General features: G+C 32.7%; 4 protein-coding genes and 1 non-coding gene across 6 annotated transcripts; 2 read left to right on the top strand and 3 right to left on the bottom strand.

The window, feature by feature from the left end:
- The first annotated feature begins 6,802 nt into the window (after nucleotides 1–6,802).
- Nucleotides 6,803–19,240, top strand: LOC110661792 (uncharacterized). The gene is made up of 18 exons (XM_058144135.1): nucleotides 6,803–7,174; nucleotides 7,716–7,911; nucleotides 9,324–9,462; nucleotides 10,404–10,555; nucleotides 10,668–10,751; nucleotides 10,850–10,912; nucleotides 11,166–11,294; nucleotides 11,390–11,596; nucleotides 13,729–13,842; nucleotides 14,402–14,451; nucleotides 16,175–16,337; nucleotides 16,448–16,585; nucleotides 17,203–17,325; nucleotides 17,425–17,523; nucleotides 17,871–17,960; nucleotides 18,073–18,157; nucleotides 18,466–18,596; nucleotides 18,712–19,240. The coding sequence occupies exons 2-18, from the start codon at nucleotides 7,798–7,800 to the stop codon at nucleotides 18,853–18,855; spliced, it is 2,025 nt and encodes a 674-aa protein (XP_058000118.1). The 5' UTR covers nucleotides 6,803–7,174; nucleotides 7,716–7,797; the 3' UTR covers nucleotides 18,856–19,240.
- Nucleotides 19,241–23,533: 4,293 nt separating this feature from the next.
- On the top strand, nucleotides 23,534–31,972 carry LOC110661793 (protein DEFECTIVE IN EXINE FORMATION 1). The gene is made up of 13 exons (XM_058144136.1): nucleotides 23,534–23,896; nucleotides 24,051–24,161; nucleotides 24,299–24,381; nucleotides 24,574–24,691; nucleotides 24,824–24,984; nucleotides 25,617–26,167; nucleotides 26,267–26,337; nucleotides 26,513–26,769; nucleotides 28,849–29,030; nucleotides 30,646–30,929; nucleotides 31,017–31,134; nucleotides 31,219–31,401; nucleotides 31,491–31,972. Exons 1-13 carry the CDS (start codon nucleotides 23,754–23,756, stop codon nucleotides 31,806–31,808), a joined length of 2,580 nt encoding a protein of 859 aa, XP_058000119.1. The 5' UTR covers nucleotides 23,534–23,753; the 3' UTR covers nucleotides 31,809–31,972.
- Nucleotides 31,973–32,997: 1,025 nt separating this feature from the next.
- Nucleotides 32,998–33,984, bottom strand: LOC110661791 (uncharacterized). Of its 2 annotated transcripts, XR_009147638.1 has the most exons (3): nucleotides 33,642–33,981; nucleotides 33,467–33,552; nucleotides 32,998–33,362 (listed from the first exon to the last, which is right to left on the bottom strand). XR_009147638.1 is itself a non-coding variant. In XM_021820550.2 (2 exons), the coding sequence occupies exon 2, from the start codon at nucleotides 33,545–33,547 to the stop codon at nucleotides 33,209–33,211; it is 339 nt and encodes a 112-aa protein (XP_021676242.2). In that variant the 5' UTR covers nucleotides 33,548–33,552; nucleotides 33,642–33,984; the 3' UTR covers nucleotides 32,998–33,208. The 2 variants fall into 2 exon arrangements, 1 of the variants encoding a protein (XP_021676242.2); XM_021820550.2 differs by having other exon boundaries at nucleotides 32,998–33,552; nucleotides 33,642–33,984.
- A 1,558-nt stretch (nucleotides 33,985–35,542) lies between these two features.
- LOC110661790 (probable anion transporter 3, chloroplastic) lies at nucleotides 35,543–38,846 on the bottom strand. Its single transcript, XM_021820549.2, has 8 exons — nucleotides 38,248–38,846; nucleotides 37,169–37,395; nucleotides 36,697–37,045; nucleotides 36,548–36,592; nucleotides 36,299–36,445; nucleotides 36,023–36,160; nucleotides 35,892–35,925; nucleotides 35,543–35,806 (listed from the first exon to the last, which is right to left on the bottom strand). The coding sequence occupies exons 1-8, from the start codon at nucleotides 38,653–38,655 to the stop codon at nucleotides 35,637–35,639; spliced, it is 1,518 nt and encodes a 505-aa protein (XP_021676241.2). The 5' UTR covers nucleotides 38,656–38,846; the 3' UTR covers nucleotides 35,543–35,636.
- Nucleotides 38,847–56,685: 17,839 nt separating this feature from the next.
- Nucleotides 56,686–56,792, bottom strand: LOC131179018 (small nucleolar RNA R71). The gene has a single exon (XR_009148025.1). It is a non-coding gene; the product is annotated as a small nucleolar RNA R71 (small nucleolar RNA).
- Between the last annotated feature and the right edge of the window lie 15,297 nt (nucleotides 56,793–72,089).

Below are 72,089 nucleotides of genomic sequence, written 5' to 3' on the forward strand. Positions count from 1 at the left end.
AAATTGCCATTACACTTATTTACAAATTTGCCATTGAATATTTAATTAATATATATATCAATTATTGAGGCAAAATTTCATCTTCTTCATCTTCCCATTCCCGTCCACTTACTCTCTCTCTCTTCTTTCTCAAATTCTCCATTAACACACCAAAACCAAGCTTTGAAACTTCGATTTTCATCCATAATTCCTTTAGAAAACCTAAAGCAAACCCTAAACTAAAGCCTAATTAGTAGAGAGTACTCAAGAAAACCAAAAAAAATTAAAAGTTTGGGGTAAGAGAAATTTCGGCCAAGATGGTTCCATGAGGGGAGTAAAGATTTACTTGAATTGAAGGTTGATTTAGGCTAAGGAGAGCTTGAAGACAAGGTTAGTGCTAATAATCCCTATTAATTTTGAAGTTTTATAAATTTTTGTTAGGGTTTGCTATAATTATGAATTTTCTTATTTATGCCCTAAGAGATGTAATTGAATGTTAATTATAACTCTTTGATGTGTTAATTATTTGAGTATGTTGAGAAGACATTAAATTGGTTGATGGAAAGTGAATTAATGTAGTGAACTTGATTCTGGACAGCTTGAGTCCTGTATGGTTAATTGGCAATAAGTTGAGCTACATTGCTCCTATTTGTGTGAGGCTAATTGAAGATGAAATTTAGGACATAAAGCTACATTTTTCATGCAGAGACTATGCTCAAAAACTAAACCCAACCTGATCTAAAATTTGCTTGAATCCGGGTAACTAAAATCTGGACCTAGAAAAATGACCATATGAATAGTGATTGTTAAAATGACCATAACTTTGTGTAGAGAGGTCCAAATGACTTGATTCTTGAACCCATGGAAAGCTTAGACATAGGAACAACTTTCATGAAGAATAGAAACTCAAATTTTGACCATAATCTAATCAAATTGCTAACCAAAGTTAGCTGATTAAAACTACCAGAACCAAAACTATCTAGAAATTCTGGACTTGGATCTACCCGATCAGTTTTGGAAAAAATGCCATAACTTAGTCTACAAAATGGCACATGAAGTGAAACCAAAGCCAAATTCTCTATAAGACCTTGAACTAAAAATTTGGTATTTTGACCAAAATCCAGAACCTAATGGAACTTGGGGAAATTGCTACGACAAGTTAGTATTCCAAATCCTGAGATTGAACCAAATAGACACTTGACCCCATAATAGTATTTAGATTATATCTCCCACTAGGAAACTTCAAATGGAATGAGCCAAATTGTTCTGGAAACCTAAGAAACAGAACTTCAACTTTGATTTAGGAACCTTCCTCAAATTTTGAGTGCAAGTACCCTAAAATGAGAACCAAAGATGCTGACCTGAACTTGAAATCCTGAAGGTATAGGATTCAGGAGTCCAGGTCAGTTAATTGGCTATAACTTACTCTCCATAACTATAAAAATTATAATTTTTGAACCTGAGTGATCCTAAGACATAGGGTAACAATTCATATGAGGGATATTAGACCTAAAAATGATTGTAGCATGCCTAAATAATTAAAAAATATTAGACTCCAGAATTTGCCTGGTTCTGGAACCAGAAAGAGTTAATGAACTAGTTGTGGTAAATTGACCATAACTTGGGCTACAAAACTCCAAACGGAGTGATTCAAAAAGGGAATTAAAGTAGAGACATTAGGGAACAACTTTGATGAAGAAAATTTAACCAAAATCCCATTGTAGATTGGTCCAATGGAATAGTAAACAAAGGTAACAAAATCTAAAATTTTGGAAATAATCCTAAAAAGCCTTGAATTGTAATTGGCAACTAGTGCTAACAAATTTATAACCTAAAATATGGTATAATTATGCGTTTAGAATTTGTATACCTAATATTTATGAAATAGTAAAAAATTAGTGTGAATAGTAACCACAATGATATTAAAGGCAAAGGACCAAAACCTAAATTGCTAATGGTACCCCACTTAAATGATTTAATGTATACTTAAATTATGTGAATAGGTAGTTAGGATTTGTATTCTCATCATAAATAGAACTTAGGAGGCAATGCCAACATAACTTGAAATATGAGTTGTAATCACCATAAATGAATTGTTGAATGTGTAAATGATGTGAAAATGTCACTTGGGACTTATGTTCCCATTATGAGTAAAAATGAGAATGTTTAAACCTGAAGGACATGCGAAATAGTATGATAAATTAGATAAGAGATTGTAAATGTTAAATATATAAGGTGATTAGTAAATTGTGATTCATATGAATGAAATCCATGAAAATATGTATTATGTGAAAATGAAATTTGGCATTGTGTTTCCACTAGGAATAGAATTGTAATGCTATAAATTATAAATAGAATTCATAATGAAATATATGAACATCTAAAGGTACTAATATGACCATGTATTACCTAGACACGTGTTAGATTAGATAGATTGGCATGTCAATAGGGGATTGGTTGAGTAGTACTGCTAAGGCTTTATGCTTATATTCATGGCTTTATGCCCATATTTATGGCTTGTATGCCCGACTATTTGTTACCATGGCTTCGTAGCCATATTGATTGCATATGTGGTTGACGATCTGCGTCCCATAGTATGATGGCCCGAGGCACTATGGTGCCCTGTGCTAGCTATATTGATTGTATACGTGGTTGACGTTGTGCGTCCTATGGTATAGCGGCTCGAGACACCATGGTGTTCAATGCTAGTTTACCCACTTATCCAGCTTAGTCAGTCTGTCATAAGTTACTTGGATAGTGAAATTTGTTGAGAATAATAAAAATTAAATAAATGATTAAAAAGGACCTGAAATGAACTAGATTAGCTCTAAAAATTTTATTTATTATGTAACGATCCAAAACACCTAAAAAGTGTTAAGTGAAATGATAACAAGATTAGCAAAATTAATATAACTTAAATAAATATTATAAATGCGTCTTCTATAATAATATGAACATAAATTCAATATTTTTATTAATTTTATATATTGTATACTATTACTGTAAATTTATAAAATAAGTACTTTTAAAGAACAATAAAAAATAAATAAAAAAAGATATTTAATATTAAAATTTCATATGAAATCAATATAATTCTTAACTATACAAGTTTTGCTCCATTATTTATCTTTATTTGCATATATTATTTTCTTATTGTATTATTGCACCATTAAGCAGAAATGCTTAGCGCGATGGATTGTTTCCTCACGTAGGTACTGAAAATAAAACGTAGATAGGGCCAAGGTGTCACCTTGGTGTCCAAGGTGTCACCTCCTCAGCAATGCATGTAGATAGGGCCCATATAGGTCATATTAATGTATTCTGTATATTATAAATATTTTCTATGTTGTAATGTAAATTATGAGAATGTATTTAATATATATGTGATGTAAATTAATAAATTAGCTCTTTCATATGTAATTAATTTGTATATCATGTAAATTATAAATTTAGGTAATTAGTTTATAAATCATGTAAATCAATGAAATTTGAGTATTTTTACATATGAATTGAGCGTGAATAGATATGAATGGAAATGAATATGAAATTAAAATGATGAGATGGTTATGATGGATATGAATGAGAATACTATTGAAATTGTTGTTAAAAATTTTTTTTAACAGGTAAATAGGGAAACACGCTAAATGATAATAGAATATGGGAAACTCCGTTAGTTTCTCCTCAGAAATATAATTTATTTTTAAAATATAACGAGAACAAAATTATTAAAGGAATAAAGTAAGATAACATAGGGTGCTCCGGCACCAAATATAACACGTCTTGCTCGGCTATACTGTAGACCGGGTTAGGGATGTTACAATTAGTCTGTTCTATTCAGATGTTACTTTCTTTGGATTGGGAAGTTACTGTGGTTTATGTTCCTGGGGAAGCAAATTTTAGTGTGAATTGGCTTGCTAGTATGGCTTCTGCTCAACAACTGGGTTTGTAAGTGTTGGACTCTCCCCTTGATGGCCTTCTTCCTTAGCTTACTCATGATTTAATGGGAGTCTCCTATAGTAGAGCTTGTGTTATGTAGTTGGTTTTTCTTCCTTTATCACAAAAAAAGAGAAGAAATTGAATCATACACCCTTAAAATCATTTGAGAAAGAAATTTAATTACGATATAAGAAATATAAAAATACCACATACAAATTTTTTTTTCCTTTCTGTGAAAATCAAATACATAATAATACCGTAGATTAGATTTTTTTTTTTTTACATTTATTATTTTTCTTTAATTGTGAAACCTATATATGGAGAATTACAAATTTTGTTTTTAATTAAGAGTACTTTAGTAAGGAATTGAGGTGAAAATTTCTCTTTTGTATTTTTTGTTTACAATACAAGATTCAGCCAAGCACTTTAAGGACTGATGGAAATTTTATTTTGTTGAGACTTTCCCTTATGTGATGACTTAGTGTCAAAAAAGCCTAACCCTATTGCTTAATTTTTTTTTTTATATAAGTAGCAGATTTTAGTAATACGAAGGAAAAAGAAAAAGAAAAACCAAAAAACAAAAAGAAAAACCATCATAGAGAGATCTCGGGACTAATAGGTCCAACCCAGTACCCCATCCTAAAAGTAGCTTAAAATGGTGACGAAAAAATCCCTTAAATAGTCGGAAAAAAAAAAAACAATAAAATCTTATTATCTCTTCTTTTTACTATTTTACACGTCATATCCTATCTCTCAACTTTTATTCCCTTGTAGTTACAAAAGGTTTCTCAATTATTTTAGTAAAAAGGTGGGCAGTAATCAAGTACTTGTTACAAGCGTGAGGAGAGATACCATACTTATGCATATAGATTTTTTTTTCTAAATATTGGATATGATTCATAAATAAAACAGAGCTTGAAGCAATAAAATACACAAATGCAATAAAATAGGGCTTTAAAGCCCAAAGATAAGAGAGGCCCATTGCCTTAAAAAAAGAGCCAAATTGAGTAACCCACCTTAGCCCATAAAATAAGACTCATCAGAAGCAATCCTAGCTAAGGTGGGTTATAAGCCAAAATCCAAATACCTAGGATAAAAAGGAGGCAGCGTTGCACTAAAAGAAATGCTACTTCTTCTCAGATATCTTTTCAATGGGAGGGAGAAAAACATAGTAAGGCACATCACTAGGGCCACATATAACAGAAACCCTGATCTAAGAGACTTTAACACAATAAAACCCCAAAGTATCTAAACAACACAATGAGGCTCCAACTAAAAATAGAGGAAATGCAAGACCATAGTAGCCAAGAACCATAAAAACTCATGGAGGGAGAAATAGAAAAGGAAAAGAAAGGGCATATAGGGTCTCTTCTCCCTGGAACATATCGCTTGAAGCACAAACCCTAGAGACCAAAACACATATCTAGAACTTATATGCAAAAACACCAAACTACAAACATATCTACCAAATCTTTCTGCTTTATGCTTTGGATATGCCTACAAAAAACAACCTTATTTATGCACAACACACCGCTTCCAAGGGGGGAGGGAAGAAACCCACTTATTTGAGTATGGAACATGTCATCCCTTGCTCGGAAGAGGAAAGGGAAGGCCTTGGTAAAGTAGGGGAGGCAGAATACTTTCACAAAAAAGAAAGATATAAGGAGAGAGAATTTCTCTCTAGAAACAACTAGAGAGAGGATGGATAATTTATTATATTTATGCATACAGATAGAGGTATGATAATCATGCATGTGAATATATATTTTTATTCTTCATTTCGTTTTGTTTCTAACTTAATAGTTCAATCTAATTTGTAAGTTGGGAGTTTCATTTCCTTATTAACTAGAGTTCGACTTAGTTGGAAAATGAGAATTATTTATTATGAATGCGTCATGTTGATATTGAGGAATACATTATTAAAATCTTTAAAAAGGGAACTTAATCTCGATGTGAGAAAATCGACTAAAAAATTACTCCTAACTATAAATAAAATATATTTTTCCTTATATTCACATATTTATGTACTTATAAAACACGTATAAATAAGGGAAATTTATAAAATGCTTCAAGTACACTATAAAATGGTACACCTTATATTCACATATTTACGATTATTCTATATATTGTGAAAAGTGAGTTCCATCTCTACACGAGAGAGGAAGCATGTACTTTAAGAGTACCAAATAGAACATCACAAATTAAATAGATAATATCAAATATTTAATCAATCTATTGACTGTGAGAAATCAATGAAAAGAAAAATAAATAAATCACACCCACTAAGAAAAACTATAATTTTTAGATGGAAATAATCTTCAATTTAAAGAGACAATTGTGTACTAATATGGATGGGTTGGTTATTGCAATTAGTTTTTCTTTTCTCTTTCATATTCATAAAAAATGCTATATAAAAAGTTAAAAATCAAATAATAAATAATATTTAAAAAATAATATAATTAATAAATTTTAAGCCAATAATATTAAAATTATTTATAAAATTGTGAGCTTTGGATTCTGGATTAAGTTGAAGGTCAATTAATAAAAAATAATTTAATATGAAAATACATACAATTTAAGATTGAAAATATAAGTTATTTTAAAATATAAAATAAAAATAAATTAAACTCAAGTAAAATTTGAAAATAAAAATCGAAACTTAATTCACGTAAAATTTTGTTTCCGCTGAGGAACACAAATCTAGAAGTTAAAAATAAGCATCATCACATCATGCTAATATTTCCCCAATCCTAATTTTTATTTTTTTATAAATCCAATAAAATAAAACATTTTTCATAGAACATAATAAAAGAATTTAAAAACGCCCCGTCTCACCTTCCGCACCAAGTGCGCGTCCCCATGAAAGCCCCAATTTTCACTAAGCCACCGCCTCAAGGCATTTTCAAAATTGAATTTTTTTAATTATTAATTTCATTTTATTGTATTGACTATAAATACATATTCACTTCAGTCGACTTCCTAACCTCCGATTCGTGGATTGGCTCTCCTCTCTGCTCCCTCCTGATATGGATTCTTAGTTGTATAAAACCTTTACTTCTCTCTCTAAATTAACCAACCTTCTCACTGTCTCTTTCTCCCTCTAGGGTTTTAAAGAGGATTTCAAATGACGACAACAGAGACCACGTAATGGTCGGGTGTTGTGTTCTGAAGCTTTATAAACTTTTTATGGTCTATTGATCGTGTGCTTCTCAATTTCCTTGCTACATAGAAGAATCAGCTTATATCTGTTACTTTGCAGGCATGGTGTTTGCTCTTTCCAGCTAGAATTTTTCTTGGATTGCATGTTAAGAATCAGCTTTAAATCTTTCTATATTGCTTGCTCTATATGATGTCTTTTTTTAGCTGTTTTGGTGTCCAACGGCTTGCCATTGGATGTGTAATTTTAGTTTTTAGGGTTTGATTGCTGATTTCCTCTGCTGTCTCCTCTATGTCAGCTTGAGGACTGAAGTGTATTTGAGTTTTCAAATTTCAAGGCTTTGGAATAGCAAAATAACTAGTGAAATAGAGCATAATTACAGCCTCACGTGACTGAGTTGGTGTCTGATTCTTGGTGAGATTGTAAGAATTAGTTCTAGCTTAAACTCTTAATCCTAGTCTCTTTTGCCTCTTACCATAGTTACTCAGCATTTAGTGACAGCTAATTTTGTTGGAGGGGCAATTCAATTTTATTGGAAACTGTAATGGCCAATTTTTTATTTATTATCAATTCTTAAGTTGTGTGGATTGATGCATACTAATGACTTTAATTACAATGCTGCTTATTTCTTCTATTGGTTCAGGTAACAAGTTACATTTGCAAATACTGCTAGAAGAAACACTTAAATGTTTTCATGTTGGTAAATGTTGTGCGGTGGACGTTGAATGATTGTTACCATGGACTTAAATGTTTCACCTGTACCTGAAGATGATGAAGAGAATTTTGAAAAGCACGTAGAACCAGACCGTTTTGAATCTGGCGCTGAAACTGCACGCCGGGTATTACTAAATTTCATCTTTTTATGCCCTTAGCAATTGAAGTAGAAGAATGAATTGTTGGCCTGAATTATATCATTTATGTTTTAAATAATGAGAATCTGGCATATTGCAAATGAGTTTTTGGACTTTATTGCAATCGGAATGAATAAAGTGATAGCTGAGATCATCCCTTAGGATTCTATGAAATTAAGGGCCTTTTTAACTTCTATCTTAGTGAGTTGTATATTAATAAAAATTGAATTTGTACTTTAAGATTATTTTTGTTTTATCGGTTTTTTTTTTCTTAAAATTGTTTTATTGACATAAAAGGGAATGATCTTCTGTTGTTCGGTTGTAACAGAGAAAATCAACAAGAATTTTTTTGTTTCTTTCTATGGTTTGGAACACTATGGAAAAAAAAAAAATTCTCTTGCATAAAATTAAACAATGAAAGTGATTGGTGTGGATACAACCCAGTTTGATTTGGATTGATTTGTCATATTTGGTGCTAGAAGGAGGGCTCTAATCTCCACATTTCTACCAAATTGGATCTCCAAATGGGATAATGCCCATATATCCAAAGTGCCCTTGCCAATATATATATATATTGTCTGATGAACTAATTTGCCTATTTTGTGGTTGGCTAAAGATGATTACCTTATTTGAAATTAAAAGAGAAGTTATTTTTCTTTTGACTTGGAAAATATTTTCCATTAATTAATTTTTTTATTTGCTCCAAAGGCTATAAAATAGGCATTTTTTTGAGGTAAATAAAACATTTCCTGAGAAACAATACAAACAGAGCATTAAAATGTGCTACTTTTCTATTTCTATATGTGAATCTCCTAGTCCAACTGGTTGGATTAAGAATCTTTCTAAGCAATCAGTTTATCATTTAACCCTTTCAGTGAGCAAAAAGAGTGAGTCTTTGTGAGAGTGGACAATGTAGTTTCATTATGGATCTTTGTGTGCTTAGTTTGGCAGATGAAGTGAAACTCCGAAAAGGGAAATGGAAACTAATCTGTAAATTCTAGTGCATGGCATATGTTCTTTTCCGCCTAAAGTATGTGGAAACTTGGTGTACATTGCTTTATCATCTTTAATTTAACATAGCTGTGCAAATGACAGTCCTTGAAATTTTGGAATACCACACCAGATACGTGGCTCAGTTTGATCAAGATTGAATATATAAGTATTGGCGGACATATCTTTTGGATGCCTATGCATGAATATTTCTGATTGCCTGCTGTGCATACATTCAGTTGTGAGTTGATAGTTTGCTCTCTGGCTGTAGTAGTCGCTGCTTAATTTTTTTTTTCTCCGGGTATGTGTGGGTGTGCATGTGTCTGTGTGTGATAACTTAGATATTGTTGTTTGTGCACGTGTATCTATGCTACTGCATGGCTGTTGATCTTGTTTGCATCATCGGTTAGGAGCGTGAAGAAAGACGCAAGCGTTTGAGGAATGAACGTTCAGATGACAGACCTGTGCATGTGTCTCAGCAGTCAATACATGATCAGTACTATTCAATCAAACAATATAAAACTTACGATAAAACTAAGCTCCCTCCTGGTAAATTTCTTGTCTAATTACTTTCACCAGAAATAGTTTTACTAAAGCAGTAGCAATAATATGCTCACATTATTGTTATATTATTATGTTCTGATAATGTTTGCATGCTCTCATTCAATGGAATTGAGTTTGGGATATCTATTTGATGCTAGCCTTTTGTTTTCATTTGATTTCTAATATCAAAACATTATTTTATTTTTCTGGGCAAATTTTTGTGTCCTGGTGGATCTTACATTTGAGGGAAAGATCCAAAGTGGTTTTTCTTAATTTTATATTTTTTGTTCTTTAAATTTGAATTTTATCTTTGTTTTTTGGTTACATAGAAAAGTAATTTTATCTTGTTATTGAAAATGATGGTTGTTGGCTAGGAATCTGTGAGAAATGTGAAGTGTTTTTCTTAATATATAATGACTTCTATAATTCTGAATCATATAATTTTGCAATGTCAGTCTGATGGATGGCAGTTTGTGAGAAGCATAATGCATCAATCATTCACCGATAGCACATCTAAAATGATCAAATCAATCGACTGGTTGGCTAGCACTTCATATTGATCATTGTTAGCTTTTACAAAAATGTTTTAAGGCCAGATATTGTTAAAGTAAGAATGCTTTAGATGAATGCAAATTTAACGCTATCACTTGGAAGCCAGATAAAATTCTCTCTTGTGTAGTGGAGGATCATTTGCCTTGTCATTTCTCAATAATGAATCTGTTTATGGCGTGTTTAGAAAACAACATATTATCTCGTGTTATAATTGTATGACATTCAGAATTCGATTGCTTGGTCTGGATTGATGAAATTTGTTCATTTGTATTTTCCATTATTTGAGTACGATGTGATTGTATCATCTCAAATATTATATCTATGCATGTTAAATGTTATTACTATGAATTTTCTTTTGAACTGTTGATCAATCAAGTTGTTCTCTAAAACTGTAGGCTGGTTAGATTGCCCTTCAGTTGGTCAGGAAATCTTTGGTATTATTCCCTCTAAGGTTCCACTTGGTGAAGCCTATAATGACTGTGTTCCTCCTGGAAAAAGATACTCTTTTAAACAAGTGTTTCATCAACAAAGAGTATTAGGAAGAAGAGTAAGTATTATGTATAAATCTACAATGAGGAGAAACAAACTAGCATGTTCTTTTCTGTTGAACAGAGAATACTATTTGGCTGAAATTTAATTTTTATTCACTGATTTTGCAGCTTGGTTTGGTGATTGATTTGACAAATACTACCCGTTACTATTCACCAAAAGATTTGGAAAAAGAGGGTATTAAGTATGTTAAGGTGAGTTGCAATGTGTTGTTTGTTTTTCAGTTTAAACTTTTGGATGGTAGTGTACTGTATCCACTGATCAAAATTAACTTCCTAATTTTTTTGCCTAGATTCAATGTAAGGGGCGTGATTCTGTACCTGACAATGCATCTGTAAATAACTTTGTTTATGAGGTATGCCTCTTCCATGATACCCTTCTTTAGTCCTCTATGAGTTTTCTTACATGGATTTCTTAGAATTTCTACCTCCCTTCCTACCATTTCGTAGCATGGTGCGCAGATCATTATTTAGAATGATTTGTGTTTTGAATGCCACAACAATATTCATCGTTGCTTGGGTAGTACATTAGGAATAAAAAGATGCTTGTGTATTCATGAGTTCGTACAGAAATATGATTTGTATTTACTTTTTTTTTTTTTTCCTTAGGTTACACAGTTTATCACTCGTCAAAAATCTAAGAAGCATATTCTCGTTCATTGTACGCATGGGCATAATCGCACAGGTTATATGGTTGTCCATTACATAATGCGCTCACTGCCAATGTCTGTTACACAGGTTTGTTTTCAATATATATTGTTCTGTGTTACCAAGTAGGTGTTACGTCACGGGCTATTTACTTTGAAATCTCTTCTTGTTTGCTGCTTGTGCAGGCAATAAAATTATTTGCTGATGCACGCCCTCCAGGAATCTATAAACCAGACTATATTAAGGCCTTGTATGAATTTTATCATGAAACAAAGCCAGACATGGTTGTTTGCCCACCAACTCCAGAGTGGAAGAGATCTTCTGATCTAGATCTTAATGGTGAAGCATTGCCAGATGATGATGATGATGGAGGTTCTGCTGCTTCTTTGCATGTATGTGTAGTCTCTGAAACAAAATAAACTTCTAGCTATTCATATTCTTCATCATGGCATATATGAGTGGGATTGTTCAAGAGTAGTTTGTGTACTTTCTTGCAACTCATGTTCTAGAGGAGAATTCATCATTACATAGGAAATATTGGCTTTAAGGAAAGTTGCCAAAAGATGTAGCCTTAGTAGTGGAATGGTGAAGTGGATCCATATGTGATGACCATATTTTGGAGTTCAAGCTTAATTGAGTTGAGTTGAGAGGAAAGTTTCTTTCTATTCGAAATGTTAAATGTTAATTTCTTTAAATTTCAGGTTGTTGGCCTCTCATCTGCTCGATGATCCCTTCTGAAAGTTTGCCTTGATGCTTTTTTTTTATTTCTTTGGTATATGCTCCGAGTGAATTTCTTTTTATTGGATTTGTGCTCTGAATGCATTGGTGAAGATACTTAGAAAAATCACTTTCTTGCCCATTGTGATAGAACAACATGATATTTTAGACCGCTTGTGGTCTCTGCTTCTGAATCATGACATTTAGAAGAAAATGGTATGCCTGCATCATAAGCATCCATTATATGGATGTTGGGATGATTTAAGTAGCAAACATAGGAATGAAACAAGAAAAAAAAGTAAAGTATGTGCAACAAACACTTGAACGAAAAACAGCCTCATGTGCTGGACCAACTATTCAAAAGGAAAAAGAGGGGGAAAAAAAAACAAAAAGAAAGGTGTGATGATGAAGAGTATTTGCAACAAACACTTGAACGAAAAACAGCCTAAGAGTTTCTGAAGCTCATGTGAGGATGAGTAAATTGGACAAGTATTCTACTTTTATTGAATTTGTGAAGAGAAAAGCCTGCGACTAAACTAAAATATTGACAGGCCGAGTTTGGTAATGTTTTCTACATGTTGATGTAGATGCCACAATATTTGAAATTGACCTTTGTGTTTGGTGTTGTTTTTTGGATGTAGTAGATGCAGACATCAGGAATGTCATTTTGATCCCAACTTTTGCTCAATCTATGTTACATGGTGTTAAATATTCATATGGGATTTTACTAGTGTTTCATAGGTTTTTCAAGGAGGATTGGACAACAAAAAAAATTACTTTGAAGGTTTACAAGAAGATAAAAAAATTGAGGTTGTATGGGAAGTTATTTTCTTCCTTTTGTTTTTGTTGTGAATAGGAGAAAAATACTATACATCAGTTGGGTTCATACCTCTTGAAGAATATTGGAGGTTAATGAACATCTTAAATAATTGGTGCATTTGTAAGTGGTGAAAAATATAAGTGCTGTAGTTTGCTCCGATTCCATGATGCTAGTAGAGTGAGAATTTTTAATCCGTGGTTTTGCTGGTATCTATCCCCACAGCGTATTCTTGTTGGTAGCCTTTGTCTAAAAGCCATCATTTGTTGGTGGGTTTTTCATATAATTTCTTGTTGTGCACTTTATATTTAAATTCTAGAAGCTGATATCTGGGACATTTTCCTGTACTTTGCACTATGATTTATCCTTGTATAAACAAAAACTACTGATGCATGTTGCAGTTGCTAATAGGATTAATGACCTCCAAAATGAAAAATTTTCATGTTTTCTTGATAATGACAAAGAATAAAATAAAATATTATATATCAGTTACTCTGTATGAGTGTTCTTATGTAGAAACTATTGTTCTGTATTAATTTAATATGGGCAAGAAATCATTACCTTGCCTTGAGTTTTCATATTTAGATTCCAGTGCCAGCGGTACTTCAAAACTTTTGTAAGTAATTGATTTCATAATATTAGTTTATTTTTGTGGTTTGACCATGTCTTAAAATGCTCATAGGGTTAACCTATATTCCAGGTAATCATTTGAAATGACATTTGTGTTGAGCAGATATTAATGGATTAGTGTCTTTTTATTTTATTTGGCTTTAAACTTTTAAATATTACCTCTGTTTTAGCAATTTCCCATAGGAAAAGATAATGTCCTGCCCCGAGGGAAATGGCCTGGTGGTAATAGGCTTGGAGAGACTCCATCTGGATGTTTTTGGTTTAAATCTCATTATGCGGGATTCCCTCATTGTGTAGCTTATTTATTGGTCTGATTTACCTAGAAAAAATATTATCTTTTTGTGCTTCGTATCGTTTCAGGAAAATCATGAGACGGATGCTATAATGACAAATGATGATATTCTTGGAGATGAAATACCTATTGATCAGCTGAAAGCTTTGCGACTATTTTGCTACCAAACACTAAATATTCCTGTAAGGATGACCATTTTTTACACTTTGATGTTTGCTTGCATTTCTTATATGTTGTGTCATCTTTAGATTTGGAGCAGCTGTTATGCTTTGCTGTGGATTGAGCTGCTCTAGATCTTTCTGAAGCTTTAGCCCTAAACTGAGAGGAATGTTGGAAATGCATCCATATATCTGGCTCCAATTAGTTTGGGATTAAGGATTAGTTGAGTTATGTTTCATTGTGCTGCTAGTGGTATGTGTATACATGCAAACATGTATTCACATAATCTTATTATTATACTTTTACTTTGTAATCTCCTCGGATAGGTTTCTCTCACACTCATATTTCCTTTTTTTTATTATTTTTTAATAAATGGCTCATTAGATGTTCTATGTCCTATGATGTTTTGTTGTCTTTCTTTGGTTTCGATAAAAAGATTTCAAATTTCATTATAGAACGCCCGAATGAGGCATAGATATGAGATATTTGGACTTTGGAGCCCCTAACTCTTTATGCTATTTATGTTCTCACTTCTATTTTGGAAGCCATGGGCATGTGATGATTTCTTACTTTGAATTTCAGGTAAGAGGAAACCCACAATTCCCAGGGTCACATCCAGTATCTCTCAACAGGTCCAATCTGCATTTTCATTTAGTATAGTTTGTACACCCTCCCCTATCCTCTTTTCCGTCTTTTCTCTCCCTAGACTTCTAGTACCTAAGCAAAACCATATGGCTCTTTAATGTTAATTTTTGTGTGTTATTTATATACTTTATTATTATGTACTAGATTGTGGTTCTTTTCTTTGTTGAAGCAGGCTTGATCTATTTTGGAATGGAATGGCCTCTTCTTTCTGGCTGTAATCTTGATTTAGGCATGCGGGAATTTAAATGAAAATCTAATTCCTATGCACTTTGGGATGCCAAGTAGATATGTTTTATTGTTAAATATATTTTTGTATCTTGTGGTAGTTATAAATGTAAATGCTGATTGCTGATGGTAGGGATGGAAGTTAAATTGAATACAAAGCGAGGGCTAGATTAAAGCAGAGGACAAAAATGTTGAGCTTTCATCTGAATGCATATTGCCATTTTCACTATGGGTTTTGGAAGGTCATCAAATGGAAGAAAGAAAATCAAAGATGGAAAATTTTATAAAGATTTCACAATTCTCTTTTTCAAAGAAAGGAAAATAAGGAGAGAACATTCTCCTCTTGTTTGGGACGGAATTGGATTGCAAATGGGTTAAATTACTCATTATTCATAAATACAAAATTCTACCTGAAGAATGGTAGAGGATATTATTTTAAATTTACCTTTATGAAACGAACTTTTTGAATATTCTTTCTTTTCTTTTTCTCTGCCATTTCAAACAAGATGAGTGGCATGAAAATCTTTATTTCTTTAGTGTCTATTTAACATTGAGAAGCACCAATTTTTTTTCCCCTTATCATTTTAAGTAAAAATAGATAAGTAACCCATTTGTAAATGAGCAGGAAATTCAAGTATTTGCTTTATTTATCAAATTTCGTGAAACTCATTGAGCCTGAAATAACCTATGATATTCACTTCTCAGAAAAGTTGGGCGAAAAAAGGCTGGTGAAGGCACATAAAAAGGGGAGAATATGATTATGTCCCGGGATATGGGTTGCTGTAGGCAAAATATGGCAGTTTGTTTCATGTGTTCTAATGAAGTTTTTTTAATGAAAATGATGTGTTGTTTTAGATTTCTCTTTAAAATTTTACCTTTGATGAGCCAATGGGGGCAAGCGGTAGAATGGAGATTTTTGGTAAAACCAGAATAGGTGAATGAGGATTAACCCTGGACAATGTGTAACTGTATGGAATAAATATCACCAAAATCACGGTTCTTTTGTTGATCTAATTCAAGCAATGCTTTCTGTGGCAATAGAGTGTGGTGTGTGTGCAAATGCATATTCAGATTCTACGGCCAAGGGATGAGATCCATGGACTCTTTGTCTCTCTCTCTCTCTCTCTCTTTCTCTCTGTGGTGGTGGTGGTGGTGGTTGTGTGTTGGGGGGGGGGGGGGGGGGGGTTTGTGGGGTGAGAGGGGGTGGCGGGGTTTGCGTTGGAGACGGATGCCATAATGTCTTGCAGCTGTGGTACAATGCAAGTTTTAATTTATAGCAGAAATGATACAAAAAGTGATGCATTATGTTCCTCTTTCCTGCTTAACTGAAAAAGTTGATCGATTTTACTAATCAGCGACTTGCGTTTTGTTTATTTCAATTTATGGTAGAGCAGTCACGGAGATGTGGCCAATTTTTATTCTGTTTTTCTACTGGTCTCATTTTGTAGAGGTTTAATTTTTGGAAATTCCCATTTTATGGTCCAGGGAAAATCTGCAGCTGTTAAGGCAGCGATATTATTATGCAACATGGAAAGCTGATGGAACAAGATACATGATGCTAATTATGATAGATGGCTGTTATTTGATTGATAGGAGTTTTAATTTCAGAAGGGTCCAGATGAGGTTTCCTTGTAGAGGCACAAATGAAGTATGTATCTAAGCATTTGTTTTTTTTCTAGATTGGCTTCTGATATTGAAACTTCATTGGTTAGCTTTCATAGATGATTTCAACATTATTCCTTCAACCTTTTTTGTAAGGGTTTAGCTGATAAGACACACCACTATACCTTACTTGATGGGGAGATGATTATTGATACTCTGCCAGACTCCCAGAAACAGGAGAGAAGATACCTTATCTATGATGTGATGGCAATTAACCAAATGTCCGTTATAGAGGTTTGATTTACAGTAAATTTCGTGAAAAGTAATCTGATCGTTTTTGTACCAAAGAAAATGCCATGCTTGTTTTTTTGTATATTTGCACTATATTTTTTCCACTTGAATGCTTCTACAGATGCAAAACACTTCTAAAATATCTATTTTTAAGACATTATAAAAATGTATGAATGTGTCAATTGTGTAAGAAGTGTAGGATGCATCTTTTTTTGTAGGCTAACATTGTGAACCTATTATGACTGTGAATTTGGCTTTGTCAAGCAACAAGTCTCCTCTATTTTTGGTGGAGAAATAGGGTTGGCATTTATTTTATTTTACAAACGTGGTAAGTGTGGAAATAAAAATGAGTTCCACAAAATTTTATGGAATTCATTTGTTCCAAATGCTTTGCAAAGTTGCATATATTTGTTTGCTATGAATCTTGGAATTTCCTGTGGGTTAGTTTCGTCAATTTTTAAATATCATTTTCAGTTATTAGAATCAACCAGTTGATAAAATAGTATCTACTTTTGGATTTATGAAGTTTATATCATCTTTGGTTATCAAAAGTCACACTACAACTCATTTTTACTTTGCAAAACCTACTGATTGTTTTTATGATTCAAAATGTGCTACAGAGGCCTTTTTATGAACGATGGAAGATGCTTGAAAAAGAAGTGATTGAGCCTCGGAATTATGAACGGCACCATATTTATCAGAGCAGGAATCCTTATTATAGATATGATTTGGAGCCCTTCAGGGTATGTAAATTGAAGACGATTGAGTTTGCATTACATCTGACCTTTTTTCCTCTCTACATCTTACAGTTTTATTGATGTTTTGTTCTAAGCATTTACCAGGTTAGAAGAAAGGATTTTTGGTTGCTTTCTACTGTTACCAAGCTTTTAAAGGAATTTATTCCAAAGCTTTCACATGATGCTGATGGTCTCATTTTCCAGGTGATTAGGATCAGAGAAAACAACAATCTTATGAAGTTCTTGCACTAATCGTGAATGGTTGATTTTTTCTTTTCCTTTTTCCCTAACAAACTCGTGTGCTTAATGTGTTGTCCTTGCTCTATTATTTAGTATTTACAACTAATCTACTAAGTGGTAGCATCCCACTACATTATCCAATTACATTATGTGTTGTCCTTTCACTAGTTATTGTGTGTTGCATTGTTCATACAACATAGGGAGAGTGTTGCATTGTTCATACAACATAGGGAGAAAGACCTTGATGTTTTTAAGCGAGTTTCATTTTGTTGTTAAGGTTTGAAGAAGTGATTTCTCATTGTAACTGCCAGGGTTGGGATGATCCCTATGTTCCTCGCACTCATGAAGGGCTTCTGAAGTGGAAGTATCCAGAAATGAATTCAGTTGACTTTCTATTTGAGGTAGTCCTGTCAACTTCACCAAACTTAACTGTTGCCTTGGATGCCTTTCCCTTGCTTTCTTTGCCTTATTGGCCGACAATTCAACCTGATACATAGTTAAATTTGTTAACAGGTGGATGCTGATGATCGCCAGTTACTTTATCTTCATGAACGAGGGAAAAAGAAGCTGATGGAAGGGAATACAGTTGTATTCAGAGGTTGATATGAATTTTTATGTTATCTTGAATCTCAACTCCATTCTAAATGTTGAAAATTGTCATGCAATTGAAAATCTTGAATTCAGATCCACTGATTTTTTTTCCTCCATTTTCATTGAATAAGTCATTTGTAACAAGTAATTCATCAAATTAGTAATTGATAACAAGTAATTTCTTAGTGTTTTAATATTTCTCTGTCTAGGCATGGTCTGGCTATTTTCGAGTGCTTTTCAGTTATTTTATCGCATGCAAATCTAGTTTGTAGTTATTGATTGTCTAGTATGTTATTTGGATTCCCAAACTTGCAGATGGTTCAGATCCCTCTTCATATTCAGGGAAAATCATTGAGTGTTCTTGGGATTCAGATGAACAGGTATGGGTTTGTATGCGGGTCCGGACAGATAAATCTTCGCCAAATGATTTTAATACCTACAGAAAGGTTAGTCTCATTACATTACACACACCCACACGCACTCAGGGGAGGTTTCCCGTTGCATGATATGTCATCTGCTTAAGTGTGCTGGAATAAATAAATTACTTGTTGATTTATACAGGTGATGCGAAGCATCAAGGACAATATAACGGAGGACATCTTGTTGAATGAGATTTATGAGATTATTCGCCTGCCCATGTATGCTGATAGGATTAGAAATGATAGTAAAGCTCACCAGCACACAGCTTCAGCACGACGCAGGTGATTGGCAGTGGTGTATGGTCACTATGGTTTTTTTGGCAAGGCCACTATGGTTAAAGTCTTTTAAATGGTTTAGGTAGAGGAACCCAGTGATATGTACTTCTGATGCTCCTGCATAGTGATGCTCGGTGGTTCAGTTGTGTGAGGATATCATCTAGAGGGTCAATGAGATGTTATGTAATTAGCTAAAACCTTGTGCTGGTGAGTTCTATGATCCAGATGGTACACTCAGGGATAGTTTTCTACATCAGACCCAAAATTATGTCTGAATGATAGTTGTCCAGATCAAAGAGAATTAGGAATAGGATCACCATGTATATTATTATTATTTCCTCCCTTTTTATGTAGTGATTGATAAGTTCTTATAAAAAGTTAGCCATTTTTTAGAATTAGAGCCAAGTATTTTTGGAACATGTTTTTGCATTTTCTTTCTTTCAATGTGAATATCATTTTGGAAATTGCCATTTGATCTCTCTGGACGCTTTCTGAGCGATGCTCTGCAATTTACCTTTGTATCCCATCCCTAGCTTCGATCTTCCTTCCTTTCTTCCTTCATTATTATTATTACTATTATTTGGTAAATCTCTTTTTGCAGCTGTTAAGTACTGAGTTGCTGAAAACATGCCTCAATTAGTCAAGGTGAGCTTCTGGTGATAGCATGACAATTTGATAGCAGCTGTTTTTATTCCTTTGTTGGAATCATTTCTGCAGCTCTAAAACTAATTTATATTTCATCACTTGCGTAACAAATTTCAGCTTGTAAAGCTGCTCACCCTGCGTCAAGTGGGAGAATTCTAGTGTGATTTCACAGGTTTTGACCCTTGTTACAACCTACTTGGTCTTTTTTTTTTTTTTTTTTTTTTATGAGGAATTTGGACTTATCAAGTGAGTAATATGCTTTTAGTCACTAGATTAAGTCACTAGATTAAGTCATGGTATGCAAATGTAGATGATTGCATATGAGAAAGAATCAAACTACTCATAGAAGAAATTTGAAACATATAAATCCATTTATGCATTTTGGAGTTCAAAGTAGTTTTAGATTAGTTTTCAAGTTGATTATATGATTTTCGTATAAATTTTGACAACCGTCCTTGAACTTATCTAGTATAATATAATAGTCTTTCAACTTAAAAATGTAACACAAAATCTCTTTCAACTTTTAAATTTTGTACAGTAAAATCTCTTTAATTTCTAATTATTGGTTTTTCAGTTAGATGCTGATCTGAACAGTTTTAGCATAGAGTTTAATTAATATTTCTCTTTTCTCTTTTAAATTATGTGTAAATTGAATCTTTTTTCTCACTATAAATAGAATGATTTTTAAGGTGCAAAGAGAATAATTTTACAAATTGAGTAGAGAGATGAGAGAGAAATATTGATTAAGAGCCATGTCTGAGTAGTTCACATCAGTTTTCAACTGAAAAATCAGTAATCGAAAGTTTGAGAGATTTTACTGTGTAAAATTTAAAAATTTAGGAGGTTTTATATTATATTTTAAAGTTTAAGGACTGTAATGTTATAATAGTTATTGAAATTTACCCTATAATTTTCATTTATTATTTAACTCTATTTGAAATTAATTTATATTAATATTTAAAAATTATAAATTTTTTAATATTATTTTTATTTGTCATTTTTTTTATTTTTTTAACTATTAATTTATTATAAATTATAATAATTTTTTATTTATAAGAATCGATTGAATTTTACGATGGTTATTAATTTGTAATAATAAATTTTTTTTTTTTTAAACTTGGGATCCATTTTATGTTGTTAACTTCACATACGCTAAGGATTTTTTTTTTATTATTCTTTTAGTATACATAAGCTATATGTTTGCCCTAAGCTACTTTATAAAGTAATTAACAAAAAATCTCTATTTTATTATTTTTATTTTGGTTTATGAGAGATAAATAATAATAAAAAGTTAAACTTTGTGATAATATCATGTAAGAGCGCTATTAATACTTAAATCATGTCTGATGTCATATAATTTTACATAAAACATCTAAAAAATTTTAATGTTAGAAGTTAATTATGAATATGTACACCAAAAGAGTCAATTTTTATATTTAATTACAATTTTATAACATTTGTTACACTAGTTAATTATTTTATTTTAAATTTCGCTTTTATTTATAAAATAAAACTAGATTTTTTTAATTTTTTTATTTCACAAACATAAATAGAGAAAATTAATAAAATATTATATGTGAGACGAATAACAAAATATAAAAATTATTAATAACAAAGAAAAAAAATAAAATTTTCTATTAAAAAATTACAAGCATTTATCAATTATAGCATAATTCGAATATTATATATAAATGTAAAATAAATTTAAAATTTTAATATATATTCTTATGATTTTTATTATTTATCTAACATATAAAACAATATGTAATATTATTAATATATTGTTTAGTGATACTTATAAATTTTTTAAAGAAGATTTTATGGTAAAGATTTGGTGTTTGATTGATAAAAAAAAAAAAGGGAAATTTTATCGAAAGAGATTTTTATAATTCTTAATAATTTAAATTTAGTTATTTATAAATTTTTAATAATATTTTATTTAAGTTATAGATTTCATAAAATTATTTATTTATTAACAATATAAATTAGCATCATTTATTTATAAACTTAATTTTTAAAGTTTTAAATTTTCAATTTTTTTAATGAAGTATAAATAATTATTGAAATATTTCTTAAGAGTTTAAATGACCATCTTCCAGCGGTAGATGTAAAAAAAAAAAAAATTTCTATATCAGTATATAAAAATAAATAATAAAATATTATTAAAAAATTTAAAATACAATATTAATATATTGTAATTAAACTCAAAGAAATCTAATGCCTTAAACTATTTAAAAAATATATATTATTTTTAATGCGATCAAATACATGTTTCTAAGTCATTCACTATTTTATCTTGATAAATTTTATTATTGAAAAAGTTACAATTAAATTTTAAAAGTAAATAAACTTTTAAATATATAACAATTTTTTTTGTTTCAATTAATTTTAGATTTTATGAAAAAAAGAGGTCAATAATTAAATTTATGCAGATTAATATATACTATATACAAATCTATCTATACATATAAAGTATGCAGAATTTTTTAAAGTATTGACACACGATATTATTTTCTATGGTGTTGTCACATGATATTATTTATAATTAATTTATTTTGCTTTATTAATTATTAATTATTTATATTAAATTTAACTTTTTTATTTTTTTAAGCATCATTATTATTATCACTATTATTTTTTGAATTTTTATTATTTAAATAATTATTTTCTTTAATAATTGACAAAAATCAAGATTTTTATGAATAAATTTGTTATTTTAAAAAATATTAGATTATTTTTTATGGTTTTAAGTTATAAAATAATCGTATGATTTAATTAATTTTAAATTATTATGCATCTTTAATTAATTTTCTATTATATTGGTATATTTTTATTATTTTTAATATAGAATTATTATTAAAAATTTTAAAAGATAAAAAGTAATAAAAATAAAATATAGAGTAACAATAAATTTAAAACATTTACTTTAACGTATTATATATATATATATTAAAATTATTTATATATTAATTATTATAATTTATTTTATATTACTTAAATAATAAATATAAATTTATATTATAGCTATTAATTTAAACATGCTTTGACTTTTAAAGAAAATTTTACATCATTGTTACAATATTATTTCTTTAAATATCTCATACGTTAAACTTATTTTCACATAATTAAAGCATAATTTGCATAATATTATTTAAATAATCTCATATTATTACACACATAAATATTATTTCATTGATTTTAATTTTCTGAATGAAAGTATATTTTTCAGTTTTATTGAACATTTTAATTATATTAAGATATTATTTTGACATTTTATGTATTCTTAATTGATTTTATATACATTTTCTTTTAATAATTTGTGTAATACTAAATTTATATTTTTTTATTATAATTGATTAATATTAATTATAAATATAACATTAATAATTTAAATATTAAATTAAAAATTAATAAAATTACGTGCTTTTGCACAGGCATTAAGCTGATATATATATATATATATATATATATATATATATATATATATATATATAGAACATTAGGAGAAAAAAAATCAAAGGACCTTATTTATCCTTTTGGATTCACCACTTACAATCTTTATTTAATTCGGAAATAAAGACTAATACCGTTAAGTTGTTGACTTTGTAGAGTGTTTTAAAAAAATTTATAGGTTTAAATGATTGATTAAATTTTCCTAAAACTTAAATGATTTTTAGTGCTTATTTCACATTAGATTTATAGAGCTCAAACTATTTATTTAATAAAAATGTTATTTTAAATATTATAAAAAAAAGTGATTTAAAAAATATTATTTTATTTTTTAAATATTTTTATAATTAAAATTTATTAAATTTAATTTTAAATTATTTTTTAATATTTTTTATTTAATATATTTAAAGGAGTGATTTGATTTATAGCAGTTTTAACAGAATTTCAAATAGACCCTTAACTCATAAAAAAAAAAAAAGTGATATTTAGGTTTTCTTTTAAAGGTTAAATTGCATTTTTGCCAAATAAAAAAGGGAAAATTATTTTACACAATTAAACAGACAGCCCTTAATTAAACTGTGTCGTTTCTGCAAACGAAATCGAAATGCTTCTAGATTTTCTCCAGATTCCATTCTCCAGCTCGAAAAGCTTTGCTTAAGCTGAGCACAACGAAAACGGAAAATAGATCCATAGAACCCTGTCAGCGTCAGGGTTTATCACCTCCTAATTTTCTCAATTCGGCTAACACCTGATTCGATTGATCCACTGGCCAAAACAATCGACTTGCTTTTGCTCAATACTCTGCGAGATCACATGAATTCCTCCGCGGCCACTTGGATTTTCCTTATTTGTTTGCTTTTGGGTGCTTCTGCAAATTCCGCTTATGGAGACGACTCCAAGAAGAATAAATTTCGGGACCGAGAGGCCAGCGATGACTCCCTCGGTTACCCTGAAATGTGAGAATTTACTTCCCCTTCGATCTCCTTTTAATTAATTCAATGTTATTTCTCGTGGGTTGGAGGAAATTTTTGAAATTTTAGTGGAAGAAAGCTACAATTTGGCTCATATTTTTCAGCTTTTGGAAATGAATTAATGTTCAATTGTGTGCAGAGACGAAGATGCATTGTTGAATACACAGTGCCCTAGAAATTTGGAGCTGAGATGGCAGACGGAAGTTAGCTCTAGCATTTACGCTACTCCCTTGATCGCTGATATTAACAGGTAAGATTTGTAGCTTAAGCATAGTCTATTACTATTGGTCTCTGGATTTTATTATTGTTATTATTACTATTTTTGCTTTCTGTGGTCATTATTGGTTTTACATTTACCCTTAATTGTCTATTTTGTGTTTGTTTTAGTGATGGAAAACTTGATATAGTAGTTCCTTCTTTTGTTCACTACCTTGAAGTTCTTGAAGGTTCTGATGGAGACAAAATGCCTGGTAATTTGTTGGCTTCTTTTCTTCTTGGAGGATGATTTGGGTCCTTTTCAATTACTTTGTCGGATTGAATTGAATACGTGATCTAATCAGCAAAGGATTTGTGTGAAAATCATGGACTTTTATACAATGTCTCTGTTGATTTTGCTTTTCCAATCCAAACTGCTTTTTCATACTTGTTCAATAATGTATCAGGCTGGCCTGCCTTCCACCAGTCAACAGTGCATGCCAGTCCTCTCCTTTATGATATTGACAAGGATGGTGTGAGAGAAATTGCTTTGGCTACCTATAATGGTGAAGTCCTCTTTTTCAGGTACTTGTTGAAGAGTTATTTGTGCGACAATTATTCATGTTTTTATTTTTTTATTTTTTAGGATTAATGTTTAAGTGGATTATGCTCTGGTTGTTTCCAGTTTCACAGCTGATTTAATGATATTATTTTAAGGGTGTCAGGCTACATGATGACGGAGAAATTGGTGGTACCTCGGAGGAGTGTTAAAAAGGATTGGCATGTGGGTTTGAATCCTGACCCTGTGGATCGTTCTCATCCAGATGTTCATGATGACCAACTTGTGTTCGAGGCTGCTGAGAAGAAATCAGGGTCTCGTAAGTTGAACTTGCTCCCAAATTCAAAAGAGTTTTGTATGGGCTGCTGATTTATTTTATTTTACTCAAGTTTTCATCCTTTTTTTTTTCTACCTATTCACTGAGTAGCTGGTTATTTACCAAGTTTTGTTTATTTTGTGAAGCTATCTTCACTGGTTAAATCTTTTTTTTTTTTTTTTTTTTTTTTTTTCTATTCCTCCTTTTTACTTCAAATGGCATAGCGCAGAATGCTATGCTTAACAATTTATTGAACTAAGTCACTGTGCTAGTCATATTTTTGAGGGGTTACGGGACTGATGTTGGAAATATAACTCTACGCTGCCTATATTCTTTGTCTTCTCTTTATGTTCTGAAACTGCGAACATAAGAGTTGGTAATCCTCATTACATCATTTACCAGTAGCTGTTTGAGTCTGGGAGGATTTCTGGCCTTGAGGCATATTGTTCTCTTTTGTCAATGATGTTCATTATGGCTTTGGTCTGAAAATACAAGTTCAAAATATTTTTTTTTTTTGCTATAATTTTAAAAGGAATTCCTTACATCTGTTAGATTTTCTAGCTTTATGTAATAGCATAAGTTGGGTCTCTTCTAACAAGAATTGATCTTATCATTAAATATTGTGTATTTTTCAGAAACAACTGTAAGTAGACCAGAAGTGAACAGTTCAGTTTCTGCTTCAACTGAAAGTCACCCTCCATTGAATGTATCTGTTCCTGTGAATGAAAAGAAAATGAATGAGAGTCAGAAAGAGTCGGTCATCACACTGCCCACAGGTGTAGATAATACTTCTATAAATACAGGGTCGGTTGGAATTAATAATACTGATAATGGAAAAAACACTGGGTCAGTTGAAACAAATAGTACTGAGAAGGGAACAAAAACTGGGAGAAGACTTCTGGATGATGACAATTCCAAGGGTGCCCAGGAAGGTAGTTCAGAATCTGGAGAGAATAACCATGAGGATGCTCATGAGGCAACTGTGGAAAATGATGAAGGGTTGGAAGCAGATGCAGATTCTTCTTTCGAGTTATTCCGTGATAATGATGAGCTAGGTGATGAGTACAATTATGACTATGATGATTATGTTGATGAATCCATGTGGGGAGATGAAGAGTGGACTGAAGGGCAACATGAGAAATTGGAGGATTATGTTAATATTGATTCACATATCCTGTGCACTCCCGTGAGTATAGACCTTAATGACATTAATACTTTTTAGTGGATGCAAATGAGATGTAATTATGGCGGGAAGTTGAAAATTTTATTCTCTTAATTTCTTCAGGTCATAGCAGACATTGATAATGATGGGGTATCAGAAATGATTGTTGCAGTTTCATACTTCTTTGACCATGAGTGAGTTCTCTTTTACCATATATATGTACTAAAATTTGGGTTTAATTGATAGTTTAACTTTTCAAATGAACTTGAGCGGCATCAATTGCATTTTATATTATAATTCAGACGGATCTCGTATTTGTTTGCCATTTGAGTGTATGCCTAAATCCTAATGGTATTGCACAACTGACAGGTATTATGACAATCCAGATAATTTGAAAGAACTGGGTGGCATTGATATTGGAAAATATGTTGCCGGTTCTATTGTTGTATTTAACCTTGACACGAAGCAAGTTAAGTGGACTAGAGAATTGGATCTAAGTACAGATACTTCAACCTTCCGTGCATATATATATTCTTCTCCCACGGTGGTTGATTTGGACGGGGATGGAAATTTGGATATTCTCGTTGGAACTTCATTTGGCTTGTTCTATGTCTTGGATCATCATGGTAAACTTTAAGATTGCATTCCTCTTCTTTTTTCGTACCCTTTTTTTTTTGTCTCTGTCATATTAAATCTGCTTTGAATTTTAAATGCTAATGTTGTCTTAATATATGCTTTCTGATTATTGTAGTTTATCTTTAATTTCTTTTGGTCTGCTATGTTGACCTTACTTATAACTTTAATTGCCACTTCCCCGGTTATCATGTGTTCATTTCTATATTTGCTGGGCCGGAGTTTGATTCCTTTCTTATTCGTTTTCTATTTTCTTTTCTCCTTAGTTCTATAGAGCAAAACTAAAATTGCTTTCCTATTGTTTTGGGATAAATTTAAGGGTATATTACAAGTTAGTCCCTAAGGTATGTCAAAAACCATGTCAGTCCATGTGCTTTTTATTAGTCTCCAAGTTTTGATTCTGTTGACAGAATGCTCATTCTGTCCAAATTATTGATAATTCTCTTACCTTTTTTTTTTTAATTTGAAATAATTATGTCCTTCAAGTTTTATTTTGTTAACAAAATGGTCGCTCCATCAAAATTTTATCTTTAAGTAATTATTTATTTATATTTAAAATACTAGAAATAATTATATTTAAATAATATATAACGGAATATAATATAAATAATTATATAATTTAAAATATAATTATTTAATTATTTAAATAATATATAATTATTTAAATATAAAATACTAAAACAATAGTTTGTTAGAATCTGATAGTCTGTAGATTTTGAAGAGAATTAATTTTATTTATAGTGATATTTTTCAATATACAAACAATTATTAAATTCTTTGCACGTGATTTTTCAAGAAAAAATATACGAGAAAGCTGATTTTTTTATGTGATTTATTTTGACAATACATAATCATATATAAATCATTTGAAGTTGTAATTTATGAATATTTTGATGAATATTTTAGTTTAATTTTCATTATATTTTCATAGATATATAAAAATTATGATTAAATTCATAACTTCATATTTATTAATAAAATAATTAATAATTATTTTGTATTTAATAAAATTATATTAAATAATTATATAAAGATGTTTTATTTAATGAATAATTATTTATTTTATAAGTAATTTAATATTGATAAGAATATTTTTAAATTTAAATACTTATATATTATAAAGAGTTAGTTATATATTTAAATAATATTTTATATTTAGATAATTATAAATTATAATGAATTATAATAATTAAATGTATAATTATTTAAATATAAAAATAATTACGTAAATATAAAATTTGAATGGATGAACTATTCTGTTGAGAGAATCAAATTGTAGGGATTAAATTGTTTCTCATGAAAACTATGGGAACTGACCTATGGTTTTTGACATACCTCATGGACTAACTTGTAACTTATCCTAAATTTAAAGTAGTTGTAAGATAAAAATAAACCATTCTATTATTCATAATACTTATCCTATTTTTGGATGCATGCTTTTCATTTTTATTACATCGAGGTTTTATGTTGATCGTTTTGCTATTGGAAATTTTCATAATATTGTTTTCCTAGTTTTGTTGGAGGTTCTTAATGGGTGTGCCCCTTTTAGGTTCTTTTAGTAATATAGTTTTAATAACCCCTTTATTTTTTTTTTTTTTTTTTAAATTATATATAATGTGTTTTTAATTCACTTACCAAAAAAAAAAAGGCACAAAATGGTTGGTTCACTTCAATTGAATTTATGTGCCTGGAATCTGAAGATTACTTTGCACAATAGATTTAGAGACACTTAAATTCATGTCTGCCAAGGATTTAAGAGGACTAATAGAAGGAAGAATTATACTTTGCTTAAACTGTTGCTAATTGGCCAAATGAACAAAAAATCCTAATATATGCCAATCTTGTTTTCAAGTCTGTTAAAAATCATTTTATTCCCAATTCTATTCATTTCGCTATAATTGTTACTGATGACAAAGATTGTGGATAAAATTTATGAAATTAAAAGGATTGAGTACAAGTGAAAAAGTGCACCAAGGTTAGGGTTTTTTGTCATTTGGCCTTCTAATTATGCCATTCACTTGATTTCAGTTCTCCTTAGGAGATTGGATGCTAAATGTTGTCTCGTCATTCAGGAAATATTAGAGAAAAGTTTCCTTTAGAAATGGCTGAAATTCAAGGAGCTGTAGTTGCGGCTGACATCAATGATGATGGCAAAATTGAACTAGTGACTACTGATACACATGGAAATGTTGCTGCGTGGACGTCACAAGGAAAAGAAATTTGGGAGAGGCATCTCAAGAGTCTTGTTTCTCAGGTCAGTTTTTATCTAGTTTCTCTTGATTGATAATTAATATTATAACTTCTGTATGAATGAATTATGGTGTTAGTCTCTAATTGCATATGATAATAATAATAATTGATTCCTCCATTGTGAATGGTTTATTGCTTGATCCAAAAAGTTGTCATGTCTTTTTGGATATAGAAGTTCTTGCAACATTTGAAAACTTTAGGAATTTATTTCTTCATTTCTTTGACTTAAATTTTGCTGTATAAGTTGATGAACTGCTAGTAGCGGAAGTTGTCGTTCTTATAAATTCAAATCCATTCCAAGTTTTGGATTCCATACTTCTACTAGTAGAGGTTATAAAGGATTGGATGCCAGAAAATGGCAAGTTGGTTTATTTATTTTATTGGTTATAAGCTTATAGCCAGTACTACTATAGTTCTTATTTTTTAAGAAAATGGGTCAGACCAAACTTATCCCGAAAAGCTAACTTAAGGGAGAAAGGAGTGTCCGAAACTTTATAAGGGCCACATTACCGTTATCCCAAATTGATGTAGAACATTAACATACCCCTCTCATGCCCAAGATAGAATAGCTGGAGTTGATATGAACTCATCTAACTCTATCTCAAAAGTTAGCTCACAAAGGGAGGTTTGCAAACACATTTGTATAACACTCAAGACCTCCCTGCAGAACCGATGTGGGACGCATCATTCTTAACCCCTTTAGACTGAACGTTTTTGTGAAGAAATCAGGGTTATGACTCGTTCATCCCGACCTCTCCCAAAAAATGTTAGGGAATCTTTTTACATGGCCTAACTGACCCTTGCAGAGTGAGGCTTTTACACTAGATGATATGAACCCACCTAATTCCACCTCAAAAGTTAGTTCATAAAGGAAGGTTTGTAAACCCATATATATAACACTTAAGACCTCTCTGCAGAACCGATGTCGGACAAATCAGGAGTGTGAAACATTTTTGAGAGGCCCAAAATGAGTTGGTGAGGTTCTAAAACCATATTAAATTTAGAGAGATTGCTGGACAAATTACATATTACTTTATTTTAATACGGGCTTATACAAGTAATTGAGTTGCTTTGCACATCAAAATGACTAGCCAATTTAATATTTCAACTCAATCATCTATATTTTGCCTTTTCATTTTGTAAATTTCTGATGTGGGACAAGGTTGCAATCCAATCATTTATATTTTGCCCTTTCATTTTGTAAATTCCCAATGTGGATACCGGATAAGTATTCCCAACACTTATCATTAGAGAAGTTAGTTGAATATATTTCCTGGCTATTAGGATAACGTTTTATTTTTGAGAAGTTTTTGCTGGATTAGGAGTGATGGATAGTCTACTTAACCTTTTTTAGTGGACAGATTAGATTGGTTTACTATGTTTACTGGTTTATTGTTGGTAAGCCTTGTATGCCTAACTGTGCTTCTGATTGGGGCATTCAAGAATCTTGTACTTCCTGTATATGCACAGCATCAGGCATGATAGCTTCCAAATTTGCATTGAAGTAGGGTGGCCTGACATGCATTAATATGGTACTATCTTTAGATGATATTTAATTGAAAAACCTGTTTAAAAATGCTTAATAACTGTGATCTAACAGACATCATCACATTTCTCAGGGCCCAACAATAGGTGATGTTGATGGAGATGGCCATACTGATGTTGTAGTACCAACCCTGTCAGGGAACATATATGTTCTTAGCGGCAAGGATGGTTCAATTGTACGGCCATATCCATATAGAACACATGGGAGAGTGATGAATCAAGTTCTTCTTGTTGATTTAAGTAAACGTGGGGAGAAACGCAAGGGACTCAGTCTGGTGACAACATCATTTGATGGATATTTGTACCTTGTAGATGGGCCCACATCTTGTGCTGATGTTGTTGATATTGGTGAAACTTCGTAAGATTTTTCTGTATCCTGTGATGTTATGATTCCTCCTCTTATTCCTTATGTTAATTTGTCTAAATTTGAGTCTCTTGGTTGCAGATATAGCATGGTCTTGGCAGACAACGTTGATGGTGGAGATGACCTTGACCTTGTTGTCACAACAATGAATGGAAATGTTTTTTGCTTCTCAACTCCTGTTCCACATCATCCCCTTAAGGCAGGATTCATTTGAACCTAAGCTGTGGACTATTTCTCATGCATTGTCCTTGTGTTTAAGATATTTATCCTTGTGCATTTTCAGGCTTGGAAATCAGCTAATCAAGGAAGAAATAATGTTGCAAACCAATACAACCGTGAAGGGATCTATATTACACCTTCTTCAAGAGCTTTCCGTGATGAGGAGGGGAAGAACTTCTGGGTGGAGATTGAGATTATAGATAGATACAGATTCCCATCTGGGTCTCAAGCACCTTATAAAGTCACTGTAAGTTGCTTTTTTCATGCACGTTACAATTTTTCAACAGCAATCCTAGGAAAGACTTATAACTCTAATTTCCAATTGGAACAACGCAGACGACTTTGTTAGTTCCAGGTAATTACCAAGGCGAGAGAACAATAAAGCAGAATCAAACCTTTGATGCTCCAGGAAGATATCGCATTAAACTTCCAACAGTTGGCGTAAGGACCACAGGGACTGTATTGGTGGAGATGGTTGACAAGAATGGACTTTATTTCTCAGATGAGTTCTCTCTCACATTCCATATGTATTATTATAAACTTCTGAAGTGGCTTCTTGTTCTCCCAATGCTTGGGATGTTTGGTTTGCTAGTCATTCTTCGTCCACAGGAGGCGATGCCTTTACCATCATTTTCACGGAACACTGACCTGTGAATATAGGGCTGTATGCCAACCTGTCATGTATGCTCAAAATTGACAGAAAGTGAATAGATAGTTTCAGCTGAGCAATGGTCATGAACTTCTGGTGACAAAAGAACATTGGATCTCATGATGTATTTGTTGGTCTGTCTTCAAATTGGAGAAATTTGATTTTTGAACTCTGTAACGTCAAAAAATTAGACATACTTGAATTTGAGTAGGTGGACTGAAATGTTTGCACAAAATTGGAGATAGAAATTTTCTTTCCAAAATCTGATATTAGTTTTGAAAATTCACTCTTAAATCTTTTATACATAAGATGGGGAAATATATACTGATCATTCTTTTAAGTCCCCAACTATTACCATTACAAATTCTTCAGCTGACTATTTGCAATGTGTTAGATTTGAGACGGTAATGTACTTCTTTACTATTTTGGCGGTAATAAAACCACAATGTTTATTATTATTATTATTATTATTATTATTATGTAAAATTGTTGGATACATTGGAAAGCAACTATTCAAGCTCATAATTTGCCCATTTGCTGGATTATTTCCAAATATGTTGAATGAAGTGTTCAGAGTGGTAGATTATCTCAATGCTATCCGATGAGTTTCATTTGTGGAATATCCTGAATCTTCCCCTATATTGCAAGTGTTGACAAAATCGCTTAGGGGTGAAAAAAGCAAAGACAATAACTTGTAATGAATCTTGATCAAATTTTTTCCTGTCTGTTTCATTCTAAACAGATTAGAAAGCGAAGAGAATGTAATCCCATCCAAGACTGCTTCATTAGACTATAGTAGAGCGATGCTTACTTAGGTTTATGATGTCCGCCATTGCCAATGGTTCAATAGCTCAAAAGTTGCAAACAAATTATATATTTCAAGTTCTGTGACAGGTGATCTGACACTAATAATGCAAAAGCAAGCAATCCTTTTCCCTGATTAACCATTCCATTAAAGCAGGCATGCAGCTCAACTAATGTAAATCTTCGATCTCTTCAAGGCCTTGTAATTTAATTTATCACATCCCCCAACTCTGTGGGTTTGGGTTTCAGTTCAAAACGAAGTTAAATCAAACTCCTTCAGAGCACAAAAATGAACTGCATAACTGTGATCCCTTTGATTCAAAGGTGATTTTTATCTAACAAACCATTCTTATACTGAAAAAGGTAATAGAAATGATTGAAGATTCTGAATTCTGATAAACAGAAAGCAATACCTTTTATCAATTGGTTCAGCTCAAGAGCCTGTGTTTAATTTAGAAATGAACATGTTTACATGGAGAGGAAAGTGAACACACAAAAGTTACCAACACAAATTGAGGGGGAAGTTGAAGCATCTTCATTACATGTACATGATTATTTTCAGCAGGAAAGAAACAGAGAAAAAATGCCTTGGCATCAATGACTAAAAGCTCTGCAACACAGGCCTCTTTCCAAGCCTCTTGATCTCTCTATCCATTTGGCCGGTAAGCATCAATCCAAACATCTTAAAATCACATAGAAGAGACCAAAATGGATGCCCAAAGGTTGCAGGAACGTTCCTTTCCACAAAGAAATGGCTGTACCATGCGAAACCATACCCAAAGAAGGGTACAAAAAACAAAAACCACATATTAAAAAACACCGAGTATAGCAAAGAGAGAATACTTGTAAGTGTACCCACAAAATGCCAACGCCTCGTTGATGGTTTTGAGTGTTGTGTCACATAGAAAGGCCAGAACTCTTCCAAGCTCCTGAAATTCATCTCTTCTACAGCAACAAAAGAAAACCCAATTCAACACGATCAATACATAGATAATATCCAAAATCGAAATCAGAAACCAAAGCCAAAATTCTACCTGGGTTTGGGAATTGATGGTTATCAGATTATGGGTCGTCTTCAAAATAGTTGGAGCAATAATTGGAGAACAGAAAGCCAGAGATTCTGCGGCTGGGGTTGACTGTAATTTGTGGAAGCGAAGAAAAGGATAAAAATTTCAAGGTGGGATTTGGTGTTTTCTTTCAACTCCTCACCTAAAGCTGGTTTTGATGTAGTTGAAGACCCAACATAAGGTGAATGGTAGCTGTCTGTGGAGAAATCAGAGTAAGTTTGGGGCTCCCTCCACAGGACTTAAAAATACAGGATTTTAAGCATCCTGTCCATCGTTCTGTGGTGAGTGAGGGAGATATCAATCATACAGATTTTTTAGGGTTAAAAATTCTCTGTTAAAATTATTTAGATATTTTATTGTGAAAAATATGAATATTCTGAGATACATCATACACGCAAGACAAAACAGGAGCTGTGTTTGCTGTACTTGTATTGAGATGATTGGGCGGAGTGTTATTTTCCATATCAGCACGCCTGTTCAATTTATCCGTTGCATCAAATTTTCTAGTCGAAGTTGCAGAGGAGATAAATGAGAGAAAAGTCAGAATAAATAATTACATATGAAACATAAAACAAAAATTTTCTTTCTTTTCTTCTTTATTTTCAATAAAAATGTTCAAATATTTTTTAGTTTTTTTCTTTAAATATTTATCTCCGACAATTTTCTTTTGTAAAAGTGATATAATTCCTCAACAATATATATATACTTGATCCATTATGATTTTATGAATCTAATTATATTTAGTCGTTAGATTCGTTTAGTCAATTCAAAGACTTACTCAATAAAAAAAAATCTTAATTAAAGATAATAATATTGATAGGATTGACAAACATAATAACTTTTAATTATATATTATAAATAAAAATATAATTTTATAATTATGCTAGCGAATAATATCTATATAGTTACATAATTTATTTATCATAATTAATAATTGTCTATATCTTATATAAAGAGATCAATTCATCTATTCTCTCTAATCAATTTAATACACTATTCTTTAATTTCTATCAGTTCTAACTTGAGCGTTGAATAATCACTGGACCTCTCATCTATTTATTTTCTATTTTATAGATTCATACCTACAAAGAATTTCTCTCTAATCAATCTAATATACTATTCTTTTCTATCTATTCTAACTTAAGCGTTGATTAATTATCGGACCTCTTATCTATTTATTTTTTATTTTATAGATTCATACCCATAAAAATTTCTATGCACTGCAACAAAAAGCTATGTTAATCTCAATATATTTGATTTTGGGGTGATAGGTTTCATAACTGAGAAAAATCAAAAGTAAATTTTAAAGTAATTTGATCTTATTATAAATAGGGATGATATAGAAATCATATAAATATTTTTAATTTTTAATAATTCTAAATATTTAAATTCAGTTGAATATTTTAGGAGTGAGCTCTAGGATTTGATCTTACCAACCTATCAAATACAATTTCTTTTCCTCCAAAAAAACTTGGTTGATTTTCTCAAAGCACTGTTTTCTAATATGAGGAGACAACATCAACATTTTCAAGCGTACGAACTTATCAATGTATGTTTCTTCAGAAGAAATGAATCTTTTTTTTTATTTAATTTCCACTGAAATATGAGATTTTACAGTTCTAAATTAATAATACAAGGTTTTATAAGTTGGCTCTAGTAAAAAAAGTACATTAAAAATTAAAAAAAAATTATTATGTACTTTTAAAATATATGCTCTTTTTGTATAAAATATATCGGCTAATTATACAATATATGGAAAGCACTGATTTTTAGTGTTTCCTTAGATACACTTTTTCACTTTTTTTTTTTTTTTTTCATATTCTCAGGGAGTGAATCCCATTCGGAAGGAGTGCAAACAAAGAATGAACTGTACATGAAAAATTTATCCTATAGGCTCAAAATTTTCAAACTTATGTTCACCTTATTTCTAGTAGCAGCTTCATGAATAATATAATTATTAGTCTAGAAAACTCGTTCTCCTGTAGCAAACATATTCCAAAAGATGGTGGTAACGAAATAGAGCCCTGCCGTGACAGTCAGGAATGCCTGAAAAGATCCCAGCCATTGAACAAAATAACCTGTTCCAATTGTGCTCACTATCGCTGCAAATGTTCCCGCAGAATTTGCAATTCCTGCATCACAGATAATTCAAATGGAGAAGTTCACTTAATATTCTTCTATTTGGTTGTATAGATAGGCAAGAAATCAAGGACTTACCATGGAGGAATCCTGCATATTGAGGTGCTATGTCCTGATCAAATACAACCATGAGAAATTGATCAATTCGAATGCGATCATAATGCAGAGTTATTATAATTGTGTTCTTTTGGGATAGATCAACAACTTACTTGCATATTGAGAAGAAAGCCAGCTTGGCTGAAAGAACTCAAGCTCAGGGCTGCTGTGATTAACATAGAAGCAGTCACTGGTGTCTTGGCAAAATTTAAGCAGAGCAATGACACGCCAGGTCCAATGAAACCAATAGACTGTCATGTGCATAATAATAACAGGTTAGTTCAATGGATAAAATACCTTGGAGATGTTCAAGTCATTTTTTCAATAAAATTATGAGTAGCAAAAAGTACAGGATGCTCTTAGTGTTAAATGACTGACGGAGGAATTACCTGCATTATCTTTCGGACTAATGTGATAGAGTAGCCTGCCTTGATTAAGGAATCCGATGCTGCTCCTGCAATGTAACCAGAAAGTGCCATTGTCCCCCATGGAACAGCACTAAACCAAGCCGCTTGCTTCAAGTTTACATTAAAAACCTGCATTCAGATAATTTTCAATCTTAAACATATTGCACAGTGCATTAATAACGTTTCAGTCTCATAAAACTAGTCTTGAACGTTGAGTAAATAGCAACTTACTGTCTTGAAATATACAGGCATCCATGAGAGAAGAACAAAGTACCCCTGTTATGTAGAGCATTATATTTAAAGAGCATTAGATGCGAACTCGAGCATTTCTTCCAAAGAAAAGAAGTCATATTCAATATTCTGAAAGTAGCATAACTCACCCAATTGTTAGTTACATTAGCAAAAATAATTGCCCATGTTGGAAGTTTTGAGAATAGTAGGCGTAGTGGTGGAAGCTGGCCTTTGTTCGTTGGTGAATCAGTTTTACCAGCTTGAATTAATCGCAACTCTGATTTACTGATAAAAGGGCTATCTCGTGGATCACTCGTGACGCCACTTGCCCATGTTGTTAACCACATTAGTCCAAGGGAAGCGAAGAGAATAAAAGGACCAGAAATTCCAACAGTTGATAACATAATTGGAGTTAGAAGTAAGCCTATAACATTGCCAAGATGAAATCCAGCCATAGAAATTCCAACCGCACTTGCTCGTTCATGGCTCGGAAACCACCTGATTTAATAACAACAAAAACTAAGCCTTAATCTCAACTATCAAAGATGCAGAAATAGTTCTAACTAGGAAATGACACAAAGGATAGTAGTTTACAGAAATTTGTGGACTAGTAGTAGTTACCTTGACAAGAGGGTGCTCATGGAAGGCAGAGCTACACCCTCAGCAAGTCCAAAGAAGGCACGAACGGCCAAGAGACCGAAGGTGGAGTGGTTAGCAGCCCATGGAGTAAGAAGAGTGGCCAAAGACCACAGCCCCACGCCCCATGCCATCACTCTTTTTCCTCCATATTTGTCTACCAGGGCTCCTCCTATTACTGATGAGAATATGTATCCCCACAGAAACGATGACTTCAACAAATAATTAACAAACCATATGTCAACTTCATTACAATATAAAAACACACCAATCTTATATTATTTTATGAACTTTTATGTAGTTCGCAGAAATTCAATCGATTCATATGGAAGAAAAAAAAAAGGTTGCAATATAATTTTTTTCATTGATTTATATGAATAAATTAAAATAAATTTTATTTTAATATACATTTTACCAAAAAAGGAAACACAGTACACATCGACTACCACCACTCATTTTTAGGCTTACTCTTTTGGGACTACGTTGAATTAGGCTGCCACACACATGTTTGTTTATTTATTTATTTTTGGCATTTTTCTTTTTAGGTAAGCAATTTCATCCGATAAAAGATATATACATGAAAATATTGAGATAAAATTTTATATTTTTTAAAATATTTTCCTCGTTATGGATGTTAATTTCTGCACTAATTTCATCTAAATTTTCAATTTTTATCACTAATAATGATTTATGCATGGCTATTTAAAATTTATTTGTTGATCTGAATTCCATCCATTTCCTCTTTAGATTCAAAAGTTAAAATTAAAAATATATAAAGAACAAAAAAAATGTCAAGCATGTCTATCTTATCTTTATTATGTCTGTCCTCTTGTTTAGTGCAAATATAACTTTAGAGGTTTAGAGTAGATCACGTCTCTCCTTTAATTTCAGGAGGCGGCGAACCATCGGAGTATCAGATAGTATGTTCCGTCCATGGTAACTAAAACGACGCCGAATCAAACATATAATTGCAAAACCCATAAAAATCCAAACCAACCAGTTGCTATTTCAAAATAAATACTAAATTAAAAGAAATTTAGGAAAAAGCGTAGATTTGCATTTACCTGGACGATGCCCAGGAAGGAACTGGACCAGCCGTATTTGGCAGCAAGAGGAACAACAGCGACAGACATAACAACACGATCAGCATTACAAAGGCACATAACGCACGCCGTTAAAGCCACCACCTTGTACCTCTCCGATACCATACTAATTTCACCCTCTTTTCCTCCCATCAATATTCCTCTCTCTATACTCTCTGCTGTACACTTCACCACGCACCCTCGGTTCTGCTTCTTCTCCTTCAAATGATCTTCACTCCTTGTCCAACCACCCTCCCATTTGATGCTCTGTTTTAGGATTCTAGGCTCAAAACTCAAATGGGTTCTCCTCAAATTGCTCATTGATTGAGAGCCCAAGTAACGAGCAGACCTCGGCGAGAAAGAATGTAGCTGCAGAGAATTAGCCGCCATGAGAGGAAAGAGTGAAACAAAGAGAAGAGAGAATTAGATAGTTGCCTTTATGGACATTAAAAACTGGAGACAGAGCTATAACATAGCTCTTTGAATGGAACGTTACAAGGAAGAGTTTTTTAAAGGACCCTCGGAGACTGGAGAAGGGAGAGAGTTTGGTTTATACTGAGAAAGAAACGAAAACAGAGTAGTTGTTGCTGTGTTGCGGTTGGTGAGAAACAGCAGGCAGAAGATTTGGTCTACCACATAAAGGTCATTTTGGGGAATGAGGTGTTAATGTGTGCAAAAATAGTAGTGCAAGTGCTTGAAGACTCCTACGTGGCAACACGTGTGTACGCTACCTACGATCACCTACCTCCCTTAATCTGCGCTAGCCAACAACCCCCTCGGTTTACCCATTACCTGCGGCGCTCAATTAAACACTTGATTAACTGAACTCAAGTTTCTTATAAAAACTCTGTTATTTTATTTTATTTTGGTCATAAAAAACTGTGTTTTTTAAGTTGTCATTAAATAATAGTTTGAATTTTTTTTTTCAGAAAACAAAATATAAAAATTACTCGCAAATACAACCATCATCTCCACTCTACATGAAGTCTCAAGATGAGAAAATGACCTGTATTAGCAAAGGAGAAAGACTCGTATACTAAAAATATATTATGTATCGGGCCACTGCTTATTTCTAGGAACTTTTTTTTTTGTTTTTTTGATTTCTTCTTTGAGTGACTATGATGAATACTTTTAATTTTTTCCTTTGATTTTCCCTTTGAGTAGCTATGATGAATATTTTTATTGATAACAATTCATTTACTTTTTTTTTATTGATTTTCTTTTATTTTTTAATTAACTATTAGATTTAAATCCATTGAAACAAATTTGAATATTTCTTCTCCAATTTATCATTATTAACAAATTTTAAGTCAATAAATTTTCAAATATATTCTTATTGATAAATTTTAAATTTTTATGATGATCTCTCTTTTAATGAAGTTTTTATATATTTTTATTATGGAAATATTTTATTTTTTTGGAAAATAGTACTTTATGTGCATATCTTTCTTTTAATGAAAGACCTAATTTTGGAGTTTAACTAATGAACTCATAAAAAAATTATGAAGTTGGAGAGTATAGCGCGCAATTTTTAATGGCTAATTTACTTATTAGATGTTTCAAATTTTTTACATTATTTTTTTTTAAGTAATTAGTTTCATTATGAAAAATATAATATATACTTTATTTTTAATTAATGAAATATTTAATATCAACTATTTTGATTATTAATAATTTAAAATTTTATTCAATTTCAATTATTATTATCTAAAATTTTTACTTTTCTTTCATTCAATTCATTCATTAAATATTTTATATAATTTAATTATAATATATAACACCACTTATTAGTTAATATTATATTTACAAATGCAGAGTAAAATTAGAATCATGACTTTTTTTCTTAAATTAATCGATATAATGAATGAGAGTTGTAAAATAAAAAAAAATATTGTCCCTTATTATATAATTTATAATATTGACAATTCATTTAATCAAAATCTCGACCTGAAATCTTAATATTAGAAAATGAAATGCAGTTTGTAAATTATAGTTTTAAGAGATATATATATATATATATATATATGTAAAGACACTCACATGAATGCACATGTACATGGTGAAGTGCTTACAAATGATACAGCAACTGGTACGAGGACCGATAATTATTTTAATTAATGAATCTTTTATTTAATATTATTTTGGGTTAAGAGCACTGCTAAATAGCTCAATTTGAGCTAGCTTAAATGGTACAAATGTATATAGTTTTACCATTATACCCTTAAAGAAGAGAGGAAACAGTTTAAAAATAATTTCAAACCTTGGAGTTGGTGAGGTAGCTCATTTAATGGCTCATGCAAAGAAAAGTATGCATGCAACAAGCTATTATTGCTTGCAGCCATGCACACCATTCAAGAACTGATGATTCGAGAAGTGTGTCTATTGTATTAATGCATGCACATATGAGCTACTACATGCAGCAGTGATGAGCTAGCATAATAAATTAGATTGTAGAGAAGAATTAAATATAAATATAAAAATAAATATTACTGGACATGATATACAATTTTAACAAATAAAATTTATATTTTTCAAAAAAATAATATATATACACATTAGAGCTTGTATAATATATATATTTCATGCAATAAAATATTAAATGATGATAAGTAGCCCGACTGGCATAGAAGTATGCATCACAGCGTGGTTCAGGATTCGAGCCCTCCTTATGTCAAATGTTATTTTTTTTTCCATTTATAAGCATACTTAACACAATACATTCTTTATATATGTATATATATATATTTTCGTTGATTTAAAAGGTGGATGAGGGCTAATAGTCCGATTGGCACATGCTCCCAAGTATAAGATAGAGGTTTTAGGATTCGATCCCTCAATTTGTCCCCTTTTTTTTTTTCTTTTGTGATTCTTTATAATTATTTTCATTCCAAAATATAATATTAAATTATGATGATTGTAAGCATTTTTAAATCCTAATTAATATTTTTCCTTAAAATTATAATATAACAAATTTTTAGATTTAAAATTATAAGATATATATAAATTATTTATTTATATATACCTAGTTTACAGTATTAACACCACTTCACTACTATTAGAATAATCACCTATACACTGACCAATCGTTAAATCAACATCACTGCTACAATCACCATGTGTACAATATTATCACGATTATCATCACTAAATCATTATTTTTAATTTAAATATAGAGGGAGCTAGTTAAAGATATTTAGAGAATGATAGAAATAAAAAGAACTATAGACAGAGATATTAAGATTATCATATATATAAAGATAAATAGAGGGAGACAGAGATAAAGATGTGGAGAGAGATATATAGAAATGTATAAATCAATATGTGTTGATTTTGAAATAACTCTTGTGTGTGGTGTTTGTGTATATATATAAAAATTTATCGAATAAGAGCTAATAGTCCGATTGGCACATGCTCCCAAGCATAAGGTAGAGGGTTTAGGATTCGATCCCTCCATTTGTCCCTTTTTTTTTTTTCTCTTTTGTGATTCTTTATAATATTTTTCATTAAAAAATATAATATTAAATTATAATGATTGAAAGTATTTTAAAACCCTAATTAACATTTTTCCTTAAAATTATAATATAAAAAAATATTTAAATTTAAAATTATAAGATATATATATAAATCATTTACTTATATACACCTAGTTTTATAGTATTAACAACACTTCACTACTATTAGAATAGTCACATATACAACTATCAATAGTTAAATCAGCACCACCTCTATAATCACCACGTGTACAATATTACCACCATTATCATCATTAAATCATTACTTTTAATTTAAATATAGAGGGAGATAGTAAAATATATTTAAAGAATGATAGAAATAAAATGAGTTATAGATAGATATATTAAGATTATCATATATATAAAGATAAATAGAGGGAGAGAGAAATAAAGATGTGGAGAGAGATATATAGAAATGCATAAATCAATAAATCAACACATATATTGATTTATGCATTTCTATATATCATATATATAAAGATAAATAGAAGAAGAGAGAGATAAAGATATATTTCTCTCCTCATTTTTATCTCTCTCTTCTTCTATTTATCTTTATATAAATGATATATAGAAATGTATAAATCAATATATGTGTTGATTTTGAAATCAACACATATATTGATTTATGCATTTCTATATATTTCTCTCTACATCTTTATCTCTCTCTCTCCCTCTATTTATCTTTATATATATATGATAATCTTAATATTTCTATCTATAATTCATTTTATTTCTATCATTCTCTAAATATCTTTTACTATCTCCTTCTATATTTAAATTAAAAACAATGATTTAATGATAATAATGACGGTAATATTGTACACGTGGTGATTATAGCGGTGGTGTTGATTTAACTATTGATCGTTGTATAGGTGATTATTCTAATAGTAGTGAAGTGGTGTTAATACTAAAAAACTAGATGTATATAAGTAAATGATTTATATATATCTTATAATTTTAAATCTAAACATTTGTTATATTATAATTTTAAGAAAAAGTGTTAATTAGGGTTTAAAAATATTTCAAATTATTACAGTTTAATATTATATTTTTTAATGAAATGAATTATAAAGAATCATAAAGAAAAAAAAAAAGGGCAAAAAAAAAGATTCGAACCCTAAACCCTCTACCTTATGCTTGGGAGCATGTGCAATCGGGCTATTAGCCCTCATCTGCTTTTCAAATCAACGAATATATATATATATATATATATATAAAGAATGTATTGTGTTAGGTATGCTTATAAATGAAAAAAAATAATATCTAACATAGAGAGGGCTTGAACCTTGAACTACGCTGAGTTGCATGCTTCTATGCCAGTCAAGCTACTTGCCCTCATCCAACATTTTATTGCATGAAATATATATATTATACAAGCTCTAATATGTGTGTTTGTGTGTGTGTGTGTATATATATATATATATATATATATATAATATTTTTTTCGAAAATATAAATTTTATTTGTTAAAAGTGTATATCATATCAAGTAATATTTATTTTTACATTTATATCTATCTATATCCATATAACTTGTAAGTAAATGATTTAAATAACGATAATAGTGGTGATTATAAACCATGATGATTTTAGTATTTATAGAGTATATATGATTTAATATATATATATATATATATATATATATATATAGTGAAATTTACATCATATTTTAATATTTTATATACTAAAAAAATATAAATATAACTAGTTTGACCGTCACCCTACCTACACTAATCAATCACCGCCATCATTATCACTCTAACACTACTATCAAATTTCAAACCAATTTTAATATGATATTTACTTTAATATTAATGTTTATTGTTATAATATTTAATTTCATTTTTGAAATGCTATTTACTTCATTTCAACTAATATATATCAAATTTATACCATATTTCAAGTTATATATATATATATATATATATATATATATATATATATATATATATATATATATATAACTTATAGTATAACTTATCATTAAAAATTAATATATATTGTCTTATAACAAATATATTATATGTAATAACTTATAGTATATAATATCTCTAAATTTGTATGTTTCCCATAGCATTAATTTTTAGAGTTCCAATAGCTGTTAGCATCTTAATTTGATATTGAAAAATGTTGTTTGGTGAGTAGATATTAAATGAAGAGATTTTATAGTTAAGTGGCTTATAAATGAGCTAAATGGCTTACAAGTCATCATAAATTGCTCATATATTAAAAGGATAAAATGGTAATAAATTTCAATTTAATTACTAATATGCCATTTTGAGCTAGCTCAATTTGAGCTGTGTAGCATTTTTGTTATTTTAATTAAGTACTTCTTCCAAACTCTATTGCATAATAATGACTTAGTGCAAGTAGTCTGTTACTACACCTTTTATTCTGGACCCAATGTTGTTTGATTGTGTTTAATGAATTTCATGCGTTAATATATATATATATAGATCAATTATTTTTTTATAAAAAATAATTTAATTTTAAAATTTTATTCTATAAATAAAATAATTTATTCATCAAAATTATTATTCATTTAAAATAATTATATCTTTCAATTTTTATTTTATTAACAAAATAATCATTCAATTTAAATTTTATGTTTAAGTAATATTTTTGGTAAATATAAAATCTTAGAATAATTACAGTTATAAAATATAAATAATTTTATAATTAAAATATACAATTATTTAACATAAAATACTAAATACTTCTATAATTATTAGCTCCGACCATTGATTAATTTTGGTCTGATTTCAAGTTGAAACCGATTGTTCTGGTCTATGTTGCTGAATGTTCAAGAATTGGGATTTCAATTTCAATTCTAATTATGTTCTAGTTCGATTCGGTTTGAGTCAATCTAATAGTTGGGAATTTGATTTCATTTTTTCTTTTTTGAAATCAAATTCTCTGATTTGAACTAGATTAGGCAGGACTTGCCTATCTAGTATGATTTAAAAGGAAGGAAGACATTTTTGGTCCGGTTTAGTCCTATGATCTGTAATCTATTGCATTTGCCACCACCCCTTATTTTAATCTCAAACTTATTTCAGGATATGAGTCTAATTCCAAGATAATTAGGACTTGAAGGTTCAATCCAATTCTGGTTTTAATTCTCATTTGGTTATGGTTTGATTTGGATTTGATGTAATCCAATGGTTGCATTCTTTTTTCAATTTCTTCTTTCAAAAAAGCAGTTTGAATTGGACTAGACCATCAGTTAAACCAATAGTTCCAATCTGGATCAGTTCAAGGGGGGAGATAATGGCCCTCCCTAAGACTATTCCAGTTTGATTCAGGCTCATGATGTTGGGTAGTTTTGATTCCGAGTTTGATTGGGTCGATTTTAAGACCAAAATCAAATCAATTTAACTCAAAATGGAAACCATTTTGAACCGGCTTGGCAAAACAGACTTTAAACCATACTAGAATTGGTCAGTTCAATTTGGTTTTGCGTCAAAATCAAACCAATCGCCATTACTAGTCTACGACACTGGCTGATCACTTGTCATTGCAGTAGCTGCCTTTCCTTGTTATTACCACCACAAATAAAGCAAATATTGAAATAAAAATTATTATTATTATATTGTTTACATTTTTATTTTACAACTAAACATGAAAATGGAATGATAATTGCATTGTGTTACGTCATAACGTCCATTACATTATATGATTGATTATATCATATTACATATATGTCCAACTAAACATAGCATGTTGTACTAAAATTAACTAAATTTACCAAATTGGTAATGTTTTGAATTTTTTTATTTTATTACGTATTTTGAATTATAAAAATTTTAAAAATTAACTGCAATTTTTTTGAAATTTAAAATTTTGAGTTTTAAATTTTTATTGCATTTTATTTCAATAGTTTATTTTAAATCATTTGTAGACCATATGGCATCTTTTGAATTGTTTTTGTGTGTAGACCCTTATTTTGTGATTTATTATGAGTATGTGCATTGAGACCGCGAGAAATCCGATGATGAAAAATTATATGACTGTAAAATGTAATTAAAGGCATGGAGCTGAATTATTAATTCCGTAACATGATCTTGAAAAAAAAAATATCTTTTTTTGGAAAATTAATTTAATTAAATTTAAATAAAATTTTATTTTGTTTAAATTTAAATGGATAGTTCTTAAATGGACCTACTTAAGTTTAATTGGACCCCCATGGGTTTAAAAAAGGCTAGTTAATTATTTTAAATAAAACTTATTTAATTTATTTTCTGAAAATTAAAATAATAAAATATCTTTTTCTCTCTCCCTCTCCCATACAAACTCTCTCCTCAACTTGGCCCCACTCTCTTCCTCACTCTCTATTGTGCCTTTCCCTTTCCCTCTCTTTTTATTGGTTGAAACACCTCATCCATATCCTAGTCTCACCCAAATTCTCCAATCCCAGTTGTTTAAGTTATCTGAACCTTATCACCCTAAGACTCCAAACCCTACCACACCTCTTTCCTAAAACTCTATAAATACCCTACTGAGGGAGGAAAAAAAAAAGAAGGAGAAGAAAGGAGGAAAGATTCAGAAATATTCAGGGCTATTTAGAAATATCTTAGAGCTATAGAAAATTTAAAGATATTAAGAAACTCTTTTAGTTCTTTCTTATTTCTTTTCTTTTCTTCAATAAGATTTTTTTTGCAAGATTTCTTGAAAATTAATTTTCATTATTTTATTTTCGAGACCTATGCCACGTAATATTTAATTCTATATTCTTTGTCTTTTAATTTATCTTGCATGTTGATGTGGATCATGTAATAATTTTTAATTTGAGGGGATACACAACTCTGCACATATTCAGTTTTCTGTCTTTCATATTTTAATTATTTTTTGTTATTTTTTGAGTTTGTAAAAATTTTAGTAAAATTATATTCATATTCTTCACAAAATTCTATTAATTTTAGGCTCAAGAATCACTGAAAAAGATTTTGTATTTTGTAAGTTATGGCTGTTTGAAGTTAAGGTTCCTGCAAAATCTGATTTGCAGCATACCTAACTTGTGAAGCCCATATATCCCTAGTTGATCAGAGATAGAAAATGTACCGGCTACAACATCAGAATTCTCAGCGTCTTCTCGTTGTCTCATCGTGTAAACTCTGGCTGAAGCACTTCCTTGTCTTGACTGACCAACGGTTCTCGATCGCCGTAAGTGCCTCTACCTCTGCCTCTTCCTCTGCCAACAGGTTGTGAACTTCTGGAAGCAGGACTCTGAATAGATCCTTCTGCAATCGTAGGAGCTGGACCGTATCTCGGAGTACTAGTGCAGTCTTTAGTAAGATGACCCTTGCCTCCACAGTTAAAACAGGCTTCAGTGGCCCAATAGCATTCTCCCCCATGAGTCTTGCCATAAGTCTCACGAGGCGAGCAGATATGAACCCTCGCCGATCACGACTGCACCTAGGGGGTCTTTGTCCAGAGAATCGGCCCCTTCCAAATCTTCCACCTCGACCTCTACTAGGTCCACTAAATTTCTTTCTCTTCCCAGAAGTACCACTAGAACTTTGTTCAACTGATTTTTCCCCCTTGTCTTTCTCTGATTTTTCAACTTTTTTTTATTTTTCTTTTGTTGGGGTCACTTCTGATTCAATCCTTTCTAACTCGAGTGCTTGAGACATGAGCTCTGAGAAGTTACTGTGCCTGAATCCCACAACTTGCATCCTCAAACTGGGCTTCAAACCCGTCTCAAATCTCTTGCACCTTGCCTTGCTGGTAGAAAGGAAACTCCGAGCAGAATGACTTAAGCGGGAGAACTCCCTCTCATACTCTGCCACTGATCTATTCCCTTATTTCAAACTCAAAAATTCTTACAATTTCTGATCAACATATGCATCTGGGATATATTTATGTCTGAATTCTCTGATGAAGTCATCCCAGGTCAGTACTGGTGGTTCAGCTAAGCTGTGGTGGATGGTCTTCCACCAATCATACGCATCCCCTTGCAGTAGTGACACATAGTATTCAAACTTCAGTTCATCTTGGCAGTGCAGCTTCTTAAATACTCTATCCATCCTTTCAAGCCATTTCTCTGCCTCTAAAGGGTCCATTGTACCCTTAAATTCTGTAGCCTCATACTTCAATAACTTATCATACTGTCTGGTTGGAGGCAGTGTTTGTGCCACAGGTGTCTAAGGTGGAGCTTGAGCAGGCATACCCCCAGCCATTTGTTGAAACATCGCAGCTATCTGCTGTGCAAACTGTGCAGAAACTGGGCATTTGTGGGACTGGTGCTACTGATCCACTAACATTCTGTAGAGCTGGGGCTTTCCCTTGTGCCTCAGTTTCAACAGATTGCTCGACTAAGCGATCCTCTTCTTCCATTTCAGTCTGAAGTTAGGGTATCTCCTGAACAAATAACAAATGGAGATTTCCCTCTGTTAGTTCATATTTATAATGTAATGCACTTTATATAACAAATATGGACATTGAGCAGTTGTACTTAGCAAAGAAAAGACACAAATTCTCAAGTTAAAACATACTTCAAAAATTTGCTCTGATACCAATAAAACATGTCACACCTTACCCCTCTGTAAGGCATAACATGATCCTTAGAATACCTAATGAACTACCAAACTTCACCTACCGATAACTCATTAAGTACCCTACAAGGGATTTTAAAACAATTTTCTTACTTTTTTATAAGTGGTGAGCATTTTTTAATAGGTATTAAAATCATTTATTTGAAGTTTTCAAACTAGTAAAAATTTTTAGCCCATTTTGTTTTTCCGTAAATTTTATAAAAAGTTTAGCAGAGTGCCATCTGTATTTGAGAAAAAAGTTCTTCAAATACCTGAAAAAAAAAAAAGCACTTCCAATAATTTTTCTCAACAACTTCTTCAAATTCACAATCAATTCCAACAACTCCACAATCAATCTCAACCAATTTCTCAAGTTTCAAAATTCAATAATCCTCATTTCTAAATTTCCAAAAATTCAGTAATCATCAAAATAATATCTATCAATTTCATTCAAATTAAAATAAAATATTTCCAATCATATTTCATTAAAGACAAACAATCTATATACACATCATACTAAAAATTTACATTAAAAGAAATTCAAACTAAATTTTATTACAAACTTTGTACAAGCTGCTCAAGACTAATTTTATATGTCCATACAATTACGTACATTACATACATCAAAATAAATATTTACAGTCGGGGTATAACTTATACCCGATATAACTTCAAGGTAAGTCGCTCCACAATCCTCAGCAGCTCACTCTGCTGCTCCTCTAGTCTCTAAATCTGCGCCAGCAATAACAGCCATCGCCGAGTACTAGGACTCAGTGGTGCACAACATACGAAAATAATCTTTATGCAGAATTTAAATCACATTTATTCGAAAATAGGACTAAACATGAGAATTAAATACAAAACATGAATTATGAGATTTTAATCCAAACAAGTTCATCTCGAAGTGTCAAAACGCATTTCATAAAACCCACAGTTATATCATGCCATTCGAAATAAATATAATCTCAATAGCCAGAGGCTAAGGAGAAGTCACATCACAAGGCTAGCTAGCTCAAATATATGGATATCCATTCAATTTCTTCTTCTACTGGCACACACCTCAATACTTCAGCTAGAGAAAGAATCAAAATTCGAAACTGATTACCCCCACTAGTCATGCTAGTGAGGTATTCAAATATATAGTCATAACACTGTGGTTTCAAAACTTATCTTAACAATTTACTAAACATTGCCATTTCAAATATACACAAATAACTTTCAACAATTTAAATCAAAAGCATAATAAATATTTCATCACAATGATGTCACAATTCAATATTTCAAATTATTCAAAACAATATGCAGAAGAGAATTTATAGAAATTCTACGTTGTGCACAAACCTTAAGCGAGTCGCCTCTTGGCCTTGACTCGATTCCTCGGGTTCTTTCTCGGTGTTCTTTTCCACTGAAACACACAGTTTCATGGTGTTTCAGTACCATAACTTAGCATAAATCCAAAAATAAATTTAAATTCACTTTTATCTAGCTCTAATATGCTAAACTTGACGTTCTTTAAATTTTGTATTTCGGAGTTACTATTCACTACACTATTCAAGTCAATTTGTTGACTTTCTAAGGCTTAATAGGTAAGGGAATTCCAACTTCACCCACATACCACATTTTGGTCACTAAATTTATTGGTTTTGGTTGTTTACTCAAATTCTAAGTCTTTTAGGCAAATTTGTAAATTTTCAGTTTTGGTGGCTTAAGTTGTACTGTTCCACTGGTCATTTTTCTGTTAGAATTTGGTAAAACTTCCTTCATAGAAAATGTTCCTTATTGTCTTAACTTTATTCTCCTTTTTGGATCACTCCAATTGGAGTTTTGTAGCTCAAGTTATAGCCATTTGAATAATGGCTGCCGGATTGAACTTAACCCAGATTTCTGGGTAATTTCTGGTTCTGGCAGTTTTAGGTTACCAACTTGGGGTGGCCAAATGACTTGGTTAATGGCATAATTTGGGTTTGTGTTCTTCATGAAAGTTTTAGGTCTATATCTCAACTGTACACTGGTAAAATTTTAGGTTATTTAGACCTGCCTAGCTCAAGTTATGGCAAATGAACAAATACTGTTCATTTGGTCATTTTTGTACAGGTCCAGACTGAGAAAATCCGGATTTAGTCAATTTGTTCACTAGGTTTTGGTCACTTTTTTAGCATGATTACTAAATAAAAATTGTGTCATTTTGTGTCTATTTTCATTCCCAATTAGTTTCATACCAATTGGACTTGTAAATTTTCAGTTTTGGTCTTTCAAAGGGACCTTGGTCCTGCTACCAGCAGCATGACCACATTGAATCCAAATTTAACCTCAACTCCAACACTTCCAACACACTTCATTTGGTCCCAAATGACCATTTCTCACTTCAAACTAGGTCAAACACATCATCTCACCATTTCTCCAAATTTTGTCTCCTAAACCCTAAGTGCAAAACCCTAATTCACACTAATTGTTACATTTGATTGATTCAACACATCTTAACATACTCTTACATCTCATTAAAGTATTCTAACAAGTTTAATGCAATCAAACTCATGCAATTCATCCCCCTTCATAGGCTAGCCGAAATCCTTATGATCCCTTATCTTACCATTTTGTTTCAACTTTCATCAAATTTCAACTTAATACAAGTATTTAATCATTAATATAAAGAAAAATTTAAGGGATAAACACTAACCTTGCTTGGAGGGTTTCTAAGCTTTCCTTTCTTCTAGTCTTTTTTCTTCTTTTTACTCTCTAATGCTTCCTCAACATGTAAAGATAATTTTTAATGTTGGGACTTTGTGAATTTATGGAAGAAAGTAGGGAAATTCAAGCTTTCTATCTCTTAAAAATGGTGGAATAAGGTGAGTGAGAAGGAAGAGAGAGATGGGGCGGCAAGGATATGAGGAAGATAATTTTTTTCTTTTTCTTTTTCTTTTCTTTTCTTTTCTTTATGTCTTTTGTCTTATGGAAGACCAAAAAATCAAATTAATTAAATTGATTAATTATAATATTTATGGCATCATGCATGATGTCATGCATGATGCCATCTCCCTTCACTTTTTTTTTTCTTTTTTTTTTTCATTCATTTTTCTATTAGTTCTTTAATTTAATTCTCGACTCCGAAATTTTCTTTTCTCCGATTTTATTTGACAGTTAGGTCAGGAGTCAGCTCTCGAGGTTAATTGACCAAATTGTCCCTCGCCTGTTCAACCCGGTTTTGTAAATAATTTGATATTTCTTCCGGCTCCCTGACCTAATTATTTGACTGGCTTAACAACCTTTTTTCATGATTTTCTCTTTTCCACTGTGTTTGTAATAGTCTTAAGGACCGCGGCGTCACATTTTACGGTTCAAAATTTGAGTTTAAATCGACTTCGCAGTCCTTCCCGAGAAGGTCACCCATCGCTGTGACTATCGGCTCATTTAACTTTTTATGTTCTGTTTTTATTATTTATACTTAACTAATTGACAATTACTAATTATTTGTGTTTATGGCTTATCTAGTTGTCTTAAGTGTGGTTCTAATCCCCTTAATTGTCCGGACCGACTCTGGTCACCGGAACAGTGAAATATACTAGGCTATACAAATATGGGTGTTACATTTAATTTATTTTCTAAAAATTAAAATAATAAAATATATTTTTCTCTCTCCCTCTCCCATACAAACTCTCTACCCCACTTGGCCCCACTCTCTTCCTCACTCTCTATTGGTGCCTTTCCCTTTCCCTCTCTTTCTATTGGTTGAAACACCTCATCCATATCCTAGTCTCACCCAAATTCTCCAATCCCAGTTGTTTAAGTTATCTGAACCTTATCACCCTAGGACTCCAAACCCTGCCACACCTCTTTCCTAAAACTTTATAAATACCCTACTAAGGGAGGGGAAAAAAAAAAAGAAGGAGAAGAAAGGAGGAAAGATTCAGAAATATTCAGGGCAATTTAGAAATATCTTAGAGCTATAGAAAATTTAAAGATATTAAGAAACTCTTTTAGTTCTTTCTTATTTCTTGTCTTTTCTTCAATAAGATTTTTTTTGCAAGATTTCTCGAAAATTGATTTTCATTATTTTATTTTCAAGATCTATGCCACGTAATATTTAATTCTATGTTCTTTGTCTTTTAATTTATCTTGCATGTTGATGTGGATTATGTAATAATTTTTAATTTGAGGGGATACACAACTCTGCACATATTCAGTTTTCTGTCTTTCATATTTTAATTATTTTTTGTTATTTTTTGAGTTTGTAAAAATTTTAATAAAATTATATTCATATTCTTCACGAAATTCTATTAATTTTAGGCTCAAGAATCACTGAAAAAGATTTTGTATTTTGTAAGTTATGGCTGTTTAAAGTTAAGGTTCCTGCAAAATCTGATTTGCAGAATACCTAACTTGTGAAGCCCATATATCTCTTGTTTCTTAATAATTTTGTGTGAATCTAGTGTCTAAAATTAATTTTAGAATCTTATGAATCTTTTCCGATTGGTTTTGCATTCATATCGGTTGTGGTTAATGAGTTATGAATTTTACAAAAAAGTAGTATGATTTTATAACTTAGAAAAGTTACGATTTATGTAGACCATTCGGCTAGGATTTTGTTTGGTTTATAAATTTTATGATATTATACGATGTGTTGGAATTTTAATCTCTTTTGGAGACTAGAGTTAGAATCAATGTGAATTAGTATTTGTATTTTCTTTAGTTTCTTTATTTTTTCTATTATAAATAAAATTGGTAAGTAGCCCCAAGGTAAGTACCAAAGATGGCATTTGCGTGGATCTTGCATGGAGCTAAACAGGAGTAAGCCAGGGATATTATTGTCATATTAGAAGAGAAGACTCTTTTTTAAGGATTGCTTGCCCCAATGGCAACTGCAATTATCAATAAGTAAGTAGCCTTAAATTCCTAAAATAATTATTAACATGAAAATATAGTAATAATAGGATTTTTATTTGATAAATTAAAATTAATTTTGTTTTTAATTTAACTGACTTTTGTATGTAATTAATTTAAATAAATGTTTGGTAAATTAAAATTAATCTTATTTGTAAACTAAACTAACCTTGGCATGTACAATAAATTTAATTTAATACTTGGTAATTATAAAATAAATTTGCATATTAGAAATCTTTATTAGGTTGTGATTGTTTGGGCCTTATGTGATATTAAAATAAATTATACATGTACATAATTAATTTAGTTTAATTATCCTTAGGGTAACTTGGTGAAAAATTAATTAATTAGGTTAAATAGAAACTTAAGGTTATTTGAAATTGAATTTATTTGTAAATTAAATTCTCAATAATAAATTAATTTTAATCATCTGGTAAATATCATTTAAATAATTAGCAACCTCATAGATAGGAATTACTTGTGCATGAAAATTGTTTGTAAATAACAACCCTTTTTGTGAATTACTTACATGTGTAGGATTAGAATTGCATTTTTAGAATAAAGTTTAATAAAGGAATAATAAACAGGACTTCTAGAAACATTAGTAGATGACTGACACTCGAATTAATGTGGTTAAACCAGGTGTAAGGGGTGCTTAACACCTTTCCCTTACATACCCACTATCCCGAACCTAGACATTAGGTTATGGTAATGATGATTGTGGAAATTCTGCAAGAAGTAAATTGCCATCCATGACCCTCAGAAGAAACACTGAATATGTCCTGGTTATTACCCTTGTGGCGACTCTTGTCTGTCTATGCCTTCGTGGCATAAATCCTTAGTACTGTAGTAGTGTTATGGGAAGACGATACTTACCAGTGGTATAATTCTATTAGGATTGTATGAAGTGCATGTCTAGAAAATGCCGTCTAAGGAGGTGGTACTTAAGTGAGACCATTGTGACTCCACCATCTTTCCTAGGCATTACCTAGTACATTTTATATAATTATAGTGGATGATATTTCGCCTTACGCCCTCGCCTCTACATTGTGCTTTAAACTTTATTCCAGACTCTCGATAAACTTCCATTTTTTAGATTTTTCAAGAGTTATTTTATGCCCTGGGATAAGCAAAAAACCAAAAATGAGTTGTTAAAGGTGGATAATTTAAAGAGCCAAACCAAACGCTCCTTACCCCTCCTTTTTCTTTCCTTCCCTTGATTTGCTTCTATTACACTCATTTCATATAGGCATTTTAGGGTAGTTTTTCATCCATTTTGCCCTTATATTTTAGTATATTTTATGTTTTTAGCTTTATTTTAGCTTATTTGTTAACTTTAGATACTTTATATTTGAATTTTTGTAATTTTGTTATTTTTTTATAGGATTTTGTGGCAAATCGAAGATCAATGAGTGCATTAGGAAGTGATTTAAAGAAATTTGGAGTTCTTTAAGCATAGAGAAAAGTTGAAGAAATCAAGCCTTGAAAGAGCAAGTTAGCCGAAATTTGCTTGAGACTTTGCTTAAGATCCTGCTTAGAGTAAAGCGGCAGTGCTTAAGGTGCAGCACAAGTCAAGCATGAGCAGAAAAGTTTATTTTACTCCAAGTTTGCCGAGATTTATTGAGGGTCTGCTTAACCTTAAGCAGACAGTGCGACCAGAAGCTGAAATTTGCTAAAAAGCTGCTTAGGTTTAAGCCGAACCCTAAGCAGACTGCCCAGAATGTGAATAATGCTGCTGACTTGGATAATTTTATACCTCATTTCCTATCCACTCCTTGGCTATTATTTACTTTTAGGGAAACTTTTTGGGACCATATAAATTCATCATTTCCTAGTTTTTGCCACAAGAGGAAAAGGAGGAGAAACAAAAAGGAAAGAAAATATAAGAGAGAGAGAGAGAGACGCCATTTCTTTTGGGGGAGGAGCTGCTGCAACCATTTTTGGAGCTCCAGAAACCAGAGTTTTGGGTTCTTCTACCTGGGTTTTTCTATTTTAGTCCTCTTATCATGTCTTTCTTTACTTTTCCATCAATCTTTCTTGTAAATACCATTATGAGTGAGTAAACTCTTTAGATTTCAGAGTTGGGAAATATGTTTTAGATTAATTTGCGGATTTGGACTGGGTATTTCCTTATTTTACATAAATATGAGCTTTGATTCCTTCCTTGTGTGCTTGATTTACTTGCCTAATGTTGGTACCCATTGGGTATTGTGTTAATCTTTGATTGAAGGATCGAAAGGTGAAAGTCATTGATAGATAATCAAGGGTTGGAACTTAAAATCACCTAGATTTAGAAATAAACTAGGATTTTAAGAGGAATTAATTATTGGTTACAAAACTTAATGGGTTTTAAAGTAATCAAATAACATACGAAAGTAGGTTTGGTTATTTTAGAATACACTTTGGTTTGCTTGAAAAAGATATCAAAGGAATTTAGAATCAATTTCCTTCAAACTCTATTTTTCCCTAAAAATTGGAATGCCCAAGACAAATCCCAACTAATTTGTGCATAAACCCCCAACTCTGGAATCATTTTTAATATAATTAGACTTTGATTTGAATTACCCATTGTTAATTTAGTTTAATTGAAAACTAGATCTAGAATTTATTTGTTTGCTCTTTACCCACTCCAATTAGATTAATCAATTTACCTTGCTCATTTACATTTACCATTTATTCATTAATCATTAGCCCAAATAATCGCTTCATTCATAGTTTGGTACTCAAACGGCAAATCCTCGTGGGAACAATACTTGATTCATCACTTTATTACTTGAGACGACCCGTATACTTGCGGATTCGCCCCACCAAGTTTTTAGCGCCGTTGCCGGGGATTTGATTTTTGTTTGATATTGAACAATTGTTTGTTTGGTTAATTTGGGCATTTTATTTTATTTTCTTTTTACCATTTTACTTTGAGAATTTGTTTATTTTGTTTTTCAGGTACTTTATTTTATGAGAAGAACAAAAAGTGAAGAAATCAATTTATTCTTTGATCCAGAAATAGAAAAGACAGCAAAAGCTTTAAGAGCAGAATCTATAAGGAGAAAAGGTGAAATTAAAGCTCAACAACAACAAGAAAGAGCACAAGAGCAAGAGCAATTACAAGAAGAAATGGCCAACAACAATAACAACCGCTCTGTGAAGGATCATGCCTATCCTAATATTGGGGATTTCATGCCAAGTATCACAAGACCAAGAGTAGAAGCTAATAATTTTGAACTGAAGCCTGTACTTTGTCAGATGGTACAACAATCACAATTTGGGGAAAATCCAAGTGAAAGTCCACATGTGCATCTAGCACACTTTCTTAAGATCAGTGATATGTTGAAAATAAATGGAGTTTCTGATGATGCAATTCGACTAAGATTATTTCCTTTTTCTTTGAAGGACCGAGCTAGAGAGTGGTTACATTCTTTGCCACCGGGTTCTATCACAACATGGGATGAACTTTCTTAAGCATTTTTAGCTCAATATTTTCCACCAAGCAAGACAGCTAAGCTAAGAAATGAGCTGACTTCTTTCAAACCTAGAGATAATGAGAGCTTGTATGAAGCATGGGAGAGGTACAAGGATTTGCAAAGGAGATGTCCACATCATGGGATTCCTAAGTGGATGCTTGTTCAATACTTTTACAATGGAGTTTTACCAGCTATTAGAAGTACAACTGATGCATCTTCTGGAGGTGATCTTATGGAGAAATTTGAAGATGAAGCTTTTTCTGCTCTTGATAAAATTGCTTATAACAACTACCAATGGAGCTGTGAGAGGAATGAGATCAAGAAACCAGCTGGTATGTTCGAGCTTGATGCCATGAATATGATTAATGTCACGACCCAACCTATGGGTTGGACCGGCACTAGGACCTGGGCCAGCCTAAAGCCCCCGAGGCCCGTAGTAAGCCTAACTGTTCATTAACCCAACTCTAAGGCCCATTTGGGCCCAATTTCAAGAAACCAACCGGACAGAGTCCGGCCATAAAGTGAACCTTTCAACGGGGAGTTTTTGACTCACCCGACCTGTAAACAAAATATATCATCAATTGGGGAGCTCAGCTCACCCTCCACATACTCATATCGGCATAAAAATAAATGGGAGCTCAGCTCCCTCATCCAATCCATCAAACATGCATATAATTTTACAGGTCCACATGACAATTTATATTACAGACCCGAATCATTTAAATATTTCTAACACATGCGGAAATTCTAAGATTTAACCAGTTTATACAAACATTAGTAATCGACCTGCGAGGGAGAAAGCAGGTTAACCTCAAAAAATATCCTCCTGTGGCCTGTAAAAATTTTTGAACAGGAGTGAGCGTTCGACTCAGAGAGTAAAATATCAATTTTAACCATAATCTCTATAACTATCTAAAACTAATGCAACTTGTGGAATGAGGTGCAACATCGAATTAATTCACATCATAGCATCAAAAAGGTAATTTGGAGCACTCACACACCCTGTAGTATCAATCATAACATATGGGAGCTGATCCCCTATACAGCTCTCTTAAATCCAACCTGGTGCCAGCGAATTACTCAAGCTCGGACTTCCACTTAATAACCAAATCGAGGGTCCCAAATAATTACTCAAGCCGTGACTACCCTCGAAGGATCGGGTCCCAATTACTCAAGCCGTGACTACCCCGCCCTATCCATAGTCCACACCACATCACACGCACGCCAACGCACGCACACCGCTTCCAAATTACCACAACAACATCCATGGCACATCAAGCTATGAATGCAACATAAATCGTGCCTAGAGTTTAACTACATAAATATATGCATATAAGTGATGCATGGGCATGCTTGAACATATAATAATATCGAAATTACAATTAAAATTAATATTCTACTCACGCACTTGACGACAATCACCGTGTGGCGGTGGGAGGAAGAAAGTCTGTCCGTTCACCGACAATTTTATTACAATCATTTAATAAATCTAACTCAATACAAACAAAGAAAAAGACCAATACGCCCTAAGTCGTGCGAAAATCCGCAGAGTCTCCCTATACCTAGGACCTACCCAACTCGCAAAAGGGCTCAAAACACACTTCTATACTCACAATCCATATATCCACAACTCAATCACATCACACAGCCTCCCGCCCATCAAATCAATCATCCGTTACAATATATAAAATTTCAATTTAGTCCTTATAATTAACCATTTTTGCAAAAACTGCCCAAATAAGTTCTAAAAATTCTAAAACTTTGCCCCGCAGTCCTTAGCAACATCACTAAGCTATTGCAAAAAGAATCATAATTTTCTAAGCTACCACGAATATTTTATGGATTTAAGCACTAGAAAATTACGAAAAAGCAAGGTTCGGGTTTACCTTTGCCGATTCCGACTTCGAACGCTCGGGATGCATGACAATGGTGGGGTAGCCAAAACCTCGATCCAATTCGAGACTTTTTCCGTAGTCGGTCTGTTCGCCGGAATTCACGATCCCGACAACCGCCGAATTTCCGCGAATTGAGGATACCTACACGAAGCCCAATAATAATATATAAAAATCGTGGGTGTTACATTCTTCCCCTTACGTAAAAATTCGTCCTCGAATTTTACACAAGGCAGAATAAAGTACATGATTACACATTGAACAGATAAGGGTACTTGCTACGCATGTCCCGTTCTGACTCCCAGGTGCACTCTTCCACTGACTGGCTCCTCCACAAAACCTTAACTATAGGGATCTGTTTGGATCTTAGCTGTCTTACTTGGTAGTCCACTATGGCTACAGGTTGCTCCTCAAATGTCAAATTCTCCTTTAGCTCTATCACATCCCATAAAGACATGAGAAGGATCGGGAATGTATTTCTGAGCATGGAGATGTGAAACACGGATGAACGTGAGAAAGGTTGGGTGGTAGCTCCAACCGTAGGCAATCGCTCCACTCTATCAAGAACCTCAAAAGGTCCGATATACCGAGGTGCCAACTTGCCCTTCTTTCCGAATCTCATGACTCCTTCATTGGAGATACATTCAGAATACATAGTCGCCATCGCAAACTCCACATCCCTCCGTCTGGGGTCTGCATAACTCTTCTGTCTACTGAAAGCTGTCCTCAGTCGTTCCCTGATTAAAGGAACTACCTCTGAAGTGTACTGCACTAGGTTTACATCATGCACCTTCGCTTCCCCCATTTCTGTCCAACACAGAGGAGACCTACACTTTCTTCCATACAATGCCTCATAGGGTGCCATCCCTATGCTGGAGTGATAACTGTTGTTGTAGGCAAACTCCACCAAAGCTAGCTGCTCATCCCATTGACCTCCAAAATCCAAAACACTCATGCGAAGCATGTCTTCCAGTGTTTGGATTGTCCTTTCGACTGTCCCGTCTCTCGAGGGTGGAAGGTCAGATCAAGTTCAATCAGTGTGCCAAGTGCCTCTGCAATTTTCTCCAAAACCGAGAAGTGAATCAGCCCTCTCGGATATTATGGAAGCCAAACTCCATGCAATCGACTATTTCGAATGTAGAGCTGCATACCGTGCCACGTAGTATGTAGTCTTTACTGTAAGAAGTGAGCCGATTTGGTCAAGCGGTCTACAATTACCCATATCGAATCATATCCTCGCGTGGTACGAGGCAACCTACCACAAAATCCATAGTGATCATTTCCCATTTCCATTCTGGGATAGGGAGCTCTTGCAGCTTCCCTGACGGTCTCTAGTGTTCAAACTTCACCTTCTGACAAGTCAAGCACTTGGACACAAAGTCTGCTATGTTTCTCTTCATGCCATTCCACCAATAACTATCTTTCACATCATGTTACATCTTGGTGGAACCTGGGTGGAAACTGTACAGTGTGTAGTGTGCCTCTCGCATGATTTCATTCCTGAGGTTGTCCACATCGGACACACATATCCTAGAACCTTGCACTAGGGCGCCATCATTGGCAAATCCGAACTCACCACCTTCACCTTGCTGTACTCTTTCTATAATCTTCATCAATTGTTGGTCTCTGTGCTGGGAAACTCTAACTCGCCCTCAAGTCCGGCCTCACCGAAAAGTGAGCCAACAATTCCCTCATCTGAAAGATCTAGGATTAAACCTTGATCCATCAACTCATGTACCTCCCGAATCAGCCTCTTCTCTCAATAAATGTGCGCCAAACCGCTGTAAGATTTTCTCGCTTAAAGCATCTGCTACTACATTGGCCTTCCTGTGGTGGTACCGATGGGGCAATCATAGTCTTCCGTAAGCTCCATCCATCTCCTCTGTCTCAAGTTTAAATCCCTCTGTTGGAAGATGTACTTCAAACTCTTATGATCGGTGTATATCTCGCACACTTCACCATACAGGTAGTGTCTCCAGATTTTTAGTGCAAAGACTACAGCCGCCATTTCCAAATCATGGGTGGGATAGTTCTGCTCATGCCTCTTCAGCTGCCTTGAAGCATAAGCCACTACTTTTCCATTTCGCATCAAAACACACCCTAGGCCAACTCTGGAGGCGTCACAGTACACGGTGTATCCTTCACCGCTCATAGGTAGTGTTAACACAGGGGCAGTGGTTAGACACTCCTTATCCTCATCAGTATAACTAACTCTATCGAGCTCTCTTCCTGTCCTTTGCATCTTATCCACTTCCCTTTTCCTATTTTTGGTATTGTTGGTATCATTTCAACCTGCTGTACTTATTCCTTAATTTTAGTCCTATCTCATCTTTACACCTTTTCCTTCAAAGATGTCTATCCCATCATCAACTTTAACTTTCTTTTTATTTCTTAGTCTTATCTTGATTATTAGTTTCATTACTTCGAGAATTCTAATCCTATGATTTACTCCTACCAGCACATTCTTCACCTTATGTAACACTTATAATTACCCATAGAGAATTTTTTCTTGTATCCCCTTTTTTTCCAACTTAACTATCAGAACATTATCATTCCCTACCAGCCTTAGTAAGAAATTGCTTATCCTGGATGAATATGAGCCCCATAAACTATAAGTTCCATCTGAACTAACACGGCTGTAGGAAATATGTGTCATGCCTTAATTCCAAACAAGATACTTCACGTGTTCATTCTCCTTAATATAATCATATATACTGCCCATAGCTTTCTAAACTTCAACCTCAAATTACCCATCAGCAACAATTTCATCTATTGAAACTCATCCATAAATAGTACTTCATCTAGCTCATAGTTTAAAACAGTCGCAAGCCTTAGTAGCTAACTCAATTTAACTCCTGTCATTACTCTGATCGTCCTTTCATACTTAACACTAGGTATGCACTTACTGTCATTCTCATATCAGGAAATTGTATATGAATTGGTGCCTATCAAAATCTCAAATAACTAGGTCTCCTTGCCTCAGTCTCTGCTACTTATATAACGCTCTGGAATCAAAAACACGAGCTAAACTTGAAAAGAAAGAAAATATCCTCTTATATTCAACTACACCCGATTGTCATATTATAACGTTTCACCTAAGTTTCTTGGTCTTTCTCTCCAAATTTCATCATCTCCTAGCACAATTATGCTCTACCTATAAGGTATCATCTGCATGAACCCTTTACCGTACCATTTTCCTTCTTGACATAATATTTTATAATTTATTAACTTTACTTATACTCGACCTATGATTCATATCTATCATCGTTTTTATTGTGCCCTTAACTTTTGTTGATTCCTGAAAGATTTCTCTCACTAATAAATTCTTCCAACACTAATTCCACCCTTATCTAGGGTCATTAATTTGATCCTTGAACTTTCTAGTGATTTATAACCATCCAGACTTGTCACTTTTTATTCTACCCTCATCGTTGCTCACTGTTATTGCTTCACCGCAAAGTGATTCATTGATCACACTAAAAATGTTTGCCTGACATTCATAACGAACCTCTAACTACCTTCTCACTATCTCAAAAGTCTAACCTAAAACCTATGTGTCATTATCTATCATTCTTTCCTCTCATCATACCTATTTGATCCCTTAGACTGACTTTTATTCAACTTACTGCTTACTAACTTCTCTTTCTCTACCTATTTAGGTAGTCCGCAATACCATTGCACACCTTCTAACATTTACTCATTATTATTGTATTCCATACCTCCATCACTTTTCTCACTAATGTGGTCCCATTTTGGATTTTCCATCCTTGTCATTCTCCTTGCCAAGAATAACACTTAGCCTATCCTATATCTTAACTTTGTTCCTTTTATTATGCGCTCTTTAGGTTGTCCTTTCATTTATTTCCTTTGTCTTACCCAAAATAGAACTTGACTATTCTATCCCTGGTTCCATTCTTCTTCCTAACATAATAGCATTTGCTAACTATATCTTCGTAGTCTCTATCGCTATCATATGTCCTGCTACTCAGATTTGGTCCTTTGACCACTCTAGCTAGTACTTCCACTAGCATTTAGATTATATTGCATCTGCAATCAATTGTCCAAACTTTCATTCTGCACTTTCTTTATCCATTAGCCTTCTGTGATTTATTTTCGCTAATTTATTACTCTTAACACTATTATAATTAGATTATACTATTGTTTTGAATAATTTGAAATTAGAAAGGAACTCAGCAAATTACAGTCATACTTTTATTGTATGATCTCTATTCTTATCCTTTAGCTTACATAATACCCTTACCACCTCAAGAACTGATTCTGTAGTAATTTTATTTATTTGTTATTATTATTATTATCCATGTTTACTCAATTAGCCAAAACTTAAGGTTCCGGGCACTCAAACCTGTCATCCAATTCAAAGGATTTACATCCATCGTGATCTGATTATATATGATTCCTATAATAGAACTTGCATCCTCCGCAGGATACCTAAGCCAACTTCTCTCTACCACACTCTACAGTCCCATCTGGGGCACTATTTTGTTGGTCACCATTATTAGTAATAACTTTCGATCCCTTCTGAAAAGATAGGACTATACCCTAACTTGCTGCAACAAAGATACTACATTTACCACCTTGCCCAAAACCATGTCAAATTAATGACTCTCCTATCATATTATAGCTCTGTGAATCATCAATTCATAGTTCCGACTTTCCCTAGGTAGTAGGGTTGTACTTTATTCCATACTGATACACACAAGGTATACTATTCTCACTAAGCTCTAAGCAAAATGTTTGTCATACTGCAAAAACCATCCAAAATTCCATACCGAAGACTAGATGGTCTCACTCTATAGGTGTCACCTTTACTTTGCAACTCTTACTGTAACTCTAGCTCATGCTAGGGTAACTGGGTCACTGACTCTAGTTACCACCCAACTGTGACCTTCGATATTCTAGCTCTAGATCCCTAACCAGGAGTTCCCAACTCTTCTGCAGATATAGAACTCTGTTATGGTATTACTGTACCAAAACAGAGACTGCCTGCAAACATCCTCATCATAAGCACTACAGGGAAGTACGCAGCTCTACACAATAATCTCATGTCGGTACTATAATCTGCAGCTTACAGAGCAGACATCGAGAACATTGTATAGTTACTACGATACGTCCTGACAGACTAGGTCTCCTAATTTCTTATCTCTTCTGAATCTTCTATTATCACAAACTTATTATGACTGGGTCATCTACTGATGACTGCCAGTAGTGGTATCCTCATCCTTATCTAGGGTAACTGTACTTTTAAGACTCACTTTTATGTACTCGTGCCTTACACGAAATGGGCACACCATTTAAACCCATACTGACAAAAATATAACATTTCTTGGAGTACGTATCCTCATGATAGACCTCACATGTCTACTAACTCTATTTCACATTTCTGTGTACTCCACGAAAATCAAGACACTAACTGAGGTAATCTTATATTTCCCGAGGTATAACGTAGAATCTAGAAACAAAGAATTACAGGAAAAGACGAAATAGAATCCTATACTCCGCATGTGACTCCTAGTAGACTCTTCCCAACACTTAGATAATTTTTCCCTATGAATCTGGAGCCTAAGCTCTGATACCACATTTGTCACGACCCAACCTATGGGTCGGACCAACTAGGACACAGGCCACCTAAAGCCCCGAGGCCCGTAGTAAGCCTAACTGCTCATTAACCCAACTCTAAGGCCCATTTGGGCCCAATTTCAGAAACCAACCGGACAGAGTCCGCCATAAAGTGAACCTTTCAACGGGAGTTTTGACTCACGACCTGTAATCAATATATCTCATCAATTGGGGAGCTCAGCTCACCCTCCACATACTCATATCGGCATAAAAATAAATGGGAGCTCAGCTCCCTCATCCAATCCATCAAACATGCATATAATTTTACAGGTCCACATGACAATTTATATTACAGACCCGAATCATTTAAATATTTCTAACACATGCGGAAATTCTAAGATTTAACCAGTTTATACAAACATTAGTAATCGACCTGCGAGGGAGAAAGCGAGTTAACCTCAAAAATATCCTCCGTGGCTCTGTAAAATTTTTGAACAGAGTGAGCGTTCGACTCGGAGTAAAATATCAATTTTAACCATAATCTCTATAACTATCTAAAACTAATGCAACTTTGTGGAATGAGGTGCAACATCAGAATAAATTCACATCATAGCATCAAAAGGTAATTTGGAGCACTCACACACCTGTAGTATCAATCATAACATATGGGAGCCGATCCCTATCTGACTCTCTTAAATCCAACCTGGTGACATATAATTACTCAAGCTCGGACTTCCACTTAATAACTAAATCGAGGGTCCCAGAGAATTACTCAAGCCTTGACTACCCCTCGAAGGATCTGGTCCAATAGAATTACTCAAGCCGTGACTACCCGTCTATCCATAGTCCACACCACATCACACGCACGCCAATGCACGCTGCTGCTCCAAATTACCACAACAACATCCATGGCACATCAACGCTATGAATGCAACATAAATCGTGCCTAGAGTTTAACTACATAAATATATGCATATAAGTGATGCATGGGCATGCTTGAACATATAATAATATCGAAATTACAATTAAAATTAATATTCTACTCACAGACTTGACGACAATCACCGTGGCGGCCGGGCGAGGAAGAAAGTCGAGTTCACCTGACAATTTTATTACAATCATTTAATAAATCTAACTCAATACAAACAAAGAAAAAGACCAATACGCCCTAAGTCGTACGAAAATCCCAGAGTCTCCCCTATACCTAGGACCTACCCAACCTGCAAAAGGGCTCAAAACACACTTCTATACTCACAATTCATATATCCACAACTCAATCACATCACACAGCCCCTCCTGGGCCCATCAAATCAATCATCCGTTACAATATATAAAATTTCAATTTAGTCCTTATAATTAACCATTTTTGCAAAATCGCCAAATAAGTTCTAAAAATTCTAAAACTTTGCCCCGCGGTCCTTAGCAACATCACTAAGCTATTGCAAAAAGAATCGTAATTTTTTAAGCTACCACGAATATTTTATGGATTTAAGCACTAGAAAATTATGAAAAAGCAAGGTTCGGGTTTACCTTTGCCGATTCCGACTTCGGGAACGCGCTCGGGATGCATGACAATGGTGGGGTAGCCAAAACCTCGATCCAATTCGGAGACTTTTCCGGTAGTTGGTCTGTCTGGCCGGAAATTCACAGATCCGGACAACTGTCGAATTTTCGCGAATTGAGGATACCTACACGAAGCCCAATAATAATATATAAAAAAAATCAGGGGTGTTACAATTAATGCTAAGTTTGATGCTTTGACAAGGAAAATGGACAAGCTAAGCATGAAAGTAGATTCTTCAGCTGGAGGTTCTAGTAATTCAGCAGAAGTTGGAGCTGCAAATGTCAATTGTGCAGCTGATTTTTCTGCACTTAATCAAGATTTTTCAAGTGAGCAAGTGGATTATGTGGGGAACTACAATCAAAGACCAGGTGGTAACTCATTTTCTACAACTTATGATCCAACATGGAGAAACCACCCCAATTTCTCTTGGGTAGGTAGACAAGGACAACATCAAAATTTTCAGCAACCTTCTGGGTATCAACAACATCAGAATTTTCAGCAGAATAGAGGTCCTCCTCCTGGAATTCCTAAACCTCAAAATGCACCTGCTTCACCTCTACCACAACAAGCACAACCAGACAAGACAGCTAAATTAGAAGCCATGATTGAAACTCTACTTGTGAGCCATCAAAGTCAACAAGAAATGATTTCTCAATTAGCATCTAAAGTGGATCAAATGGCAACACACAATAAGATGTTGGAGAATCAAATAGCTTAACAAGCTAGCTCTTCAAATAACAAAGCATTTGGGAAGCTCCCTAGCCAGCCAGAAAATTCAAGGGAGCATTGCAAGGCTATTACATTGAGGAGTGGAAAAATATTGGAAAATGGAGATAAAAAGATTAAAGAGAAAATTGAAGAAGAGAAAAACAAAGAAGGAGATGAACAAACTGAAGCTAAAGTTAGAATTGAAGCTGAGAAAGAAAATTCAGTGGAAGAAAGAGGAAGTAAGGGGAGGGAGAGCAAAGAAGAAGAACCTAAATATGTTACACCTAAAGCCTACATGCCACATTTACCATTTCCACAAAGGTTTTAGAAAGCAAAATTGGATAAACAATTTGGAAAGTTCTTGGAAGTATTGAAGTCTTTACATGTGACTATTCCTTTCACTGATGCCTTAGCACAAATGCCTTCATATGCTAAATTTTTGAAGGAGATTTTATCTAACAAGAAGAAATTAGAGGAATTTGATACCGTAGCTCTCACGGAAGAAAGCAGTGCTATTTTGCAAAATAAGCTTCCACCCAAACTGAAAGATCCTGGAAGTTTTTCCATACCATGTCACATTGGGGATATCAGTATAGATAAGGCTTTATGTGATCTTGGAGCTAGTGTTAGTCTAATGCCATTGTCTATCTATGAGAAAGTGAAGATTGGAGAAATGAAGCCTACTACCATTTCACTACAGCTAGCAGATGGGTCTATTAAATTTCCAATTGGGGTAATTGAGAATGTTCCTCTGAAAGTTGGAAAATTTTTCATACCAGTGGATTTTGTGGTATTGGAGATGGAGGAGGATGTATACATTCCTATTATTCTTGGTAGACCTTTCCTTGCTACTGCTGGAGCTATGATTGATGTAAAAAATGGGAGGCTTACATTAGAAGTTGGGGAAGAAAAAGTTGAATTTAATTTGTTTCAAGCAACAAAAAGAAAGATGATTCAAATTCATGCTTGAGAATTGATGTGATAGATGAAGAGGTCAGAGAAGTGCTTAAAAAGCAACATCCTAAAGATCCTTTAGAAGCTTGTTTGGTTCATAACATCAAAAAAGGGGATGAGATTGAAGAAGCTACAGAATATGCTACAATCTTGGAAGGAAATCCACCTTTGCCTATGGCTGATATTGAAAAGATTGGGGATTTGAAGCAAGATACAACTTCATCATCAAAGCTTGAAAAAAGTGAAGCACCGAAGGTAGAGTTGAAACCTCTTCCAACAAATCTCAGGTATGCTTTTCTAGGTCAAAATTCTACATATCCTGTAATTGTTAGTGCTAAATTGAATGATTGTGAAGTTGAAAAATTATTAAGAGTTCTTAGAAAGCATAGAAGGATAATCGGTTATACCATTGATGATATTAAAGGAATACATCCTTCTGTGTGCATGCATAAAATTTTGTTGGAAAATAATCATAAAGCCTCTCAAGAGTCACAGAGGAGATTGAATCCAAATATGAAAGAGGTGGTGAAAGAGGAAATCTTGAAATTGCTTGATGCAGGTATCATTTACCCTATTTCTGACAGCGATTGGGTAAGTCCAGTTCATGTTGTACCAAAAAAAGGGGGCATCACAGTAGTAAAAAATGAAAATGATGAACTAATACCTACAAGGATCAGAATCGATGGAGAATGTGTATAGACTATAGGAAATTGAATAATGTAACTAGAAAGGACCATTTTCCATTACCATTTATAGATCAAATGCTTGAGAGACTAGCTCATCATTCTTATTTTTGCTATTTGGATGGCTATTCAGGGTTCTTTCAGATCCCTATTCACCCAGATGATCAGGATAAAACTACCTTCACATGTCCTTATGGTACTTTTGCATATCGAAGGATGCCATTTGGACTATGTAATGCCCCTGCTACATTTCAAAGATGTATGATGTCCATATTTTCTGACATGATTGAGGGTATTATGAAAGTGTTCATGGACGATTTTTCTGTGTATGGTAAATCTTTCGATGAATGATTATCTAACTTGTCTAAGGTTTTGCAGAGATGTGAAGAGTTCAATTTAGTTTTGAATTGGGAAAAGTGCCATTTTATGGTACAAGAAGGAATTGTTTTGGGACATCTTGTGTCAAACAGGGGTATTGAGGTGGATAAAGCAAAGGTAGAAATTATTGAGAAAATGCCACCCCCAACATCCGTAAAGGGAGTGAGGAGTTTCTTGGGGCATGCTGGATTTTACAGGAGATTCATCAAAGATTTCTTTAAGATTTCTAAGCCTCTTACTAATTTATTGAGTAAAAATGTGGAATTTCATTTTGATACTAATTATATGAACGCTTTTTGCAGGATAAAGGAAGCTTTGATATTTGCTCCTATTATGCAGCCACCCGATTGGTCATTACCTTTTGAGTTAATGTGCGATGCTAGCGATTATGCAATTGGGGCTGTTTTGGGACAAAGGAAAGATAAGAAGGTGTATGCAATATACTATGCAAGTAGAACCTTAGATGATGCTCAAATACATTACTCTACTATAGAGAAAGAGTTTTTGGCAGTGGTATTTGCAGTAGATAAATTCAGGTCCTATCTTGTGGGGTCTAAGGCAATAGTGTACACAGATCATGCAGCTATCAAGTATCTCCTTCAGAAAAAAGAGGCTAAACCTAGATTGATAAGGTCGGTGTTACTCCTTCAAGAGTTTGACTTGGAAATTAAAGACAAGAAAGGAGTAGAAAATGTGGTAGCAGATCATCTGTCTAGATTGAGGCAAGAATAAGGAGATAATTTGGGAAAAGAGCCCCCAATAGATGATTATTTTCCTGATGAGCAACTGTTAGTAATCATGAATGCAAAAACCCCTTGGTATGCAGATTTCGTGAACTATCTAGTGTGTGGAATCCTTCCACCTGACCTAACATGGCAGCAGAAGAAGAAATTTCTTTTTGATGTGAAGAATTACGATTAGGAAGAGCCATTTTTGTTCAAGAGATGTGGAGATGGGTTGATTAGAAGATGTTTAGCTGATGAGGAGATAGGGAATGTTATTAAAGATTGCCATTCTTCACTGTATGGGGGTCATATGAGTGTGACAAATATTGCAGAAAAAGTTCTTCAAGCAGGGTTCTTTTGGCCACATATGTTTAAAGATGTGAGAAAGTTTGTAAATGCATGTGATAGGTGTCAAAGGATGGGTAATATCTCGAAGAGAGATGAAATGCCCCTCCAAAATATATTGGAAGTGGAACTATTTGATGTGTGGGGCATTGATTTCATGGGACCTTTTCCATCATCCTTTGGACACAAATACATTTTAGTTGGAGTAGATTATGTGAGCAAATGGGTTGAAGCTATACCATTTCCAACTAATGATGTTAGAGTTGTGATTAAATTCCTTAAAAAGTTCATTTTTATAAGATTTGGAACTCCACATGCCATTATAAGTGATGGAGGTTCTCATTTTTGCAACCATCAATTTGAAAGATTATTACAAAAATATGGAGTAAAGCATAAGGTTGCAACACCCTACCATCCACAAACTAGTGGTCAAGTGGAGATCTCAAATAGAGAGTTGAAAAGAATTCTTGAGAAAACAGTGAATAGTTCAAGGAGAGATTGGTCACTAAAGTTAGATGATGCTCTTTGGGCCTATAGAATAGCTTTTAAAACTCCTATTGGCATCACCCCATTTAGATTGGTTTATGGGAAAGCTTGTCATTTACCTTTGGAGTTGGAGCATAGAGCATATTGGGCCATAAGGACACTGAATTTTGACTTAAAAACTGCAGGAGAAAAAAGAATGCTGCAACTAAATGAACTTGAGGAACTTAGATTGGATGCATATGAAAATGTTAAGCTGTACAAGGAAAGAACTAAGAGATGGCATGATAAGTATATTAGGAGGAAAGAATTTCAGGAAGGTGATGTTGTTCTCTTATATAATTCTAGGTTAAGGTTATTTCTCAGAAAATTAAAGTCAAGATGGTCAGGGCCTTACACTGTTATAAAGGTATACCCCTATGGAGCTGTTGAGATAGGCAATGAAACCTCAGGGACTTTCAAAGTTAATGGGCAGAGATTAAAGCATTATATTGTTGGAGAACCTATACAAAAGGTTGTAGAGGTTTCATGGCTTGGTTCCCCAATTGGAGATATTTAGGTGATTTGGAGTGGAAGGTCAAGCTTAAGACCTTAAACAAGCGCTTCTTTGGAGGCAACCCAAGCGTATCCTTTTATAGTTTATTAATTTTCCATTTCATTCCATTTTCAATTTTTACCCTCATTAAACTCAAAAGTGACATTTGTTTATCTTTTGCAGGTCATTCATGAAGATTGGGCAAACTAACACATGTAGCAAAAAGAGAGAATTGAAAGGGAGCAAGTATAAAGCAAAATTCTACACTTTATCCAGTACCTGTGAACAGTAACACCTTTAAACTTGTGCTAAATTGCTGATATTGCAATCTACTTGATAGCATATGTTTAATTTTGTGTCTTGTGTAAATTCTGTGAAATACAACTTAAATGAGGATCAATTTTGATATTTAGGACTGATGTGAGCTTTATTGAAGTGCAAAAATAGTGTTTGTTAAGTTTTACCTTTTAGTGTATATATAGTTTTGTAATCTGTTAGAAATTTACATGTTTTTGTTTGAATTACTGCTAGTTTTTGTTGTCTGCTAATTTTTGTTACTGTTCATGCTGCTTAAAAAGTCAATTTGTAACACCCTCCCGGTAGCAACTCCGTACATTCTAATGTTCCGGTGACCGGTGCCAGTCCGGACAGCTAGAACGTTCGGAAAAATATTTAAACTAAAGTGAGGAACCATAATTAACTCAAATATTAATAAAAAAAATTTAGTAAAAATTTTAGAAATAAAATACAACCAAGTTAAATGAGCCGGTGCCCAAGCGATGGGTAACCCAGAGGGAAGTTGCGATTCTCGCAACTAGGAGCCCTAGACCCAGGGAAAAATTCATAAAATAATTTTTGGGACTCCAGAGAAGGGTCATTGAGGTTCCTATGGCATTAGAATGCCAAGAAAATAATTAGAAAAATTTTTCAATTGGTACAGACAATTTTGACCCGTTAAGTCAAACAGAGGGCATTTTGGTCATTTCTCCTTCAGAGACGATTTTTGGCCGACTTGTCCAGTTAAGTAAATAATTATTATGGTCTAAAATATGAATAAATATTGCTAAAAATTAAATTGAAATTTGGTAGAAAAGAAAAGAAAGAAAAAGGAACTAAATTGGGAATTATGATGTCATGCTTAGGTAATTAAAAAGGGATGGCCAATCAAATTAAAGGAAGACATTATAATACATCAATTGGGCAGAAAAAGAGACAATTCTATAAAAATTCTGCAGCTATTCATCTTCCCAAAGGAGACGTCCCACACTCCTCCTTTCCCTCCTCCATTTTCATGCTTGCAAAGCTTGAATTCCTTAGCTTTTTCTCAATAAAACCTTAGGTCCCTTCACTAAAATTAGTCACCCATCATTGCTAGAGTGTTTGGCAGCCAAGAAAAAGAAAGAAAGTGAAGTCAAGCTTGGGAAAATTCTGCCCTATAAGAGGTTAGTGCCTATTATGCATACATCTCTCTTTTTCCATGTTAGAAACCTAAAATAAGTAAGAATTTGTAAATTAAGTGGATAAAATTTATGTGTATGTATATCCTAGAATTCGGCAGCCCTAAGGAAGGAACAAGATTGAGTGTTTTTGATAGACT

Source organism: Hevea brasiliensis, chromosome 3, assembly GCF_030052815.1.
Source record: "Hevea brasiliensis isolate MT/VB/25A 57/8 chromosome 3, ASM3005281v1, whole genome shotgun sequence".
Classification (NCBI taxonomy): domain Eukaryota; kingdom Viridiplantae; phylum Streptophyta; class Magnoliopsida; order Malpighiales; family Euphorbiaceae; genus Hevea; species Hevea brasiliensis.

Excerpts from the sequence above, each read along its gene's own strand:
- LOC110661791 (XM_021820550.2), bottom strand. The coding sequence starts at position 33,547 with ATGAATTTCAGGAGCTTGGAAGAGTTCTGGCCTTTCTATGTGACACAA.
- LOC110661790 (XM_021820549.2), bottom strand. The coding sequence starts at position 38,655 with ATGGCGGCTAATTCTCTGCAGCTACATTCTTTCTCGCCGAGGTCTGCT. Across the intron at positions 37,396-38,247 it reads CCTTCCTGGGCATCGTCCAG|TCATCGTTTCTGTGGGGATA; the intron begins GTAAATGCAAAT and ends TATTTGTTGAAG. Across the intron at positions 35,926-36,022 it reads GCTTTCTTCTCAATATGCAA|GACATAGCACCTCAATATGC; the intron begins GTAAGTTGTTGA and ends GTATTTGATCAG.
- LOC110661793 (XM_058144136.1), top strand. The coding sequence starts at position 23,754 with ATGAATTCCTCCGCGGCCACTTGGATTTTCCTTATTTGTTTGCTTTTG. Across the intron at positions 24,985-25,616 it reads TGAGAAGAAATCAGGGTCTC|AAACAACTGTAAGTAGACCA; the intron begins GTAAGTTGAACT and ends TGTATTTTTCAG. Across the intron at positions 31,402-31,490 it reads AAGCACCTTATAAAGTCACT|ACGACTTTGTTAGTTCCAGG; the intron begins GTAAGTTGCTTT and ends GGAACAACGCAG.
- LOC110661792 (XM_058144135.1), top strand. The coding sequence starts at position 7,798 with ATGATTGTTACCATGGACTTAAATGTTTCACCTGTACCTGAAGATGAT. Across the intron at positions 10,913-11,165 it reads TAAATAACTTTGTTTATGAG|GTTACACAGTTTATCACTCG; the intron begins GTATGCCTCTTC and ends TTTTTTCCTTAG. Across the intron at positions 16,586-17,202 it reads ACCAAATGTCCGTTATAGAG|AGGCCTTTTTATGAACGATG; the intron begins GTTTGATTTACA and ends AATGTGCTACAG.